The following is a 72089-nucleotide window of genomic DNA, read 5'->3' as shown; positions in this document are numbered from 1 at the left end:
CCGAGAGTTGCATCGTGTCAATGTTGGTATTACGCCATGGGACATGTAAAAGCGGTCTAAGAGTGTTGTACATGATTTTAGCGCACGGGGCGCGGGTTGGCCATTGGTAGCCAAGAACAACGAGATAACAGAGGGAGCAGCCCGAGGGCGCTAGCCCTAGTTATCATTTGTGAACTGTGTATGTTATGAACTGATATGCCTAGTATGTGGAATACTTGTTTATACTAACTGATGATATATCTGAGTTTATGTGATGCAATGTGGGATGTTGACTTGTCTGCTAATTGTTCATGCTCTGTTGTTATTGTGTTGTCTTGCTGGACCTTGGCTCACGGGTGCTACGTGGTGCAGGTAAAGGCAAGGGCAAGCTGGACCAAGCCTGAGGTGGAGAGCTCCGAGGTGGAATGTACATAGCTAGCGGTTCGACCGCCACGGTCGAGGAGTGGACCAGGACAGGGATCACCTTACTGCTTATTTTGCCTTAGCATGGCCGATTATTGTATATAAACCTTGAGTCTTTTGTAAATTCTTTAAACTTAATATTTTCGGGATCCCATGTAACAGATGATACTTTATAATGAAAATGTGGCTTTTGAGACCAAAACGCTTTTAACCCTAGTTCCTTTATAGTTTCAATGACACGACTTTATTTAAATGACTTGATTAGCAAGTCTGACACTTTATAAACACACAGTGTAATGGTCTTGGCTATCCAGGGCGTTACAACTAACTATATATCACAACTTTTCTATACTATTATATTGTCTTATAATTTATAAATATAATATTACTTTCTGACGCATATTTAATCATTCACACAAAGCTAGTGCTTCATTCTTTTTTGTATTATATGAATAAAAGAAAGTTGAAGTGGTCCATCCACTGCACACAATAGTCAAAGGGAAATTTGGTTATTAATGCATAATGTAGGTGCATATATAAAAAAAATATCATTCTTTAACATCATTCCAAAATAATATTACTATTTGTTTGGTTTCCAAAAATACCCTTATCATTTTCTTAGCCTCCATCTATCTTCTCTCTCTCGGGTCACCTTTATCCTTTGGAGTTATGGCAGCCACCATCAAACCATCATCACCACCAAATTTCTTTGAGAAAACGTCTACAACTTTGGCATCCTCCTCTATTATTTTTCTCTCTTTCTTCTTCTCTCTTTAAGTGTCCATGGAGACTAAAATAAAATGCCCCATGATAGTTTTTGATGATATAAAACTTAAACCTACTAAAAGTTCAATTAAGACACTAATTTATGCATTTCAAATAGATATGTGCATGATTTTTTTGGTGTTTTTCCAATTTTTTTTCACAATGTTTTAGATCTGAAACGTAAAAATTTACAGAAAACTTGATATACCTCGATGCCCAGCTCGATGGGCAGTTAAAAATCATGATTTTCATGAAAAAAACCACTTTCCTCGATAGACCTCGATAGGCCTCGACATGCCTCAATGCAAATCAATACAATTAATAGAAAGTGCATACTTTTTCACTTGGGTGTCCGTTTGAGGTGATTTTTTTTTTAATTTGGGTATTTTCTTGAGATATACACGTCTGGGATGTGTACACACACATTTGGGAAGTTGAAAGTTTGAAAACATACCCAACTTTGAAAATATAAGGGTATTGTTTTGAACTTTTGGTGTGTTTTCAAACTTTCAACTTCCCAAATGTGTGTGTACACATCTTTAGATGTGTAGATCTCAAGAAATACCAAAATTAAAAAAAAATCACCTCAAACGGACACCCAAGTGAAAAATTATGCACTTTCTATGAATTGCATCGAGGTGTGTCGAGGCATATGTTTTTTTTTCCATGAAAATCATGGTTTTTAAGATTTACCTCGATAGATCTCGATGCCCAGTTTGATGGTCCCTTAAAAATCATGATTTTCATGAAAAAAAACCACTTGCCTCGATAGGCCTCAACATGCCTCGATGCAAATCAATGAAATTAATAGAAAGTGCATAATTTTTCACTCGGGTGTCCGTTTGAGGTGGTTTTTTTTTAATTTAGGTATTTTCTTGAGATCTACACGTTTGGGTTGTGTACACACACATTTGGGAAGTTGAAAGTTTGAAAACACACCAAAGTTCAAAACAATACCCTTATATTTTCAAAGTTGGGTATGTTTTCAAACTTTCAACTTCCCAAATGCATGTGTACACATCCCAGACATGTAGATCTCAAGAAAATACCCAAATTAAAAAAAATCACCTCAAACGGACACCCGAGTGAAAAGTTATGCACTTTCTATTAATTGCATTGATTTGCACCGAGACATGTTGATGACTGTCGAGGCCTATCGAGGCAAGTGTTTTTTTTCATGGAAATCATGATTTTTAAGGGCCCATCGAGCTAGGCATCGAGGTACATTGAAGTCTATCGAGGTATATCTTAAAAATCATGATTTTTATGAAAAAAGACCATATGCCTCGACACACATCGATGAAATTCATAGAAAGTGCATAATTTTTCAATCGGGTGTCCGTTTGAGGTGATTTAATTTTGAATTTGGGTATTTTTTTGAGATCTACACATCTAAGATGTGTACACACATATTTGGGAAGTTGAAAGCTTGAAAACACATCAAAGTTCAAAACAATACCCTTATATTTTCAAATTTGGGTGTGTTTTCAAACTTTCAACTTCCCAAATGTGTGTGTACATATCCCAGACGTGTAGATCTGAAGAAAATACCCAAATTAAAAAAAAATCACCTCAAACGGACAACCGAGTAAAAAGTTATGCACTTTCTATTAATTGTATTGATTTGCATCGAGGCATGTCGAGGCCTATCGAGGCAAGTTGTTGTTTTTTTCATGAAAATCATGATTTTCAAGGGCCCATCGAGCTGGGCATCAAGGTACATCGAGGTCTATCGAGGTATATCGAGTTTTCTGTAAATTTTTACGTTTCAGATCTAAAAAATTGTGAAAAAAATTGCAAAAAAAACCAAAAAATCATGTACAGATCTATTCGAAATGCATAAATTAGTATCTTAATTGAACTTTTAGTAGGTTTAAGTTTTATATCATCAAAAACTATCACGGGACATTTTATTTTAGTCTCCATGGACACTTTAAGAGAGAAGAAGAAAGAGAGAAGAAAAAAATAGAGGAGGATGCCAAAGTTATAGAAATTTTTTAAAAGAAATTTGGTGGTGATGATGGTTTGGTGGTGGCTGCCATAACTCCAAAGAATAAAGGTGATCCGAGAGAGAGGGAGTAGAGAGAGAGAAGAGAGATGAAGGCTAAAAAATGATAAGGGTATTTTTGGAAACCAAACAAATAGTATCATTATTTTGGAATGATGTTAAAGAATAATATTTTTTTTATATATGCACTTACTTTGTGCATAAATACCCAAATTTCCCTAGTCAAATAAGTTTTTACAGAAAAAAGTAAAATAAATCTTATACACACACATATATAATATGATATAAGATAAGACATAGCTACCTATAATAAGACAAACTAAATATCCTACCGAAAAGAGAGACGAGAAAGAAAAAAAAATATATAAATCCTTTTTAGGCATAACATTCATCTATCTTCTTTATATGGAGTATTACTATTTACTATTGATCATATATGAGACTAAAAAAAAGATGCTTAAAATATTATAAAACTCACCTTTTGAATGAATCACTCTTCTACGTATTGTACTGTGTGGAAGCTTGTGAGAATATATACACCAAGGAGAAGGACAATAAGGTTCACTTCAGTCTTTAAATTTAAAAAAAATTATTGAGATTTGAGAGAGTGGCCGGCGTGCGGCTGTTCATGTTCTATACCAGTAGGGTTTTTATATTTAAAATTTTTAATAGTATATTTATATAATTAGACTATTAGTATCCCTTATATTATATTTATATAATTATTACTATCATTCATATATATATATAGAAAAACTTATACTGAGTAATAATTATTAAGATTATATATATTATAGGACTACAACGCATCCTTTTTTTTTGCAACACCGGTGCATTCTTTTTCTATTTTGGCATCTAGATAGATATAATCCTAATTTTTTTATATGACAGTGTACATTGTAGGTATTTAGAATATCCTCCAAATTTTCAAGAAATTCTGAATAGTTTACGAAGTCGAAAACAGAGTTCAAACTGTCAAATTTTACACGCTTACACAGAAAAATAGGCACGTGTGCAACAGGCAGTTTAGACCCTGTTTCGGTACCATAATTTATTCAGAATTTCTTGAAAAATTGTAGGATGTTCTAGATAGCTATAATGTACACCATCATATAAAAAAAATTGGAATTATAACTATTCAGATGCCGAAATAGAAAAAGGATGCACCAGTGTTGTAAAAAAAATGGATGCGTTGTAGTCGCTCCCTATATATATACATAGAAAAACTTATACTGACTAATATTTATTAAGATTATATATATTATACATAAAGTATATAGAAAAAATTTTATATTAATATATATATAATCGAGTCCAAAACGGGGCGGGGAGTACCACCCCCGCCCCGACCCCGACTCGGGGACAAGAAATCAGCCCCGCCCCCGTTCCCCGCCAAGTTGGGGAATCCCTACCCCATTAGGGGTGGGTCCCCGTCCCCGCGGTGATTTATTGCAACACTAGCTTCTACCTAGTATCTATCTCTTCTATATAATAAGTGTGTAGATAACAGAAATTCTTGGTTTTAACGGTTTTTTATTTTTTTAATGTTAACTTTAACAGAATATTCTTATATTTAACTGAATATTCTTATATTTAATGGTAGTTTGTAAACACTTAAACTTAAAACTTAAATAAAATAAAATAAATAATTAAAAAAATTAAAATAAGATATTTTTGAGATATTTTACAATGATAATTATTTAAAAATCATAAATAATTAAACAAATTAAATATGATATTTTTCAGATATTTTACAATGATAATTATTTTAAAATAATAAATAATTAAACAAATTAAAATATGGTATTTTTGAGATATTTTACAATGATAATTATTTAAAAATAATAAAATCATATGTTTTATAACTTAAATAAAATTTAACTAAACTTATAAACTCACTTATTAAAATAATATCATATTAAACATATAATATAATCTATTGTGAATTAGCAACAAATTGTTTTTTAAAAAAAAAAAAAAAACTAGCAATAAACTTAAATTTAAAATCCATGTATAATATTTAAAATTACATTAAATATATAATATATAATCTATTGTTGTCACTCCCAAATTCAAAAATTAGAGCAAACATAAACTTAAACAAAAATAAATAAATTATTTAATTAAAATATGATATTATTTCAAAATTTCTATGACATTAATATAAATTTAATAAAAATAATTAATAAATTCTATAAATAAAACTAAGCAAACGTGCATATTGCACGTTACTTGTATCTAGTATATATATATATATATATATCTTCTATATAATAAGTGTGTAGATAATGAAATTTTTTTATTTTAACAGTTTTTTATTTTTTTAATGTTTACTTTAACGAAATATTATTATATTTAATGGTAGTTTGTAAATACTTACACTTAAATAAAATAAATAATTAAAAAAAAATTGGATATTTTTTAGATATTTTACAATGATAATTATTTAAAAAAAATAAATAATTAAACAAATTAAAATATGATATTTTTTAGATACTTTACAATCATAATTATTTAAAAATAATAAATAATTAAACAAATTAAAATAAAATATTTTTGGGATATTTTACAATAATAATTATTTTAAAATAATAAAATCATACGTTTTATAACTTAAATAAAATTTAATTAAATTTAAACTCACTTATTATAATAATATCATATTAAACATATATAATATAATCTACCGTCAATTAATAACAAATTGATTTTTTTAAAAAACTATCAAGAAACTTAAATTTAAAATCCACGTATAATATTTAATATTACATTAAACATATAATATATAATATATAATCTCTTGTTGTCACTCTCAAATTCAAAATCTAGAACAAATATAAACTTAAATCAAAATAAATAAATTATTTAATTAAAATAAGATATTTATATGATATTAATATAAATTTAATAAAAAATAATTAATAAATTTTATAAATAAAACTAAGCCCCTATTGGAAGATACTTGTATCTAGTAACAAAAGATAGTCATTACACGTGTACCTTCTAGACACGTTTAAATAGATAATTAAACAAACAATATCGTGCTCCTTAAGAAAAATCCTGCAATTTTCTATCTATTTGACTTTGTTATGTGCCTTCTGTTAAGGAAGTTAATTACAATTAGCTCTGTAATTATTCTGGTGGTTTCAGCTCATTGTCCTTTTGTATGTGCTGGCATATTGGTTACATAGTGCTTGGAATATACCGTACGGTGGTTACAACAATCTTGAGGCAATCCTTGCATTGGAATTTGTAATGAATCATTTCTGTTATTTTTCTTTGCTATCCTGTACTGTATTGTCTCTTGGCTTAGCCGTTTTTGGCCTTTCTGTATTTTCTGCCTATTAATACAATGCAGCTCCTCAGTATCATTTTTGAGCTGAGTTTATTCATTTGCTATACCCAAAATTCTCTCTTGGTATCAAATGCCATTTCGGCTTACGCCCTATGTCGGATCCTCAGAGTCCTCCACCACCCATTGCCACCACTCCTGCTGGTGCTTCCACTCCAGCTCTGGCCTCCAACACTGTCTCTGCCACCACCAGTCCTGCTGTGTCTAGCTCCACCACACATTTCACCCAGCCCTTTAACACCCTCAACCAGCCTTTTGCTCTCAAGCTAGATCGAAACAACTACTCCTTGTGGAAAACCATGGTCTCTACGATCATCAGGGGTCATCACCTTGATGGATTCATCCATGGCACTTGCGCTTGCCCACCTGAATTTCTCCCTGCTGGAGTCGCTTCTGGAGATGGTCAACCTGGTTCTAGTCTCAGCCTTAACCCTGACTATGAGCATTGGATTGTCAATGACTAATTGCTAATGGGATGGCTTTATAGCTCCATGACGGAAGCTATTGCAACTGAAGTTATGGGTTGTGCGACAGCCGCTGCCCTTTGGAAAGCTCTTGAACTTCTCTTTGGAGCTCATTCCAAGTCTAAAATGGACGAGACTTGGACCCTGATTCAGACCACTCTCAAGGGTTCCAATCCCATGCCTGAATACCTGCGCCAGGAGAAAGCTTAGGCTGATGTATTGGCTCTTGCTGGTGACTTATTAGGAAAGAGAAAGAATGAGTATTATTTCTTGAATAAAAAATACACCAGTAATTGTATTTTATACAAAGAGAACCGAAAAAATAGGAAATGGTTAGCCCCTAACTAACATGGTCAACAAGCATAACTAAACTACAACAGAATTTGTAACAGAGTATTCTAATAGCCCCCCTCAAAATGGAGTGTACAGATTTTTAACACCCATTTTGGTAATAAGGGATGTAAAAAACAGAAGGAAATAAGGCTTTAGTGAATACATCTGCTAGATTATCTTTGCTTGTGACATGGTTCATTTTGATGATGCCTTGGGTAACCTTTTCCTGAACAATGTGACAATCAATGCCAACATGTTTGGTTCTTTCGTGGAAAACAGGGTTCTCTGAAATGTGTATCGTTGCATTGTTATCACAGAAGAGGATGACAGGTTTGTTGTGTTGTATACCGAAGTCCTTGAGGAGTGCGAGTTGCCAAGTAAGCTCACAAGTGGTATTGGCCATTGCACGGTGCTCAGCTTCGGCAGATGAACGAGAGACGGTACTTTGTTTCTTGGATTTCCATGAAACTAATGAATTTCCAAGAAATACACAGTAACCAGAGATGGACCTTCTAGTGTCAATGCAGCTACCCCAATCAGCATCAGCAAAGGCTTTGAGTTGAAGGGATTGACTGAGAGTTTGTTGGTGTAGAGAGTGGAAAAATAATCCTTGGCCTGGAGTTGCTTTGAGGTATTGAAGAACCTTTTGAGCAGCATGTAGGTGAGGAAGCCTTGGAGCAGAAAGGAATTGACTTAATCTGTTGACAGCAAAGCATATATCAGGTCTAGTAATAGTAAGATATAAAAGTTTGCCAATGAGACTTCTATAAGAAGTGGCATCGAGTAATAGTTCACCAATATCCTTGCTTAATTTAAGGTTTGGTTCCATGGGGGTGGAGGAAGTCTTGGAACCTAAATAACCTGTATCAGACAATATTTGTAAAGTGAAAGGACGTTGGGAAACATAAATTCCATTTTTATTTCTACCAATTTCTAAACCAAGGAAAAAGCGAAGAGGACCTAAGTCCTTGAGTTTAAACTTGCTGTCCAAAAAAGTTTTGAAAGAAACAAGAGCTGAGTCATTATTAGTTGTAATGAGAATGTCATCTACATATATTAATAAGGCAAGGAATACACCTGATTTGTTTTTGATGAAGAGAGAGTGATCGGATGGAGACTAAGTGAAACCATGTTGTAAGAGGGTGGTGCTAAGCTTGGACTACCATTGTCTTGAAGCTTGTTTAAGACCATACAAGATTTTGTTGAGTTTGCACACCGGATTTGGAGGAAGTTGCCCATTGTGAACATAACCTTGGGGAAGTTTCATGTAAATAAGTTCATCAAGGTCGCCATGTAGAAAAGCATTGTCGATATACATATGGTGTAGACTCCAATTATGGATAGCTGCTAGAGCTAGGATGATTTTGAAAGTGTTGGATTTCGCAACGGGGGCATAAGTGTCAATGTAGTCAATTCCTTGTTTTTTAGTATAGCCCTTAGCTACTAAGCGAGCTTTGTATCGGTCTATTTTACTAGTGGGAGTGTATTTGACCTTGAATATCCATTTGTTGGCAACTGTGTTGGAACCAGGAGGAAGGGATACAACTTCCCAAGTGTTGTTGCGTTGTAAGGCTTGTAGTTCCAGCTGCATAGCCGATTGCCATTCTGGGGATATGGATGCTGATTTGTAGGAAGTTGGTTCAGCAATGGTGTTTGCAGCAAGTATGGCAACTCTGAAATGAGAAGAGAACTTGTTATAAGATAAATAATTTGTAATAGAATGAGCTGTAGAAGAAGTAATATTGTTGCAAACATAATCAGCTAAGTGAGGAGGGCCAGAGGTGTGTCTGCCAGCCCGAGTTGTAGTATCTTCCTTGTTTAAATTGGGAGCAGTTGGAATGGCAACTTCATCAAATTTAGACCTGCAACATGGTAAGGTAGCTGGAGGAAACATGGAATCAATCAAGTTAGATTGGTTAGTACTATGAAAAGGAAATATGTTTTCGTGGAATTGAACATCACGAGAATGAAAATTTTGGTTTGTCTTAAGGTCAAGTAAAGTATAGGCTTTCATGCCTTCAGGATAACCAATGAATACGCATTGTTTTGAGAGTGGAGAAAATTTGTGCCGATGACCAACTAAGGTGGGGGGCATAAGCGAGACACCCAAAGGTTCGTAGATGGTCATAAGCAGGATCTTTTTTATGTAAGAGCTTAAAAGAAGTTTGATATTTCAGCAGCTTAGATGGAGTTTTGTTAATGAGATAAACAGATGTTTGCACTATATAACTCCAATAAGACAATGGTAGAGAAGATTGAAAAGAAAGAGCACGTGCAACATTAAGTATGTGTTGGTGTTTTCTCTCAACTATTGAGTTTTGTTGAGGAGTATCAACACAAGAGTGTTGTTGTAGTGTGCCTTTTGTTGCATAAAAAGAAGATAAATTTAATTCTTTAGCATTATCAGATCTGAACATTTTGATGTTGGAAGCAAAATGTGTGTTAATAAGAGTGAAAAAATTAGGGATAATAGTGCTAACATCTGACTTAGCCTTTAGTATGTAAATTCATGTGTATCGAGTACAATCATCAACAATGGTGAGAAAGTATTTATATCCTTCTATACTAATAATGTGAAAAGGACCCCATATATCTAAATGAATAAGATCAAAAGGAAGTGCTGAAAGATTATTATTAGAAACAAAAGGTAATTTCCTTTGCTTAGAAAAATGACAGATACTACAATGTTTGTCATATGGCTTTTGTACAGAAAAATCAAAAGACTTATTTAAGCTTTTGGTGATGGCCATCGAAGGGTGTCCTAACCGAGTGTGCCATTGAGTAACATCAAAAACATTATTGCATAAGATAGGTTGACTAAAATCAAAAGCAAGAGAGCTATCTTGTTGAATAGTGTATAGATTGCCAGACTTTTCAGCTGTCCCAATCCTCAAAGTCTCCTGCTGACTAATGCAATTATTAGAGTTGAAATTTAAAGTGAATGTAGCATTTTTTGTGAAAGCAGAGACAGAAAATAGATTAAAGTGAAATGGAGGGATGTAAAGAACATTATGTAAAATAATATGTGGGTTTATTCGGACAGTGCCAATGGCAGTGACAAGGATTCGGATTCCATTAGGCAGGCAAACATGATTTGGAAAGGGAATGGAATCAAATGAATAAAAGCAAGATTTATTATAGCATATATGGTGGGTATCACCACTGTCAATTATCCACTTAAATGGAGAGAAATTACCAGCAAAGTTAGAAGCAGGGGCTGGAGTAGAGTCTGAAGTGGTAGCACCTTTGTTCAGATGTTGAGTGAACAAGTTGATTAATTGTTGACATTGAGTTGTCAAAAGGGAGGGATCTGATTCTTTGGTTGTGGTGGAAGCAATGTTGGCAGCAGCTTTGAGTTTTTCCTGAGGCTTTCGAGGAGCACCATATCCAGGAGGGAAGCCATGTAAGAAGTAGCACTTATCAATTAAATGTCCAGGTCTATTGCAATGGGTGCAAAAGGGGCGGGCTTCTTAGACCGAGGAGGGTGATTGTAATGACCCACTAATCTAGACTATTTGGACCATTAACGAAACTATACATAAAACTTACATTTTTATGAAAATACCATAATTTTATTGAGTAACTTGTAAAAATAAGAGTTACTTACACATAAACAGAATAATAAGAAGGATTTGGGATCCCATTGTCTTTAAAAACAAAACATGATTTAAATGAAAAGAATTACATAAGAAAATGCGGAAAATACATATAAAACCATAAAAATTAAAATGAGACTACATCCTCGAATCAAATAACGCTCGGCCCCTTGACTCCATTCACCATCGATACACATCCTCTAAGCGTCACGAATCTTTCCGCCTCTAAAGCTTATTTCCTGCACATAAACAGAAAGGAATGAACCTAATGCCCAGCAAGGAAAAATCTAACACATAGTCATACAAATCAATTTCATAATAACGTAAAGACATATCATAACACATAATACACTTATTATAATGGCCATTATTACTTGGGGTCCCATAGACTAAACAAGCTTATGCCCATGAGATTAGTGGGGTCCTACCAGCTAAATAGGCATATGCCCACAATCTTTTTGGGGTCTTGTTAGTCAAATAGGGCATAAGCCCAAGCCTACAAACAAACACATTTATAACATATTCATAACATATCATAACATAACACATAAGATAACATAAACATAAACATATAGATTCTAGCCTATTTTCCTTACCAAAGTTACCGGGATATAATGGACTGAGTTGGGACTTTTTGGAACACTCCTAAAGCCATAATGAACAAGAGTGAGTTGAAAGAAGGAAAGAGATGAAAAGGAAATGAGAAGACTAAACCATTTGAGAGACATGCTTACCGAAACTTATGTGCTCAAGAACTTAGATTCCCTAACCAAAATAGAGATTAAGGTTAGAGATTGAGTAGAAGACTATGAGAAAGAAAATAACATAATACATAAATGAACTAGAGTTTTGGTTACCTCAAAGACTTGCAAGATCAATCTAACCACAACCGAAATACTAACGAACCTCACTTCCCAAAGTGTTTGATAAGCTTATGATGTTTAAGCTTATGATTTTCCCAAACCAGGTGTTTAAACTCTCACACTCACTTAACACTAGCAGCTTCTGAACTTAGAGTAAAAGGTAAAGAAATGGCTGGGTACTAGGTCCTATTTATAGAGTTTGGGAATGAAAGTATCTTGATTTTACTTGAATAAAAATAATGGCTTTTTAGGTGAAAATCATTTGAATAATCGTTCAGCAGAGGCTGAAGACTCGTTCAAAAGATGCTAGACTTTTGAAGAAGTTTGAATGGCTGAAAGGAAAAGAATTCAAAAGAGTTTGAATTCATGCTGGAGGAGGCGATATATCGCCCCCTGTAGGCGATATATCGCCTGGGCCAGTATGCCCGAGGCGACCGTGCATCGTTTCGTGTTTTTCGTATCTACGTGCTGCGACATATCGCCCCCTATAGCTGCGATATATCGGCACACGCTGAATATTTAAACACGAAATTACACATTTTTAGCTAAGTTTTACTGGAGTAAACAGCCTTGACTAAGCCCTCAACGTTTTCAAAGCTGCTGACTGACCCTATAACATTCAAACTTTACTCCTTATTAAATTTAATCCTCAAAAATACTTAATCCTTAATCACCATTCATAACATGTGCTTAAAATCCTATTGGTTGATGTCTAAACCTTATAATATAATAAATATAATCCTTAATATCAGTCACATTAATTAAACCTTAGGTTATACTTAATATTCTTAAACTATAGATTAAACTTAGAAAATCTATAAGTACTACTATGAGTGTCCAAATAATTCCCGGTCTGAACCAAAAATCCACAGTTACATAGATAATACTAAACATACTATAATACTACTAAATAACTAGCTAAGTAAAGTTCTTGGACTCTACAGTGATATTGAGTTGAAGGTGTTGTTGCTGCAGCAATGGTGGGAGAGGAATGAACAGTGGTGGAGCCAAGAGTCCACTGGCTTTCTTCTTGAATGACCATAGAAAAAACCTTGGAGATGTTCGGGATAGGGTCAAGCAGAAGAATCTGAGCACGAACGGGATGGTAAGACTCATTCAACGCTGTCAAGAACTGTAAAACACGATCAAGATTGTAAAAATCATTGAGTTTTTCCATTACTCCACAAGTGCATATGGCAGTAGGATGAAACTCAACAAATTCATCCCAAAGAACTTTGAGCCTAGTGAAGTATGTTTGAACATCTTGGTTGCCTTTCTTGAGAGCAATAGCCGATTCTCTGAGTTGGAAAACTCTAGGCCCATTGCATCTATTGAAACGATCAGACAAGTCTTTCCACATAGCAGCAGCAGTGGTCCGAAACACGATGCTTTCGGCTATATTGGGAGAAACAGAATGTAAAATCCAAGAGATCACCATGTTGTTACATCTGAGCCAATGGGATAGATAAGGATCAGTGGGAAGGGGTCGGGGAAGGGATCCATCAACAAAGGCAGTCTTGTTTTTGGCTGCTAGGGAAACGGAGATGCCTCTTTTCCAGGATTGATAATTGGGACCAGTGAGAAGAGAAGTTGTGAGGATGAGGTTTGGGTGATCTGCCGAGCTCAAGAATTAGGGAGTGTCTTCGACTTGGAGATGAGGCCTTGTGTTGATGTGCTCGGGAACAGGAGAAGCTCTTTAGGGAGGAGTTTCAGTGGCCATTGATTCTTGATGCACACGAGGGAGAGTACTAGTTGTGGTGTCACCATGGACATGGTCGTATTTTGGGCGAGTTGCAGCGGCTGGGAGATCGCCGGAAGGGGTGTCGCCATGGGTGATGGAGCTTCTTGTGCGTGGTCTAGCCATGGAAAAAGAGGAAGAGCGGCAGAGAAAAGAAGAAGAGGGAAGAAGATTAGGTTTGTGTAACCTGGCTCTGATACCATATTAGGAAAGAGAAAGAATGAGTATTATTTCTTGAATAAAAAATACACAAGTAATTGTATTTTATACAAAGAGAACCGAAAAAATGGGAAATGGTTAGCCCCTAACTAACATGGTCAACAAGCATAACTAAACTACAACAGAATTTGTAACAGAGTATTCTAATATGACTCGTATCCTGATGCTCAGCTTGTTGCTAATGTCCTCTCTGGCCTTGATGTTGATTATCTTCCCATCGTCGTTCAGATTGAAGCTCATTCCCGCACCACTTGGCAAGAACTTCAAGACATTCTTCTTAGTTTTGACAGCAAGATTGCACGCCTCCAAACATTGAGTCTCACGGCCAAGACCCCAGCTCCATCTCTTCCTACTGCGAATGTTGCCCACCAATCTCTCCCCTCGTCTCGGGGTCGTGGTTCCTCCTTCTTTCCTCAATCCAACTCTCGTGGTGGTGTTTCTCGCTCCCGTGGTCGTGGTCGCACGCTAAACTCTCGTCCCACCTGTCAAGTTTGTGGAAAATATGGCAACTCGGCTGTTGTGTGCTATAATCGTTATGATGATACCTTCATGGGGTCTACTCCTTCTCAAGGACCCTCTTCATCTTCTGGCTCTTCTGCTGCTGCATATGTTGCATCCCCTGAAGTTGTTGATAGTGATGTGTGGTTCGTAGACAGTGGGCAAGTAATCATGTCACGGCTGATGGTGGCCAGCTGCGTAAGAAAATCGACTATGGTGGTAAGGATCAGCTAGTTATAGGTGATGGTACTGCTTTATCTATTTCTCATATTGGTACAAGTTATTTACCTACTGCATCTACACATAAATCTTTGGCTCTAAATTATATGCTGCTTGTTCCCACGATAGCAAAGAATTTAATCAGTGTTTCCAAATTAGCAACTAATAATTCTGTCTTTCTTGAATTTCACCCCACTTACTGTTTTGTGAAGGACAAGGCAACAAAGAAGGTTCTGCTTCGCGGGATGCTTAGAGATGGCATCTATCAACTCAGTCCACCTCCTCTCCACCTGTAGAGTCCAAGAACTTTACTTAGCTAATTGTTTAGTAGTATTATAGTATGTTTAGTATTATCTTTGTTACTGTGGATTTTTGGTTCAGACCGGGAATTATTTGGACACTCATAGTAGTACTTATAGATTTTCTAAGTTTAACCTATAGTTTAAGAATATTTAGTATAACCTAAGGTTTGATTAATGTGACTGATATTAAGGATTATATTTATTATATTATAAGGTTTAGACATCAACCAATAGGATTTTAAGCACATGTTATGAATGGTGATTAAGGATTAAGTATTTTTGAGGATTAAATTTAATAAGGAGTAAAGTTTGAATGTTATAGGGTCAGTCAGCAGCTTTGAATACGTTGAAGGCTTAGTCAAGGCTGTTTACTCCATTCAAACTTAGCTAAAAATGTGTAATTTCGTGTTTAAATATTCAACGTATGCCGATATATCGCAGCTATAGGGGGCGATATATCGCAGCACGTAGATACGGAAAACACGAGACGATGCACGGTCGCCTCGGGCATACTGGCCCGGGCGATATATCGCCTATAGGGGGCGATATATCGCCTCCTCCAGCATGAATTCAAACTCATTTGAATTCTTTTCCTTTCAGCCATTCAAACTTCTTCAAAAGTCCAGCATCTTTTGAACGAGTCTTCAGCCTCTGCTGAACGATTATTCAAATGATTTTCACCTAAAAAGCCATTATTTTTATTCAAGTAAAATCAAGATACTTTCATTCCCAAACTCTATAAATAGGACCTAGTACCCAGCCATTATTCACCTTTTGCTCTAAGTTCAGAAACTGCTAGTGTTAAGTGAGTGTGAGAGTGTAAACACCTGGTTTGGGAAAATCATAAGCTTAAACATCATAAGCTTATCAAACACTTTGGGAAGTGAGGTTCTATAGTATTTCGGTTGAGGAGTAGATTGGTCTTTCAAGTCTTTGAGGTAACCAAAACTCTAGTTCATTTCTGTATTATGTTATTTTCTTTCTCATAGTCTTCTACTCAATCTCTAACCTTAATCTTCATTTTGGTTAGGGAATCTAAGTTCTTGAGCACATAAGTTTCGGTAAGCATGTTTCTCAAATGGTTTAGTATTTCCATCCCTTTCATTTCATCTTCTTTCTTCTTTAGACTCACTCTTTCTTATGGTTTTAGGAGTGTTCCAAAAAGTCCCAACTCAGTCCGCACATCTCGGTAACTTTGGTAAGGAAAATAGGCTAGAATCAATATGTTATATGCTTATGTTATCTATGTTTTATGTTGTTAAATGTGTTATGATATGTATGCATGTATGTTTGTAGGCTTGGGCATATGACCCATATGACTAACAAGACCCCAAATGGGTTATGGGCATATGACCTACTTAGCTAGTAGGACCCCACTAATCCCATGGGCATATGCTTGTTTAGTCTATGGGACCCCAAGTAATAATGGCCATTATAATAAGTGTATGTTATATGTATTATGTTAAGTCTTTACGTTTCTTATAAAGTTATGTTTATGACTATGTGTTAGATTTTCCTTGCTGGGCATTAGGCTCATTCCTTTTTGTTTTATGTGCAGGAAAATAAGCTTTAGAGGCGGTAAGATTCGTGACGCTTAGAGGATGTGTATCGATGGTGAATGGAGTCAAGGGGCCGAGCGTTATTCGATTCGAGGATGTAGTTTCTGTTTTATGTCTTTTTACATGTATTTTCCGCACCATTTATGTAATGTCTTTTATTTTAAATCATGTTTTGTTTTTAAAGACAATGGGATCCCATATCCTTCTTAGTATTCTATTTATTTGTAAGTAACTCTTATTTTACAAGTTACTCAATAAAATTATGGTATTTTCGTAAAAATGTAAGTTTTATGTATAGTTTCGTTAATGCTCCAAATAGTCTAGATTAGTGGGTCATTACACCACCACACCAAGCCGAGTCTCTTTACTGGAGTGTCTAGTCTGTCCAAGCAAAAAGTAGGTCAACCTACCTCTAGCTCTTTTTCAATTTCAAAAGGTGATGTGGGGCATCGTCGTTTAGGATATCCTTCTAGTCATGTTCTTAAGTTAGTGTGTCCCTCAAACAATGTAAAAATCTCTTCTAATGAAACAACAAGCTTTTGTGATGCCTGTCAATATGGCAAGTCCCATTCATTACCTTTTCCATTGTCAACCAATAGAGCTAAGAGAGAGCTTGATTTAATTCATATCGACCTTTGGGGTCCAGCTCCCATTAATTCAAACACAAACTACAATTTTTATATTCACTTCATTGATGACTTTAGTAGGTACACATGGATTTACCCTTTAAGAACCAAATCTGATGCACTAAGTGCCTTCCTGCAATTTAAAGTGTTTGTGGAAAATCACTTTGAAACAAAAATTAAAGCACTTAGGACCGACTGGGGAGGAGAGTACCAATCCTTTGTCAACATTGTTCAAACCAGTGGAATTCATTTTCAACATTCATGTCCTTATACTTCAACTCAAAACGGGAGAGCTCAAAGAAAGCATCGACACATAGTCGAAATGAGACTCACTCTCCTAGCTCAAGCTAGCATGCCTCTCAAATATTGGGTAGATGCTTTCCAAACCTCAATCTATCTCATTAATAGGCTACCAACACCGGTTTTGAACAACAAATCACCTTATGAAGTCCTGTATTTAAAGTCACCAGATTACAACTTAATGAAAACCTTCAGATCAGCTTGTTTTCCCTGCCTTCGTCTGTACCATACTCACAAGTTTCAGTTTCATTTCATTAAGTGTGTAAATCTTGGTTACAGCGACTCTCATAAAAGATATAAGTGCCTAAGCACTATTGGTCGTGTGTACATCTCTAGACATGTAATATTCAACGAATCTGAGTTTCCTTTTAAAATAGGTTTCCTTAACAACTATGCTCCTGAACAACAAGTTATAGTGCAAAATTCGACCTGGTCTCATCTTCCTAACGTTCATCCCTATACTCCAAACTCCACTAACAATGTCTCGGCTTCACCACTGAGTGCTTCATCACAAGCATCCCTTGAAACTCAACCTGTTGAAGCTGCCTCCACCTCACAACTCAGTAATCAAGTGTGTAATTCTGTCTCTCCTCACTTAAATACTTAACCTAGCGATCATGCTGATGTATTGTCTGAACCACAATCTCATGGAGTGATGCAACCCAACACTACTGAACATGTGAATGTTCCTACTGATGATCAAGTAGAAAAAGCTCCTAACCAGTCAACACATCCCATGATAACTCGGTCAAAAGATGGCATTTTCAAGCCCAAAGTTTATCTCAGTCAAGCAAAATGGAATCCCATCAGTGAGGAGCCAAGTAGTGTAGTTGACGCTCTTAATCATAAGGGATGGAAGCAAGCAATGGCAGAGGAAATACAGGCATTACATAGCAATAAAACGTGGTCCCTTGTTCCAAACTCAGCTGAGTACAACTTAGTAGGTAACAAGTGGGTTTTCAGAGTGAAGAGGAATGCAAATGGTTCATTCCAACGCTACAAAGCTAGGTTGGTGGCAAAGGGGTTTCACCAAAGACCTGGCCTTGATTTTGGCGAGACTTTCAGTCCAGTAATCAAACCCTCAACCATTCGAATTATCTTAACAATTGCAATATCAAAAAACTGGGACATCAAGCAGCTCGACATAAATAATGCCTTCTTGAACGGATATTTGGAAGAAGATGTTTACATGAGGCAGCCTCAAGGATTTGAAGATAGCAATAGACCAGACTATGTATGCAAGTTGAATAAATCGCTGTATGGCTTAAAACAGGCTCCGAGAACCTGGTTTGACAGGTTGAAACACACCTTGGTTGACTGGAAATTTCAGAATTCAAAAGCTGATACTTCCTTATTCTTCTACAAATCTGATAGTGTTATCATCTTGGTGCTTATATATGTTGATGATATCATAGTAACGAGGAGCAATAAAGACAAACTAAATGAGTTCATTTCTCAGCTGAACAAGCACTTCACCTTAAAGGATCTTGGATCCCTTCACTTCTTTTTTGGCATAGAAGTAGTTCGAGATAACACAGGTCTCTATCTGACACAAACCAAGTATGTAGAAGACTTACTGAAGAAACATGATTTGACCAACACAAAGCCTTGTCCCACGCCAATCACTACAGGGAAGTCCCTTTCATTGACAGATGGAGAAGCCTTGAAAAATCCCACTATCTATTGTATCGTAGCCTCATAGGAGCTCTCCAATATGTGTGTCACACACGACCAGACATATGTTTTGCAGTTAATAAGCTCAGTCAGTAACTTCAAGCTCCTACCACTCTACACTGGAGTGCGGCCAAGCGAATACTTCGCTACTTAAAAGGTACCTTGAATCATGGTCTTCACATCTGTTATAGTGAAAGATTGTCTATTACTGGTTTTTCAGATGCAGATTGGGCTTGCTGTCCAATTGATAGAAGGTAAGTCCAATTGATAGAAGGTCAGTTGGAGGCTACTGCGTGTATCTTGGGGACACTCTAGTTTCATGGTCATCTAAGAAGCAGCCAGTTGTGTCTCGGTCCAGCACAGAATCCGAGTACAGAGCTCTGGCTCAAGTTGCTGCTGAAATCACCTGGATTGAGTCCTTACTACGTGAACTGAAGTTTCCTCTAGCTACCACTTCTGTAACTTGGTGTGACAACATCAGTGCTAGTGCCTTGGCATCCAATCCCATGTACCATGCTCGAACTAAGCACATAGAAATAGACATTCACTTTGTGCGTGACAAGGTTTTAAAAATAGGAACTTGAAGTGAGATATGTTCCTTCTTTTGAGCAAATAGCAGATTGTCTCACCAAAGGCCTTCCTCCTTATCGATTTCAAGAACTAATCTCCAAACTTGGTGTAATAGAATCACCCTTCGTTTGAGGGGCGGTGTTAAGGAAGTTATTTGCAATTAGCTCTGTAATTATTCTGGTGGTTTCAGCTCATTGTCCTTTTGTATGTGCTGGCATATTGGTTACATAGTGCTTGGAATATACCGTACGGTGGTTACAACAATCTTGAGGCAATCCTTGCATTGGAATTTGTAATGAATCATTTCTGTTATTTTTCTTTGCTATCCTGTACTGTATTGCCTCTTGGCTTAGCCGTTTTTGGCCTTTCTGTATTTTATGCCTATTAATACAATGCAGCTCCTCAGTATCATTTTTTAGCTGAGTTTATTCATTTTGCTATACCCAAAATTCTCTCTCCTTCATTCTTGATCGTCATTCCCTTCTTGCACCGCCTCCAAATCAAAATTCCATATCAATATGGTCCAAAAATTACATCATAATATTATTACTCTTGTACTTCACATAAATACATCATGCCTCTTTTTCATATTGATTTGATCAGAGAAAGGAATTGCATTTTTATTTTTTTTCCATATTTTTTTTCTGTGTTACTGCTATTGTACACTCTATCATCTCTTGTATTATGAACTATATTATTAATACAAGTAGTAGTGTTGTTTTTTTTAAACAAAATGAAATAGCTTTTTATTAGGTAGAAAATTATTGCTGAGAATTTTTGGATTGATTTAAAGTTTAATAGCTTGCCTTGTTGTTTTCTTATAATTTTATCGTCTTGCATACTCAATGATGTTGCTGCGGGTAACAAAATTTTTGATACAATTTTGTTTAGGGTACTAAACAAGTCTCCTTAAAACAGATTTTGCTTTTGACATATTATGAGTGAGAGAATGCAAGTTTGGAACCTAAGCCAAAAAAAAGTTCATGTAAACACAACGAATCTGGATTTGAAAGTGGGAAAGTTGGCAAGCCACAGCTATATATGTGTCTTCTTGTCCAATACTTGATCTCAGGGAAATGTTTTGATTAAAACTTGTTCTGCTTTCAGTCGAATTCAGCTATATATGTATGTAATTCCATTTTTCTTGCTGCCAGCTTCTTCTAATCAATGTTTGTGTCTATGCCAACTTCAAAACTCAATGGCCTTTATTTAGACAAGTAGTATAAATAGTTTTTTTTTTGCTAAGATGTATGTATTATAAATAACTAAATTAGTTTGCAGATTTTAATTCTCTTTTTTTGAAAAAAGAGACAGAGGTCAAAAAGGCTGACCTCCTCCCAATAAAATTGAGAGCCCTCACTTATGGCGGAGGAATACCGTGGTTACAACTAGAAAAAGCACAACAGACCCCAAACCCAAAAATTAAAACCAGAAACTGCTCCAATCTCTAATAAGGTCCAAAAAGGCAACCCCCAAAACATTTGTTTCGATAAACCCAAGTAGCCACCCAAAATTTTATCTTATCCCAAATAGACTCAGGAGTACTGGAAATATCTTCGAAGAGTCTATTATTTCGCTCTAACCATAAGGCCCAAAACGTTGCCAGAACGGTAGTTTGCCACAGGAGAGAAACCCGCCTACCGCCCCCTAACCTTGTTAGGAACAATTGAGAACAATTAGAGGGCATGCACCAAAGAATACCAAACTCCGCTAAGACTTTTCCCCACTCAATCAAAATCCCAAACCCAATCAAAATCCCAAATCATACATCTCTTGAGTTAATAAACCTCAAAAAACAAAATATGTATTATGTGCCAAAACCCAGTTTTTGAAAAATGTGTCATATCAGTCTTGAGGTGCTGTTTGATCTGTTTGGTCTGATTCAAAACTAAAATTAATGACTATTTTGAAGTGCCAAATTCACAATTTTGCAGTACTATTTTGCAGACCAATATAGAACAAGAAGAAGGACAAGGATTCTAGATCTTAATATAAAGAGATTAAAGCATAAATAACACAATTCATTGAAGAAAATCTTTGGTAGTTTCATTTGTATCAGTCTCAGGGATATTTTCATTTCAGTCCCTAAGGAAAAATATTTACATGGCGATAGTATTGGCATTGTTTTCCCTACAAAATTGTAACAATCATTTTTGTCAGTAGTTAGCATCTATCTATACTCATCATCAGAAATTGAAGCTAGAAACAAGATTGTTGAAAGCATCTTCACAGCAGGGAATTGTTAGAGCACCCATTGGATGATCAAATCCGAATTCTTCTTCAGCTTGACCCAACAATTCTTGGAATGAAGGATGATTCAAGTATGAGACAGGGATCACAAATCTTGTCATTTTGTTCTTCCCAACATAAACTGCCAAATAGCCTTTTGGGACATCTTTTGCACTAGAAAAAGGCCTCTGAATAAGTTGCTTAGCATGAACTATGCCAGGAAAATGAAAACCCATGATTGTTGAAGTCTCTAAGCGAAGAAGAAAGATGAAAATGTAAGCAAAGAGAGAGATCTCAAAGTTCTGCAAAAGAAAGCTCTAGTATTTGAGAATGTGAGGAGTTGAGGTGCTAAAGAACTCAATCTTATGAGTATATATAATCAATACCCTTGATGAGAAATGTAGAAAAGATAACTCTGTTGTGTGGAAATGAATGGTGCAGATTAAGGAGATGGGGTCTAGTGAGTGGCATAATCTTTGAGCAATCACATAGTTGTGTCTTCCAGCTCATTATTATTGATTCAAAGTTGAAAGTCGACTTATTTGAAAGCCACAAAAGAAAAACATTGTTAGTTGGAGGATGCATTAGGAGATCACATATGTTCAAAAATGGTTTATCTTTTCAAGTGGGGCTTCCTTGTAGGTTGTTCTCTGGTTTGATGTCCATGTAAGTCACAGTCACAACAACCAAGTGTCCATGTATGAGTTAGAAGATTCAAACACTTATGTTTCTTTTCCAATTCCAACCACATTAATTTCTTGAGAACCATTCATCTATATATACATGATACCATCAAGTTCTCACATTCTCTATTATTATTTTTTTGTCCATGGCAAGAAGCCTGCTCGGAGTCACTTTCCATTGTTAAAGGAGCAACTTTGAAGACTACAAACATTCCAAAAGGCTACTTTGCAATCTATGTTGGTGAAGATCATAAGAAGCCTTAAGTATTACCTACTAAGTATGGAAGAAGAAAAAGAATTCAGATATAAAAATTAGTTGGGTGAAATTACAATTCTTTGCAGAGATGATACTTCACTGATCTCAGTTCTCAGAATTGTAAATAGTGTCCTTTATATGCAACATCGAGCCGCTGATCTTATAATAAAATAAGAAAATGGAGAAGATCTCTATAGCAGAGTGTAAGAAAAAATATTTCAACCAAGTAATCCATTCAAAGAAAAGAAATGCAACATTCATTTGTATCATTCTTGGAAACATTTTCCTTTTGGCTCCTAAGGACAAATATTTACATCGTACTGGAATTGTTGGCATTCAACTGAGAAATAAGATGGATAAGTGTCTTTTTTGCATAGGAAAGAAAGAGATTTAAGAGAAATGCTAAGGAACCCAATTACGTTTCTGTAAAATCAATGTCCTTGCTAGGATATGATTTGGTATATAGATATAATATATATATATATATATATGTATATATTCCTTTATCCAAATGAGTAGTGAAGACTAAAGAGCCAAGTAGTTGGATGGGGTATAGTAAGAAGCATAGACCTTGAGCAATCACATGGTATTGTCTTTCTACTTATCCATACTTACCCAAAGTTCAGATCTGTTTTTTTTTTCTTAAATATAAAATAAAATAAAATAAAACAAAATTAAGGAATTTAACAAATAGGTGGAAACCAGTAGCTGGATTTGTCTTCATAACTTTCTTGCTCTTATTGGTTGAACTATATAGAAGGAAAAAGAAGGATGATAAGCTAGTTCATTATATATGTTTCACAATGGTTTTTCTTTGTTGCAAATCTAATAGCAGAAGTGGGCTCTATGGTTAGACAGATCACATGTATACATGTCTCAACTTTAATATATGACTTGGAAGACAAAACCATGTGAACTTTCAAATGCTTATGTCTCTTGCAAATTCGTCAAACCTTCCCAAATGTCTTCAGAACCACTTATTCAGAAGCCTTAGATAAGTGTGCATTCCAACAGTCCATTCATCTATATAAGGGTGCATAACCACACAGCTAAATCATCAAGTCCTCACATTCTCTACTACAAAATATTTTTGTGAACTCTAATACTTCTTCTAAAGAAAAACATAAAAGAAGATCAACATGGCATTTGGATTGTCCGGCTTTGTTCAGGGCAAGAAGGCTCTCCGAAGATCGCTTTCAGGCAACAAAGAAGCAACTTTGAAGTCTGCAACCATTCCAAAGGGCTACTTTGCTGTCTATGTTGGAGAAGATCAGAAGAAGCGTTATGTAGTACCTCTTTCGTACCTAAATGAGCCTGCTTTTCAAGACTTGCTGAGTATGGCAGAAGAAGAGTTTGGATATGAGCATCCGATGGGTGGACTTACAATTCCTTGCAGAGAAGACATATTCATTGATATCACATCTCAGTTGAATTGATTGTAATATGTAGCTTTGACATAGATTCACTAGAACACAATTTTGTAGATCATATACTTTTACCCTTTTTTCTCAGAGAAAAGGGAATTTTTTTGACTCTCTGAGAAACTAGTAAATAGAAATTACTCAGTTGATTAATACATTTTCTCTTTTCGGTTGAATTCCATTTTACATCTTTTTATAATCATTGTCTCTGCCTTTGCCAACTTCAAAGCTCATTTTTTTTAGAAGAATTTAGAATCAACTACAACAATAATATATTACTGAATCACAAACATTAGCTCATAAATATAAATTTGTAACTGAGATCAATAAATTTGTAACTGAGATCAGTAATAAATGCTCAGCTTTCATTTTACTGATAATTACTTAATATACTAACTCCAAATTATACACCTCTTGAGTAAAATTTTTATTGTAGTGACTAGAATTGATATGAGAATACATAGACGTAGTAAACATGGACCTGTGTTCTTTAAGAAAAAAAATATTCCAATCAAATAAGATAAATACAGACATAGTCTCTAACAACACTCCACATCTTCACAAATTCAATTCATTTCAGCCCTTTTAATATAATTGGAATTTTTATTGAAACATTGAGCTACTGATTTTACTACATATATATATATATATATATATATATATAAAACAAAACAGAACATACTCATTACACGTGTATCTTCTAAACACGTTTAAAGAGATAATTAAACAAACAATACCGTGCTCCTTAAGAAAAATCCTGCAATTTTCTTTCTATTTGACTTTATTATGTGCCTTCATTCTTGATCGTCATTCCCTTGTTGCAGCGTCTCCAAATCGAAATTCCATATCAATATGGCTGCTGAACTTGTTGCTGGTGCTTTACTCTCTGCTTCGCTTCAGGTCCTGTTTCAGCGATTGGCTTCTGAGGGTATACCCCAGTTGTTCCATGGAAAGAAACTCATTCTGGACCAGCTTGATGAGTTGAACACTATGTTGTTGTCAGCTCATGTACTGGTCAACGATGCTGAGAACAAACAACTTCGAAACGAGGAGCTCAGGGTGTGGCTTTTCAAGCTTCAAGATGTGATTCATGAAGCTGATGACTTGGTGGATAGGATTGACTATGAAGCTCTGCGATCTAAGATTGAAGATGATCAATCTAGGAGCAGCGCCAGAAAGATACTTGTGATCTAAGCATTGAAAGGGAAGAAGTTTCTCTTTGTTCTTGACGATGTTTGGAATGAGACTTATTCTATTTGGGACACTTTGAGGAGTTCCTTCGAATCTGGATCAAATGGCTACTGGGCAGATTCATCACCTGCAAACTTTGTCAAATGAAGATTGTTGGAAATTATTCACTGAACATGCTTTTGGAAATAATGTTGACCTCAATGACTACCAAGATCTTCAAGTAAATGGTAGAAAAATAGTAGATAAGTGGAAAGGTCTTCCCTTAGCAATCAAATCTCAACAGTGACACATGGGAAGAGCTGTACAAGAAATGATATATTGCTTAGAACAGGAAGTTGTTCAATCAAGTGTACTTTCCTTAAGTGAATCTTCAATAAAGAAGGTGCCCGATTCAATTTGCAATATAAAGCATTTAAGGTACTTGGACTTGTCTTGTACAGAAATTAAAAAGTTACCTTATTCAATATGTACTTTGTACAATTTACAGACTTTACTGTTGTCATGGTGTAAGAAGCTTTCTCTATTACCAAAGAACATGGGAAGCTTAATAAACTTGCGATATCTAGACATTGAAGGTGTACCTTTGAAAGAGATGCCACAACAAATTAATCAGATGAAACACTTGCAATTCTTATCAAATGTGGTTTTGAGTGATAGGCACATTAATGGAGGAATTAAAATGAAAAGGGTAGCAGAGCTTGAACACCTACATGGCATTTTGGGACTGGAAAATATTATTGATGTAATGTTGATACTTTTGTGGCTGATTATTCGCAAAAAGAAAAGGATATACTTGATGCACTTCGACCCCATACAAACTTGAAACATCTTGAGATTGACAATTATAGAGGTACAACATTCTCACACTGGATTAGAGACTTTGCAGTTTCTAATTTAGTATCAATCAAGATAAGCAATTGTAAAAATTGTTGTATTTTACCACATGTTGGACAACTAGCCTTTCTCAAATCTCTCATTACCGATGGATGTGATAGAGTGATCTCAATAGGTGATGAGATTCATCACAAAGGTCCTCAATTCAGCTGTCTAGAAGTGTTAAGGATTGAAAATATGTTGGTGTGGAAAGATTGGTCATTTAGTAATGAAGCTATGCAAGGTGGTAAAATATTCCCTCTTCTAAAAAGACTTGTACTGATGAACTGTCCAAAGCTTAGTGTTGGTTTACCTGGTTATCTTCCATCCTTGGAACATCTCATAATATGTAATTGTGAGCAAATGGTGGTTCTGCTTCCTGAGAACACAACAGACCATTACATCCCCTCCCTCTATTGCCACCATTCGTATAGATAACTGTCCAGTATTAGAGTCGCTTTTAGCTGGAGTTCACACTCGAAAATAAGGTTTCTCTGTCTATGTAGCTCCAAAAGACTTTTTGAGAACTGTAAGCAATGGGATCTGCAAAGACTCTCCTCTTTGGAGTACATAAATATCTCTGGTTGGGATGATGATTCTTTCCTTGAGGAGGGGATCCTCCCTACAACTCTGACTAAACTTGACATTTGGAACTCTAGCCACCTTGAAACCCCGAACAGCAAGGCCTTTCAGCAACTTACTTCCCTTACATCCTTGGCTATTGGCATAAGATTGAACACATTGATGCAAAAGTCTTCCATTAAATGCATGCTGCAATGATCTCTTGAGGTATTTCTTCTCTTTTTTTATTGTACCTGCTGCTATTCATTCAATGCTGTCTGTATGTCAATTGTTCATTCTCAAAACTATTCCAAAAATCTACATCATAATATATTACTCTTGTATTTCACATAATACATCAAGCCTCTTTTTCATATTGATTTGATCAGGGAAAGGAATTGTATTTTTATTTTATTTTTCCATATTTTTTTTCTGTGTTACTGCTATTGTACACTCTATCATTTCTTGTATTATGAACTATATTATTAATACAAGTAGTGTTGTTTTGTTTAAACAAAATGAAATAGCTTTTTTATTAGGTAGAAAATTATTGCTGAGAGTTTTTGGATTGATTTAAAGTTTAATAGCTTGCCTTGTTGTTTTCTTATAATTTTATCGTCTTGCATACTCAATGATTTAAACTTTTTGATACAATTTTGTTTAGGGTACTAAACAAGTCTCCTTTTATTAGACTATTGTGTCCCACATAGAATAAGTGTAAGAATATTGAACTATTAATAAGAACATGTATAGCTCCACTAATCACCAATTGGTTTTTAGATGGAGCCTCATGATTCTTGTCACCTTTAAACAGATTTAGCTTTTGACATGTTATGAGTGAGAGAATGCAAGTTTGGAACCGAAGCCAAAAAAAAGTTCATGTAAACACAAAGAATCTGGATTTGAAAGTGGGAAAGTTGGCAAGACACAGCTATATATGTGTCTTCTTGTCCAATACTTGTTCTGCTTTCAGTCGAATTCAGCTATATATGTATGTAATTCCATTTTTCTTGCTGCCATCTTCTTCTAATCAATGTTTCTGTCTATGCCAACTTCAAAACTCAATGGCCTTTATTTAGACAAGTAGTATGAATAGTTTTTTTGCTAAGATGTATGTATTATAAATAACTGAATTAGTTCGCAGATTTTAATTCTCAGTCAAAATCCCAAATCATACATCTCTTGAGACAGCTTTGTGAAAGAGTAGAACCAAAATTTGTTCTCTGCTTAATCCAAATCAGCAGTCACACTTCAACTGTGCTGTCATACTTCTTTATATTTTGAAAAATGTGGCATAACAGTCCTGAGTTGCTCTTTGATCTGTTTGGTCTGACTATTCAAAACTAAAATTAATGACTATTTTGAAGTGCCAAATTCGTAATTTTGCAGATCAATACAGAACAAGAATAAGGACAAGGATTCTAGATCTTAATATAAAGAGATTAAAACATAAATAACACAATTTCTTGAAGAAAATCTTTAGTGGTTTCATTTGTATCATTCTCAGGGACATTTTCATTTCAGTGCCTAAGGAAAAATATTTACATGGTGATGGTATTGGCATTGTTTGCCATACAAAATTGTAACAATCAGTTTTGTCAGTAGTTAGCATCTATCTACACTCAGCATCAGAAATTGAAGCTAGAAATAAGATTGTTGAAAGCATCTTCACTGCAGGGAATTGTTAGAGCACCCATTGGATGATCAAATCCGAATTCTTCTTCAGCTTGACACAACAATTCTTGGAACGAAGGATGATTCAAGTATGACACAGGGATCACAAATCTTGTCATTTTGTTCTTCCCAACATAAACTGCCAAATAGCCTTTTGGGACATCTTTTGCACTAGAAAAAGGCCTCTGAATAAGTTGCTTAGCATGAACTACGCCAGGAAAACGAAAACCCATGATTGTTGAAGTCTCTAAACGAAGAAGTGTAAGCAAAGAGAGAGATCTCAAAGTTCTGCAAAAGAAAGCTCTAGTACTTGAGAATGTGAGGGGTTGAGGTGCCAAAGAACTCAATCTTATTAGTATATATAATCAGTACCCTTGATGAGAAATGTAGAGAAGATAACTCTGTTGTGTGGAAATGAATGGTGCTGATTAAGGAGATGGGGTCTAGTGAGTGGCATAATCTTTGGGCAATCACATGGTTGTGTCTTCCAGCTCATTATTATTGATTCAAAGTTGAAAGTCGACTTATTTGAAAGCCACAAGAGAAAAACACTGTTAGATCAGATATGTTCCAAAATGGTTTCTCTTTGCTGCATATCATATGTTTCAAGTGGGGTTTCTTGTAGGTTGTTTGATGTCTATGTATGTCACAGTCAAAACCACCAAGTGTCCATGTATGAGTCAGAAGACAAAGCCATGTGAAGATTGAAATACTTATGTTTCTTTTCTAATCCCAACCAAATTAATTGCTTGAGAACCATTCATCTATATATACAGGCACATTACCACAAAGCTCAATCATCAAGTTCTCACATTCTCTATTAAAAAATATTTTGTCCATGGCAAGAAGCCTGCCAGGAGTCACTTTCCAATGTTAAAGGAGCAACTTTGAAGACTACAAACATTCCAAAAGGGATAAGGCTACTTTGCAATCTATGTTGGTGAATATCAAAAGAAGCCTTACGTATTGTTTTTGTTTCAAGAACTACTAAGTATGGAAGAAGACTCAGTTCTCAGAATTGTAAATATTTGGCACGTACAAGTTCTCAGAATTCTGTTATACTAGTTCGAACTATATGTACTTAGCACTTGCAAGGGTGATTAGGAGAGTGTTCTTTTGAGGGGCAGTGAGGCTTTTGACTGTAAAATAAAAGTACTGCTTTTGAGATCTGTATTTTTTTAAATTAACAAATAAAAGTGGAAACCAGTAGCTGGATTTGTCTTCATAACTTTCTCGCTCTTACTGGTTGAATTATAAAGAAGGAAAAAGAAGGATGATGAACTAGTTCATCATATATGTTTCACAATGGTTTTTCTTTGTTGCAAATCTAATAGCAGAAGTGGGCTCTATGGTTAGACAGATCACATGTATAAATGTCTCAACTTTAATATATGACTTGGAAGACAAAGCCATGTGAACTTCAAATGCTTATGTCTCTTGCAAATTTGTCAAACCTTCACAAATGTCTTCAGCACCACTTATTTAGAAGCTTTAGATATGTATGCATTCCAAAAATTGATTCATCTATATATAAAGGTACATAACCACACAAACTGAATCACCACCAATTCCTCACATTCTCTACTACAACATATTTTTGTGAACTCTAACACTTCTTCTAAAGAAAAACACAAAGGAAGATCAACATGGCATTTGGATTGTCTGGTTTTGTTCAAGGTAAGAAGACTCTCCGAAGATCACTTTCAGTCAATAGGGAAGCAACTTTGAAGTCTTCAGCCATTCCAAAAGGCTGCTTTGCTGTCTATGTTGGAGAAGATCAGAAGAAGCGCCATGTAGTACCTCTTTCGTACCTAAATGAGCCTGCATTTCAAGACTTGCTAAGCATGGCAGAAGAAGAATTCGGATTTGAGCATCCGATGGGTGGACTCACAATTCCATGCAGAGAAGACATCTTCATTGATATCACCTCACAGTTGAATTGACTGTAATTTGTAGCACTGACATAGATTCACAGATACTCAATATTGTAGATCATATACTTTTACCTTTTTTCTTTGAAAAAAGATAATTTTTTTGACTAGTTAACAAACTAGTGAATAGAAATTACTCATTTGATTAACATTTGTTCCCTTTTCTGTTGAATTCCATTTTTCTTTCTGCTATATCTTTTTCTAATCAATGTCTCTGTCCTTGCCAACTTCAAAGCACACTGGCCTTCATTTGAGAAGAATTTAGAATCAACTACAACAATTAATATTAATAAATTTAAAACTGAGATCAATAATTGCTGCCTAAATAAGGCACTGATTATAATGGATGCTTCTACCTTCTATGATACTAATCAACTTAGCTTTCAATTCCCTGATAATTACTTGATAAAAAAAAATTCAAATTTTAAGAAAAAAAAAAAGAAAATGGATTTAGTTATGGAATTATAGAAAGTCGATTAGAATGAACGAGTCATGAATAGAAATGATCAAAAAATTATATATAATCTTGAAGATTAAGTCAAGTGTGTCTATAAACATATCTTTGCAAATAGACAAGGAGACTACTGCAGAATCTACATGGACAGAATCTTCAATAAAATATTTGAAGTAAAGAATTCATTTATATCATTCTTAGGGATTTTATTTTTCAGTCCCTAAGGAAAAAATATATACATGGTAATATGATGTTGGCATTGTTTGCCAAGAAAAAAGTTTGTAGCTACAATAATTTTTGTCTGTGAATATCTTCTATCAGTGTGTGTACTCATCAATAATCAATAGGCATTCAACCGAGAAATAAGATCGGCGAATTCATTTTCTCTGCAGGGAATTGTAAGAGCTCCCATTGGATGATCAAATCCAAATTCCTCTTCAGCTTGACTCAGCAACTCTTGAAATGAAGGCTGGTTCAAGTATGCCACAGGGATCACAAATCTCTTCATTCTTCTTTCTCCAACATACACTGCAAAATAGCCTTTTGGGACATTTTTACTATTAGAAAAAGACCTCTTAATGAGTTGCTTAGCATGAACTACACTGGAAAAACGAAAACCCATTATTGGAAAGTGAACAAAATGGGAAAACTAAGAGATCTCAAGGTACTGCAAAGAAAAACTTTGAGAGTTGAGAATGTGAGGACTTGTGGTACTACGGTTTCTAATGTTATGAGTATATATAGCCAACACACTTGATAGAATGTGAGAGAAATGAATGGTACTGAGGACTAAAGACTAGAAAGGCAATTAATGGTATGGGGTCTTGGTAAGAAGAATAGTCCTTGATCAATCACATGGTATGGTTTTTCTTCATATCATTAATTATTCAAAAGTAAGGTCCTGGCTGGATAGTTTGAATTCAAATAAAGTACGTACTTAATTCACATCAGTGGAACTTTCTTGCACTTCTTCATAAGAGCCCTACAACATCAACTCAGAACACAAAATTAGTAGGCATGTCCCATAGCCATGAAATCCCATTTTCATATCAAAATTTAAACAATCCTTCATTTAAAAACAAATTATGCTCTTTCATTGGTTATTTCTGTATTGTGGGGCATACTGTTATTTATTATAATTGTATTCCCTCCCTGCTTATCATTGAATGTTAAAAAAAAACTGGTTATTGATTAGGCTAATATGGGGTGTAAAGTTTCAACTTTTTTTTACCAAAAGTCTCAACTCTGTTTCACTTATATCAACAATCTTAGGCTTGTATATTGACACACAAGTGGGGATCTCCTTTTTCTTAGGAACATAAAATTAGTTTCAGTAGCACCAAATTGGTTTTAAGATGGAACTTAAGGGTTTGGGATAAATTTTGTATCCCTAAACACAGAGTTATTGTTTGGTTAGCTCTGAGATTCAGACTTCCCACTAAAGATAGGTTATCTCGGTTTGGAGTGGCAGATTCTTGTTCGTGTATGGTTTGTGATGCTTATGCTGAAACTCATGTTCATCTTTTCTTTTCTTGTTGTTATAGTAAGAAAGTCAAGGATGAAATTGGAAGATGGAGTGGCTGGAATATGCAGAGTAAGGACCTGAATTGTTTAGTGAAAAGGTTAAAGAAGAACAGGATGTCTCAAGGGAGAAGGAAGATCTTCATGAGTATCATATCTGCCTTGGTGTATTTTATATGGCAAAGTAGGAATTCGGTTCTTTGGGACCACTGTAAAAAATATTCAATATTCAGTTTGCAATAGGTTTCAATTCATGAGAGCTAATAGCTTAAACAGGATAGACAAAGATTGGGTTGAGTCTTTATACAAGGCTTTGTAATTAGTTTCTAACCTCTCGTTTGGTTGTAATTGTTTTGTGATTAATATAATTCTTCTGATTTTCCAAAAAAAAAAATGTGTAATAGATTATACAAAAGTTTAATACAAAAAATGGTTACTCACTGTCATTTTAATCCAAGAAATCAAACCATATATATATATAAGCTCAAAGAAAACGAAACAAAAAAACAAAAACAAAAAAGTGACAAATGTACCTTGGCGTGGTAGTGGGAGTCACTATACTTTTTTGTTTTGCTTCTTTTCAATTCTTTGGTAATTGTATTATGAGGTCAATATTGTATTATTAATATTGTAATCAAGGAATGGAAAAAAAAGGAGAGTGTGAAAATGGGGCCTGCGAAAATGATAGAAGATATTATATATTTATATATAGGGTTTTCAGGGTAAGGCTATTTTAGTAATTGTATTATTAAAATTGTAAAAAAAATTAATAAAAAAATAAATATTACTCAAATATAAAGAGGTTACATTATTAAAACTAGTTAATAAAGCGGTTATATAACTCAAAAGTCCTTTAATAAAGTTAGCTCGTTGAGACATTTTCACAAACATATGGTTTGCATTATTATTAAGATTGTAAAAAAAATTAATAAACAAAATAAATATTATAGCAAAGTGTAATAAATTATACAAAAGTTTAATACAAGAAATGGCTACTCACTGTCATTTTAATCCAAGAAATCAACTCATATATATATATATATACTAGATAAAAGCAACGTGCAATATGCACGTTTGTTTAGTTTTATTTATAGAATTTATTAATTATTTTTATTAAATTTATATTAATGTCAAATAAATTTTAAATAAATATCTTATATTAATTAAATAATTTATTTATTTTTGTTTAAGTTTATATGTGTTCTAGTTTTTGAATTTAGGAGTGACAACAAAAGATTATATATTATATGTTTAATGTAATATTAAATATTATACATGGATTTTAAATTTAAGTTTCTTGCTAATTTTTTTTAAAAACAAATATATGATTTGTTGCTAATTCATAGTAGATTATATTATATGTTTAATATGATATTATTCTAATAAGTGAGTTTAAGTTTAATTAAATTTTATTTAAGTTATAAAATGTATAATTTTATTATTTTTAAATAATTATCATTGTAAAATATTTTTAAAATATCATATTTTAATTTGTTTAATTATTTATTATTTTTAAATAATTATCATTGTAAAATATCTCATTTTAATTTGTTTAATTATTTATTATTTTAAAATAATTATCATTGTAAAATATCTCCAAAATATCCTATTTTAATTTTTTAATTATTTATTTTATTTTATTTAAGTTTAAGTGTTTACAAACTACCGTTAAGTATAAGAATATTCTGTTAAATATAAGAATATTCTGTTAAAGTTAACATTAAAAAAATAAAAAACCGTTAAAACCAAGAATTTTCGTTATCTACACACTTATTATATAGAAGATATATATATATATATATATATAAGCTGAAAGAAAACGAAACAAAAAACAAAAACAAAAAAGTGGGAAATGTACCTTGGCGTGGTAGTGGGGAGTTACTATACTTTTTTGTTTTGCTTCTTTTCAATTCTTTGATAATTGTATTATGAGGTCAATATTGTATTATTAATATTGTAATCAAGGAATGGAAAAAAAATGGGAGTGTGAAAATGGGGCCTGCAAAAATGATAGAAGATATTATATATATATATATATAGGGTTTTCAAGGTAAGGCTATTTTAGTAATTGTATTATTAAAATTGTAAAAAAAATTAATAAAAAAATAAATATTACTCAAATATAAAGAGGTTATATTATTAAAATTGGTTAATCATACGGTTATATAACTCAAAAGTCCTTTAATAAAGTTAGCTTATTGAGACATTTTCACAAACATATGGTTTGCATTATTATTAAGATTGTAAAAAAAATTAATAAACAAAATAAATATTATAGCAAAGTGTAATAGATTATACAAAAGTTTAATACAAGAAATGACTACTCACTGTCATTTTAATACATTATTTTAGTAATTGTATTGTTAAAATTGTAAAAAAAATTAATAAAAAAAATAAATATTACTAAAATATAAAGTGGTTATATTATTAAAACAGGTTAATTATACTGTTATATTTATAATATTTGAATTCATATTAATATAATTTGTAAAAAAATTAGAATTATATATTATTATCATAATAATATTTTATAACATTTAAATTTATATTAATATATTTATTAAATATTTAGTATTGTATTATATATTATTATAATAATGATATTTTATAACACTCGAATTTGAATTTATATTAATATAATTCTTAAATATTTATTTTTAATTAGTTTTAAAAAGTATATTCTATTAAATATTTAGAATATTCTATTAATTGAAGAAACGAACTATTAAAACAAAAAAATTCCCATATTGTATATATTGTTGTAATGGTTGAATTTTATTGGTTTTTCAGATCTTAATATATAAAGATTATACATAAATAAAACAATTCATTCAAGAAAAGCATTAGTAGTTTCATTTGTATCATTCTCAGGGACATTTCATTTTAATCCCAAGGAAAAATATTTACATGGTGATGGTATTGGCATTCTTTGCCATACAAAATTGTAACAATAAGTTTTGTCAGTAGTTAGCATCTATCTATACTCATTCATCAGACATTTAAGCTAGAGACAAGATTGATGAAAGCTTCTTCACTGCAGGGAATTGTTAGAGCGCCCATTGGATGATCAAATCCGAATTCTTCTTCAGCTCGACATAGCAACTCTTGGAATGAATGGTGGTTCAAGTACGACACAGGGATCACAAATCTTGTCATTTTGTTCTTCCCAACATAAACTGCCAAATAGCCTTTTGGAACATCTTTTGCACTAGAAAAAGGCTTCTGAATAAGTTGCTTAGCATGAACTACACCAGGAAAACGGAAGCCCATGATTGTTGAAGTCTCTAAAGGCAGAAGAAGGAAGAAAATGTAAGCAAAGAGAGAGCTCTCAAAGTACTCAAAAAGAAAGCTCTAGTACTTGAAAATGTGAGGAGTTGAGATACTGAAGAACCCAATCTTATGAGTATATATATAATCAATACCCTTGATGATAATTGTAGAATAGATATCTCGTTGTGTGGAAATGAATGGTGGAGACTGAAGCTGCAATTAATGGCATCACATGGTTGTGTCTTCCTACTCTTTATTATTGAATCAAAGTTATAAACCACGAAATGAAAACATTGTTAGTTGAAGGATACATTAGTTGACCACATATCATATGTTTCAAGTGGGGTTCCCTTGTAGGTTGTTCACCTGGTAATGTCTATACAAATGTCACAGTCACAACAAAGTGTTCATGTATGAGTCAGAAGACAAAGCCATGTGAAGATTCAAATACCCAATTGCTTGAGTATGCCAGAGAACCATTCATCTATATATACAGGCACATTACCAAAACACTCAATCATCAAGTTCTCACATTGTTTGTTGAAAAATCATTTGTTATCTAAAAAGAAAACTCAGAAAGAAAGGTCAACATGGCATTTGAATTACCTAGTTTTGTCGATGGCAAGAAGCCTGTCAAGAGGTCATTTTCCAATGTTAAAGAAGCAGCTTTGAAGACTACAAACATTCCAAAAGGCTACTTTGCAGTCTGTATGTTGGGGAAGATTAAAAGAAGAGTGTGAAAGAACTACTAAGTGTGAAAGAAGAAGAATTCAGATATGAAAATTAGATGGGTGAAATTACAATTCCTTGCAGAGATGATATCTTCTTTGATCTCAGTTCTAAGAACTGTAAACACTGAAGTCAAGAAGAATTGGAGAGAGGAAAGAGGACATTAAGATTCTTACTATGCAATATTAATCTTATGATGGAATAAGAAAATGTAGAAGATTTCTATACTGAAGTCAAGAAGAAAAAAGACTTCAACTTCAATTAAATAATCCATTCAAGAAAAAGAAATGCAATAGCATTCATTTGCATCATTCTTGGAACTTTTCTTTTCTGGCCATCCTAAGGACAAATATTTACATTTTTTGTCATCCATTTTGTTTATATCATAATATGGCATTCAACTGAGAAATAAAATGGATGTACGTACGTGCCTGTTTTGCAACTGGGAAAGAAAGATATCCAAATTATGTTTCTATACATATATATTCCTTTATCCAAATTAATAGTGAAGACTAAAGAGGCAAGTAGTTGGATGGGGTCTAGTAAGAAGCATAGTCCTTGACAAATCACATGGATCTGTTTTTTTAAAGAATTTTTTTAAGGAAATTAACAATGAAAGGTGGAAATAAGTAGCTGGATTAGTCTACATAACTTTCTTTCTCTTGTTGGTTGAATAAAAAATGAAATTAAGAAAAAGGATGATGAGCTAGTTCATCACATATGTTTCACAATGGTTTTTCTTTGTTGCAAATCTTATAGCACAAATGGGTTCTGTTGTTGTTTGTTCTCTTGGTAATGGTTAGACAGATCATATGTGTAAATGTCTTAGTTACAGCTAAACTTTCATATATGATTTGGAAGACAAAACCATGTGAACTTCAAATGCTTATGTCTCTTGCAAATTTGTCAAACCTTCCCAAATGTCTTCAGCACCACTTATTTAGAAGCCTTAGATATGTATGCATTCCAAAAATTGAATCATCTATATATAAAGGTACATAACCACACAAACTGAATCATCAAGTCCTCGCATCACTTTGTTCCAAATACTTCTGTGAACTCAAATACTTCTTCTTAAGAAAAACACAGAAAGATCAACATGGCATTCGGATTGTCTGGCTTTGTTCAGGGCAAGAAGGCTCTCCGAAGATCGCTTTCAGGCAACAAAGAAGCAACTTTGAAGTCTGCAACCATTCCAAAAGGCTGCTTTGCTGTCTATGTTGGAGAAGATCAGAAGAAGCGTTATGTAGTACCTCTTTCGTACCTAAATGAGCCTGCATTTCAAGACTTGCTGAGTATGGCAGAAGAAGAATTCGGATATGAGCATCCAATGGGTGGACTCACAATTCCATGCAGAGAAGACATCTTCATTGATATCACATCTCTGTTGAATTGATTGATTGTACTATGTAGCATTGACATAGATTGACAGAAGCACAATTTTGTATATCATATACTTTTACCCTTTTTTTCTTAGAGAAAAGGGAGTTTTTTTGACTCTCTGAGAAACTAGTAAATAGAAATTACTCATTTGATTAATACATGTTCTCTTTTCGGCTGAATTCCATTTTTTTGATGTTACATCTTTTTATAATCTTGGTCTCTGCCTTTGCCAACTTCAAAGCTCATTTTTTAGAAGAATTTAGAATCAAATAAGATGGATACATAGACAGTCTCTAACAACACTCCACATCTTCACAAAATCAATTCATTTCAGTTCTTTTAATATAATTGAAATTTTTATTGAAACATTGAGCTACTGATTTTACTACACACACATATATATATATATATATATATATAAAACAAAACATGCTCATTACACGTGTATCTTCTAAACACGTTTAAACAGATAATTAAACAAACAATACCGTGCTCCTTAAGAAAAATCCTGCAATTTTCTATCTATTTGACTTTATTATGTGGCTTCATTCTTGATCGTCATTCCCTTGTTGCACCGTCTCCAAATCGAAATTCCATATCAATATGGCTGCTGAACTTGTTGCTGGTGCTTTACTCTCTGCTTCGCTTCAGGTCCTGTTTCAGCGATTGACTTCTGAGGGTATACCCCAGTTGTTCCATGGAAAGAAACTCATTCTGGACCAGCTTGATGAGTTGAACACTATGTTGTTGTCAGCTAATGCACTGCTGATCGATGCTGAGAACAAACAACTTCGAAACGAGGAGGTCAGGATGTGGCTTTTCAAGCTTCAAGATGTGATTCATGAAGCTGATGACTTGGTGGATAGGATTGACTATGAAGCTCTTCGATCTAAGCTTGAAGATGTTCAATCTAGGAGCAGCGCCAGCAAGATACTTGTGATCTAAGCATTGAAAGGGAAGAAGTTTCTCTTTGTTCTTGACGATGTTTGGAATGAGACTTATTCTCTTTGGGACATTTTGAGGAGTTCTCTCGAATCATCAGCTGCAAACTTTGTCAAATGAAGATTGTTGGAAATTATTCACTGAACATGCTTTTGGAAATAATGTTGACCTCAATGACTACCAAGATCTTCAAGTAAATGGTAGAAAAATTGTAGATAAGTGCAAAGGTCTTCCCTTAGCAATCAAATCTCAGCAGTGACACATGGGAAGAGCTGTACAAAAATGATATATTGCTTAGAACAGGAAGTTGTTCAATCAAGTGTACTTTCCTTAAGTGAATCTTCAATGAAGAAGGTGCCCGATTCAATTTGCAATCTAAAGCAGTTAAGGTACTTGGACTTGTCTTATACAGAAATTAAAAAGTTACCTTATTCAATTTGTACTTTGTACAATTTACAGACTTTACTGTTGTCATGGCGTAAGAAGCCTTCTCTATTACCAAAGAACATGGGAAGTTTAATAAACTTGCGATATCTAGACATTGAAGGTGTACTTTTGAAAGATATTAGAATGTGGAAAGTGGTTTAGAAATAGAATAGAGTGCATGGTAATAAGTATGAGGTTCCATCTCAAAACCAATTGGTGATGAGTGGAGTAACTCATTCTCTTATAAATGGTTGAATATATTCACACACTTTCCATATGAGATATTTTCTCTAACAAAAGAGATGCCACAACAAATTAATCAGATGAAACACTTGCAATTCTTATCAAATGTGGTTTTGAGTGATAGGCACATTAATGAAGGAATTAAAATGAAAAGGGTAGCAGAGCTGGAACATCTACATTGCATTTCGGGACTGGAAAATATTATTGATGTAGCTGAGGCTTCTGAGGCTAATTTGAAGGGTAAGAAGGGACTTTCGAAACTAAATTTGAGATGGAATGTTGATACTTTTGTGGCTGATTATTCTCAAAAAGAAAAGGATATACTTGATGCACTTCGACCCCATACAAACTTGAAACATCTTGAGATTGACAATTATAGAGGTACAACATTCTCACACTGGATTAGAGACTTTGCAGTTTCTAATTTAGTATCAATCAAGATAAGCAATTGTAAAAATTGTTGTATTTTACCACATGTTGGACAACTAGCCTTTCTCAAATCTCTCATTACCGATGGATGTGATAGAGTGATCTCAAAAGGTGATGAGATTCATGACAAAGGTCCTCAATTCAGCTGTCTAGAAGTGTTAAGGATTGAAAATATGTTGGTGTGGAAATATTGGTCATTTAGTAATGAAGCTATGCAAGGTGGTAAAATATTCCCTCTTCTAAAAAGACTTGTACTGATGAACTGTCCAAAGCTTAGTGTTGGTTTACCTGGTTATCTTCCATCCTTGGAACATCCCATAAAATGTAATTGTGAGCAAATGGTGGTTCTGCTTCCTGAGAACACAACAGACCATTACATCCCCTCCCTCTATTGCCACCATTCGTATAGATAACTGTCCAGTATTAGAGTCGCTTTTAGCTGGAGTTCACACTCGAAAATAAGGTTTCTCTGTCTATGTAGCTCCAAAAAACTTTTTGAGAACTGTAAGCAATGGGATCTGCAAAGACTCTCCTCTTTGGAGTACATAAATATCTCTGGTTGGGATGATGATTCTTTCCTCGAGGAGGGGATCCTCCCTAAAACTATGACTAAACTTGACATTTGGAACTCTAGCAACCTTGAAACCCCGAACAGCAAGGCCTTTCAGCAACTTACTTCCCTTACATCCTTGGCTATTGGCATAAGATTGAACACATTGATGCAAAAGTCTTCCATTAAATGCATGCTGCAATGATCTCTTGAGGTATTTCTTCTCTTTTTTTTATTGTACCAGCTGCTATTCATTCAATGCTGTCTGTATGTCAATTGTTCATTCTCAAAACTATTCCAAAAATCTACATCATAGTATTATTACTCTTGTATTTCACATAAATCATCAAGCCTCTTTTTCATATTGATTTGATCAGGGAAAGGAATTGTATTTTTATTTTATTTCTCCATATTTTTTTTTTGTGTTACTGCTATTGTACACTCTATCATTTCTTGTATTATGAACTATATTATTAATACAAGTAGTGTTGTTTTGTTTAAACAAAATGAAATAGCTTTTTTATTAGGTAGAAAATTATTGCTGAGAATTTTTGGATTGATTTAAAGTTTAATAGCTTGCCTTGTTGTTTTCTTATAATTTTATCGTCTTGCATACTCAATGGTTTAAACTTTTTGATACAATTTTGTTTAGGGTACTAAACAAGTCTCCTTTAAACAGATTTTGCTTTAGACATATTATGAGTGAGAGAATGCAAGTTTGGAACCGAAGCCAAAAAAAAGTTCATGTAAACACAACGAATCTGGATTTGAAAGTGGGAAAGTTGGCAAGCCACAGCTATATATGTGTCTTCTTGTCCAATACTTGATCAATACTTGTTCTGCTTTCAGTCGAATTCAGCTATATATGTATGTAATTCCATTTTTCTTGCTGCAATCTTCTTCTAATCAATGTTTCTGTCTATGTCAACTTCAAAACTCAATGGCCTTTATTTGACAAGCAGTTTCTACCAATAATAAAGAGACAGCTTTGTCAAAGAGTAGAACCAAAATTTGTTCTCTGCTTAATCCAAATCAGCTGGTGAAATAATAACTTCTAACTGTGCTGTCACACTTCTTTATATTTTGAAAAATGTGTCATAACAGTCCTGAGTTGCTCTTTGATCTGTTTGGTCTGACTACTCAAAACTAAAATTAATGACTATTTTGAAGGGCCAACTTCGTAATTTTACAGTACTATTTTGCAGACCAATACATAACAAGAATAAGGACAAGGATTCTCGATCTTAATATAAAGAGATTAAAACATAAATAACACAATTCATTGAAGAAAATCTTTAGTGGTTTCATTTGTATCATTCTCAGGGACATTTTCATTTCAGTGACTAAGGAAAAATATTTACATGGTGATGGTATTGGCATTGTTTGCCATACAAAATTGTAACAATCAGTTTTGTCAGTAGTTAGCATCTATCTACACTCAGCATCAGAAATTGAAGCTAGAAATAAGATTGTTGAAAGCATCTTCACTGCAGGGAATTGTTAGAGCACCCATTGGATGATCAAATCCGAATTCTTCTTCAGCTTGACACAACAATTCTTGGAACGAAGGATGATTCTAGAAAAAGGACTCTGAATAAGTTGCTTAGCATGAACTATGCCAGGAAAACGAAAACCCATGATTGTTGAAGTCTCGAAACGAAGAAGAAAGATGAAAATGTAAGCAAAGAGAGAGATCTCAAAGTTCTGCAAAAGAAAGCTCTAGTACTTGAGAATGTGAGGAGTTGAGGTGCTAAAGAACTCAATCTTATGAGTATATATAATCAATACCCTTGATGAGAAATGTAGAGAAGATAACTCTGTTGTGTGGAAATGAATGGTGCTGATTAAGGAGATGGGGTCTAGTGAGTGGCATAATCTTTGAGCAATCACATGGTTGTGTCTTCCAGCTCATTATTATTGATTCAAAGTTGAAAGTCGACTTATTTGAAAGCCACAAGAGAAAAACATTGTTAGTTGGAGGATGCATTAGGTGATCAGATATGTTCCAAAATGGTTTCTCTTTGCTGCATATCATATGTTTCAAGTGGGGTTTCCTTGTAGGTTGTTCACCTGGTTTGATGTCTATGTATGTCACAGTCAAAACCACCAAGTGTCCATGTATGAGTCAGAAGACAAAGCCAAATTTATTGGTTTAGAACCATTCATCTATATATACAGGCACATTACCACAAAGCTCAATCATCAAGTTCTCACATTCTCTACTAAAAAATATTTTGTCCATGGCAAGAAGCCCGTCAGGAGTCACTTTCCAATGTTAAAGAAGCAACTTTGAAGACTACAAACATTCCAAAAGGCTACTTTACAATCTATTTTGGTGAAGATCAAAAGAAGCCTTACGTATTGTCTTTGTTTCAAGAACTACTAAGTATGGAAGAAGACTCAGTTCTCAGAATTGTAAATAGCAGCACTCACAAGAATTGGGGAGAGGAAAGAGGACATCGAGTCCTTTTTACGCAACATTGAGCAGCTGATCTTATTATAGAATGAGAAAATGGAGAGAATTCTATACCATAGTCTTTAAGAAAAAATACCAAATAATCCATTCCAAGAAAAGAAATGCAACATTCATTTGTATCATTCTAAGGACAAATATTTACATTGTACTGGCATTGTTGCCATCCAATTTGTCTCATAATTTGGCATTCAACTGAGAAATAAGATGGATAAGTGTGTCTTTTTTGCATAGGAAAGAAAGAGATTTAAGAAAAATGCTAAGGAACCCAATTACGTTTCTGTAAAATCAATGTCCTTGCAAGGAAATGATTTAGTAAATATATATATATATATGTATATATTCCTTTATCTAAATGAGTAGTGAACACTAAAGAGCCAAGTAGTTGGATGGGGTATAGTAAGAAGCATAGACCTTGAGCAATCACATGGTATTGTCTTTCTGCTAATCCATACTTAAAGTTGAGATCTGTATTTTTTTAAATTAACAAATAAAAGTGGAAGGAAATGAGTAGCTGGATTAACAAATGAGTAGCTGGATTTGTCTTCATAACTTTCTCGCTCTTACTGGTTGAATTATAAAGAAGGAAAAAGGAGGATGATGTGCTAGTTCATCATATATGTTTCACAATTGTTTTTCTTTGCTGCAAATCTAATAGCACAAGTGGGCTCTATGGTTAGACGGATCACATGTATAAATGTCTCATCTACAGCTAAACTTTCACATATGACTTGGAAGACAAAGCCATGCGAACTTCAAATGCTTATGTCTCTTGCACATGTCTTCAGCACCACTTATTTAGAAGCTTTAGATATGTATGCATTCCAAAAATTGATTCATCTATATATAAAGGTACATAACCACACAAACTGAATCACCACCAAGTCGTCACATTCTCTACTACAAAATATTTTTGTGAACTTTAACACTTCTTCCAAAGAAAAACACAAAGGAAGATCAACATGGCATTTGGATTGTCTGGTTTTGTTCAGGGTAAGAAGACTCTCCAAAGATCACTTTCAGGCAATAGGGAAGCAACTTTGAAGTCTTCAACCATTCCAAAAGGATACTTTGCTGTCTATGTTGGAGAAGATCAGAAGAAGCGCTATGTTGTACCTCTTTCGTACCTAAATGAGCCTGCTTTTCAAGACTTGCTAAGCATGGCAGAAGAAGAATTCGGATATGAGCATCCGATGGGTGGACTCACAATTCCATGCAGAGAAGACATCTTCATTGATATCACCTCACAGTTGAATTGACTGTAATTTGTAGCACTGACATAGGTTCACAGATACTCAATATTGTAGATCATATACTTTTACCTTTTTTCTTTGAAAAAAGATAATTTTTTTGACTAATTAACAAACTAGTGAATAGAAATTACTCATTTGATTAACATTTGTTCCCTTTTCTGTTGAATTCCAATTTTCTTTCTGCTATATCTTTTTCTAATCAATGTCTCTGTCCTTGCCAACTTCAAAGCACACTGGTCTTCATTTGAGAAGAATTTAGAATCAACTACAACAATTAATATTACTGAGTCATAAACATATAAAATTATAACTGAGATAAATAATTGCTGCCTAAATAAGGCACTGATTTTAATGGATCCTTCTACCTTCTTTGATACTAATCAACTTAGCTTTCATTTCTCTGATAATTACTTGATAAAAATATTCAAATTTTAAGAAGAAAAAAAAGAAAATAGATTTAGTTATGGAATTATAGAATGTCGATTAGAGTTAACGAGTCATGAATAGAAATGATCAAAAAATTATATATAGTCATGAAGACTAAGTCAAGTGTGTCTATAAACATATCTTTGCAAATAGACAAGGAGACTACTTCAGAATCTACATGGACAGAAACTTCAATAAAATATTTGAAGTAAAGAATTCATTTATATCATTCTTAGGGATTTTATTTTTCAGTCCCTAAGGAAAAAATATATACATGGTAATATGATGTTGGAATTGTTTGCCAACAAAAAAAATTTGTAGCTACAATAATTTTTGTCTGTGAATATCTTCTATCAGTGTGTGTATTCATCAATAATCAATAGGCATTCAACCGAGAAATAAGATCGGCGAATTCATTTTCTCTGCAGGGAATTGTAAGAGCTCCCATTGGATGATCAAATCCAAATTCCTCTTCAGCTTGACTCAGCAACTCTTGAAATGAAGGCTGATTCAAGTATGCCACAGGGATCACAAATCTCTTCATTCTTCTTTCTCCAACATACACTGCAAAATAGCCTTTTGGGACATTTTTACTATTAGAAAAGGACCTCTTAATGAGTTGCTTAGCATGAACTACACTGGAAAAACGAAAACCCATTATTGCAAAGTGAACAACAAGGAGAAGAATGGGAAAACTAGGAGATCTCAAGGTACTGCAAAGGAAAACTTTGAGAGTTGAGAATGTGAGGACTTGTGGTACTGAATCCTAATGTTATGAGTATATATAGCCAACACACTTGATAGAATGTGAGAGAAATGAATGGTGCTGAGGACTAAAGACTAGAAAGGCAATTAATGGTATGGGGTCTTTGGTAAGAAGAATAGTCCTTGATCAATCACATGGTATGGTTTTTCTTCATATCATTAATTATTCAAAAGTAAGGTCCTGGCTGGATAGTTTGAATTCAAATAAAGTACGTACTTAATTCACATCGGTGGAACTTTCTTGCACTTCTTCATAAGAGCCCTACAACATCAACTCAGAACACAAAATTAGTAGGCATGTCCCATAGCCATGAAATCCCATTTTCATATCAAAATTTAAACATCCCTTCATTTAAAAACAAATTATGCTCTTTCATTGGTTATTTCTGTATTGTGGGACATACTGTCATTCATTATAATTGTATTCCCTCCCTGCTTATCATTGAATGTTAAAAAAAAAACTGGTTATTGATTAGGCTAATATGGGGTGTAAAGTTTCAACTTTTTTTTTTGGACCAAAAGTCTCAACCCTGTTTCACTTATATCAACAATCTTAGGCTTTTATATTGACACACAAGTGGGTATCTCCTTTTCTTAGGAACATAAAATTAGTTTCAGTAGCACCAAATTGGTTTTAAGATGGAACTTAAGGACAAGATCAAGTGATGTTTCAAATAATTATGTCTCTTACCATGCTGCATCCATACATGCTGTAACAATCTTAGTCCTAGTATTGCCTATGCCGCTAAACCCAAAGTTGCCCAGATTTTTCTAAAAAAAACAATCCAAGGCTTCTTGATCTCTGTACGACTATATACCCAAGTAAATGTCCCAAGTGATAAATTTAAGATTTTGGATATGGATAGAACACATATTTGTCGATGTTGCTTCATGCTTGAATGGAATGGTAAATCTCAGAAAGTGGCCTGGGAATCTCTTGAGAGTTGCATTAAAAAATGGTTTATCTTTACATTTTTGTGATGAATTGTAAGAAGTCTAACCTTAACTTTGTTATGCAATTTGTTGTGTCAAGTCACAAATCAAAGTGGCTGCATTTTGTTTTTCCCTTGTCTCTTATAACAATTAGTTTTTGGGAGTTCTCCGGTGTACCCCATAAAGTGTTTGGCTCGGGAAGTATTTTCGGCGCAAATTTTTTTTATGGCCGTGTATATTGTAGTTATTTAGAGCATCCTGTAAATTTTCGGAAACTTCTAAATAATTTACAGTATAGAAAACAAAATTCAAATAGTTTGTTGCACACTTGACTATTTTTTTATGCGCGTAGAAGGTAATCTGTTTGAAATTTATTTTCTGAAAATTTGCAGGATGTTCTAAATAAGTAAAATGTACACAGTCATAACAAAAATTCATCGAAAATACTTTCTGAGCCAAAAACATCAATGGGGTGCACCAATGTGTCCTTTTTTGGGTGCAGCGGAGCGGAGAATCCTCCATTAGGATTTTTAGTGTACAAGTGTTAAACATAGTCCAAAAAGATTATATTCTAACTAATACAAAAATAAAGATTTTCAAACAGTAATTTTCAAAAAAAAAGTTGCAGAGCAACTAACAAAATCAAAACAACACCTGCCCTGCAAAAAAATAAAGATTTTCAAACAGTAATTTTCAAAAAAAGTTGTAAAGCAACTAAACAAAATCAAAACAACACCTGTCATGCAAAAAAAAGTACATTTCATTTTTTTTAATACAAATTTTAGGAAATTAGTGGTGAAAATACTAATTCTTTCAACTTTTTTTTACACGAAAGAAAATGATGGACCCAAAAGTCTCAACCTTGTTTTCTAGTATGGAAGATTAGCCATTTATATCAACAATCTTAGGCTTGTTCATTCCAAATCTCTTCTTAAGAAACCAAGGAGGAAAAAATTGATTTTTCAGTCGAAAGATGGGAGAAATCTCGAAATTTGAAGGAACCCGATATTTTATTGAACTTTAATCTTTTCCAACAAGTTATCACCGACATTTTTGGATTTTTGAGCTAAATAACCTTAACAAGTTTTTATGTTAGCTATGCAACCTTCATTTTTCAAAATTTAGCTACACTAACCTCCTCCTTTAATGAAACTTTTATATTCCAATAATGTCCTTTTATTTTTATATTTTTTTTAATTAAAATAATAAAAAATCAGATTTGAAAAAAAAAATTAAAAAAACAAAAACATGTTCAGCCCCCCATCATTCCTTCATCCACCATTTTTTCTTCAAAATCTCTTCAAATCCTATCAAATATCTCCAAATGTATAGAAAGATTATTTTGTGACACACTTACATACTGATTTCAGAGACATTGTTGGAAAAAAGTGATTACATTAAGGTAAGTAAATGAGAAACCCTAATTTTTAATTTTTTATTTGAATGTAAAAACAAAGAAAGTTGTATTTTGTTTGCTTAGATGTTTATTTTTTCATATATATGTGGTAAAAATAACAATAAAAGTACCTTGTTAGCCATATTATAACCATTTTGTGGTTTTTAAGTTGAAAATGGCATTTTTCGAAATGAAACTCGTGAAGAAGATGAAACGCAGATCTCGAATGTGTACAGTTGAGTTCGACTGTGTTAAGTCGAGAAGACAGTTACAATAGAGCTCGACCAAACATGGTTGAGATACTAGTAGAGCTCAACTGTTGCTCAATTATTGATGGTTTAGATAGTAGTTGAGGTTAACTGGATTTGGTCGATATTAGTATTTTAAATTCCGAATCTTTCTTGATTTGAATGTTAGAACTAAATATTTGCATTTTGTTTGCTTACAAGTTTGTTTCTTCATAAATATGTGGTAAAAATAACAATTAAATTATAATGCTACCCATATCATCACCATTTTGTGGGTTTTGAGTTAAAAATAGTGATTTTGCAAAGTGAAACCCATGAAAAAGATGATATTGCTTAGTTCTTGCCTTGGTACAATCGAGCTCAACTAGGTAGAGATGTTTGAGATAATGGTAGAGCTCGACTGTTGTTTTACTATAGCTGGTTAAGATACTAGTAGAGCTCAACTGAACTTGGTTGAGATTTATATTTGTAATCTATAAAATTGTTCCATCAACATTTTTGTCAAAAAGAGAGATTACATTCTTTGTAAAAAAAAAAGATTAAATTCAATCTATATGTTATTTCTAGCAGTAGAGCTCAACTGTTGCTCAACTATAGTTGGTTGAGATACTAGTAGAGCTCAACTATTGCTCAACTATAACTGGTTGAGATATTAGTAGAGCTCAATTGTTGCTCAACTATAGTGGGTTAAGATACTAGTAGAGCGTAACTAGACTTGGTTGAGATTTGTATTTTTAATTTTAAACTTATTAATTATAATTTTAACATTAAATATATTTTCTAATGTTAATAATCTATTCTCGTTACAGGAATGACTCGAGTGGTAATCTATGCTCAATATGATGGGGAATGGAAGGATGAGCAAGGGTTGTATAAATGGTCACCAAAGAATAAGGAAGTTATATCTACCATTGTTGATGACTCCAATATTACTTTTGAGGTGTTATTGGAGAAATTGTATAAGAAGATTGGGGTGAATCAAAATGATATCGAATTGAAAATAAGTTACTTACCTATCATTGTAGGAGAAAATATGCCACCACTCATTTTACGAGGGGGTGAATGTCTTGCAGCTTATCTTTTGGATTGTGGCGAGAACAATCGTAGAGTTGCACTACGTGTGGAGCTCATTAAGAGGGAAGATATATGTGACATGGAAGTTGAATGCAACATGAAAGAAAATGAACAAAGTTTAGTAGATGATTACTTTGACCGTGAATTCTACTTTGAAAATAATATTTGTGATGCTGCTTCTGCACCGGGCGAAAGTGGTGTTAATCTAGGTTGTGAACCTGTGGACCTTCTTAACAAAAGGACAACATCATCGTCTCCAACTCCAAATTACATTGACCCACTGAACTACTATGATTCGTTGGACCACCATGATGAACAAAATCAAGTCTCTAGTGAAGACACATTTAGTTTCCCAGATGGGTCAGATTTGGCAATTGGTCAAGAATTCAAGAACAAAGATGAGGTAAAAACTAAGTTGAACAATATTGCAATAAAGGCTTGCTTTGAGATGGAAATTAATAAATCCACCAAGTCATTATATGTGACAAAATGCATTGACAAGTCATGCAATTGGGCAGTGCGTGTAGTAGAAGTTACCAACTCAGAGCGTTTCTCAATATGAACTTATTGTAACACTCACACTTGTTCCCTTATTAGCCGGAAAAGAAAGCATCGCCAAGCAAGTGTTGCAGTAGTTGCTAATGTCGTGAGGTCAAGTTTTTATGGTCAAAAAGAGACACAGAAGCCAAAAGCAATAATGACGATTATGCAGAACAATCACTTGCCAATAACATATTGGAAAGCTTGGAAGGGGAAAAAAATTGCAATCAACCTTCTTAGAGGTTCACTTGAATTAAGTTTTCAAAATCTTCCAGCTTACTTATTGTAACGCCCTAACTCCAGGAACCGTTACGGTGTACCTTGTAAACAGTGCTAAACTCGCTAATCAAGTCATTTGGCCAAAATTGTGTAACTAAGTATGATTAGCGGTTTAGGGATTAAAATTTTTGGTTAAGATAACGTTTCATTAGAACGTTTTGTTGGATTAAACTTATACAGGATCTTTATTTATTTTCATGTATATATAATATTAAACAAATTAATACGAGATAGCCTAAAACATGTTTCTAAAATTGAATTCAAAGAGAAACAAATAATATAATACTTACAGTATACGCAGCGGAATTAAGAGTCCTTCCTTCAGTTTCTCTATCTCTTGTATCCTCTCTGTCGCAGAGTATTATCAAGAAACTGAACCGATCTTCTATTTTCTTCACGATCTTCCAATGTATTCTTAGAACCACCTAGACTAGTGTGGGCAATTCTCTCTCAACACATGAGATAGATATAGAGAGAAGAAGAGAAAATAACAAAGAGGCTTAGAAAAGGACTTGTGTTTAGAGAGAATATAAAACTATCAGAAAATCTGACTTATCAAAAACCCTTCTTTTGACTTCTCTATAAACACTCCTTTTATAGACTCAATTAGGCCATTTAATTTAATTAAAAAATCAATAAAATAACAGCCATTTTGAAGCCCTAGGTCGAAATTATCATGGGCTATAGGCCCGTGAAGTTTCCCATTTGATTATAAGCCCATTGGACTTAAAATCAAGGCCTATATTATTTTCTATTGATTTAATTAATTAAATAATTATTTAAATCCTTTATCAAATTAATTATTTATAATTTGAACCTTGATTTAAACTTATTTATTAATTTAGATACCAATTTATCTTAATTAATAAATCTGCCATAATTTCTCTTTTCTTCTCAAAATTACACAACTCTGTGAAACTATCCAAAATTGACCTGGTCAACTTTGATAATTCTAATTGATGATTAAATCAATTAATTGAGACTATCTAGATGATTTTATCCAAGGTACAATGGGGACCATGGGCCTATGAAATCAAGCTCCAATAAGTTATCATAAATCTAACAAATAAATTTACTAACTTATTAATTCCTCGTGACTCCACTATAGACTTGGAATTGCACTCTTAAATTCATAGAACGCTCCATTACAAATATAGATACGCTATTAATTATCCATTGTTACAACCATAATTGTCACTCAATCCTCTATAGACGGTCTACAATGAGATAGGACTAAAATACCGTTTTACCCCTCATTGTATTTTATCCTTAAAACACTTAGTTCCTTGTAAATGATATTTCAGTAAACTAATTTAATTACTGAAATGAGATCTCTATCATTTAACACCTTGAACCAAACTAAAAGGAAACTATCATTTCACTTCTTCATCAGAAGCTATAGATGTTCATATCTATGATTAACACTCCCACTCAATTATACTACCGAGTTCCCAAGATGTAAGTATGGGCTAGTCCGTAGGGTAAGCTGGTAACGAACAAGTCAAAGAACTCAAATAATACAATCAGTTAGAATACTAACCACTCAGAATTGAGATTGAATTGACCTATGGTCAACTATATGATATGACTAGAATAGATAATAACGGTATGTTTACTTATCTTATCAACTGTCAATATCGGTTCTGTCCGATGTAACAAATACATCTGATCTTATCTACTTTGCTAATGTTCTGGAAAGAACATAACATTGTAATGTGTAAGTAGATCATATCGTAGATTGGCAAGTCAGTGTAAATCCGGTGCACTTACTAATCTTAGGACTAACTTATTTTGAACATATAATCTTATTTATATTCCACTGTGATTACGTCACTATAAATAAGATTAGCTATATGCTCGGGATTTAATAGAAGTTTATATTAAACAAATAATCATGAAAATAAAACATGTGAGCAAAGTGATTAACCAAGTCAAAAAATGATTTCTATTCTTTTATTGATAATAAAATGAGATTACAAATAATTTGGGTTTTAATTAGGGCATAAAACCCCAACACGTTTACTATATACATTGAGATCCCAAAAATATAATTTCAGAGTCTATTACAAGAAAATATTTACAACAGGCCGATCTAAGCGGCAAAACAGGGTTTAACCCTAGTTCCTCTTCAAACCTCGGCCGTGGTGGTCGAGCAGCTGCATATGTACACATCGTCACCTAAGCTCTCCAACTCAAGGATGGTCTAGCTTTCTTTTGCCTTTACCTGCACCACATAGCACCCGTGAGCTGAAGCCCAGCAAGAAAACTCAATATGCTCATGAACAGTAATAACATGTCATCAAATCATAAGGCACACGCCTAGCAGATATAGACCTAGCCAAGCAGGCAAGAAAAACCACGTAGCAATGGGCATCCAGGATAAAGAATCCTGCCCTCCTGAATGGACGACTATCAAGTCAGTCTCAATCAGATAAGTGATTTAACACTGGTGGTTCCAGTAACCATGTCGGGCTGATAGCCCTGAATAAAAGATAGATGACTGATAAGTCTATCTCGGTCAGATGACTAATAAGTCCATCTCGGTCAGATGACTGATAAGTCCATCTCGATCAGATGACTAATAAGTCCATCTCAGTCAGATGAATGATAGTCTATCTCGATTAGATGACTGATAAGTCCATCTCGGTCAGATGACTGATAAGTCTATCTCGATTAGATGACTAATAAGTCCATCTTGGAGGTCCCATACCCTCCTAGCCATGTGACAAGCAGTCACCTAGGCCTTAGGCCCTGGCTCTAGTATATAGTCTTAGACTAGGCAAGTGCTTATAATTTTCATCGACCTTCAGGTCGGTCCAGCAATAATACCCCGTATGAGTCATTCAACGCTGATATCGATTAGATCTAATCTTCATTTGGCTCAACGTTCATGACGCTATGCCATTTTTTACTCTTAGGTCAGTAAAACACGACCAGTGTTCAACCCATTGTGAACTTGACTAGTAAATCACAGCTTCACAGATGGATCTAACACCATTGCCGATTCTGACTAATAAGTCAGTGCCATACACAAGTAAGCCATGCCACCAAACATATATCATATTTCAAATATCCAAATAAAGGGCATTCAACATGCTTACTCAATAATTACTAGCACAATTAGGATCATGCATAAACACAGAGGCTCAAGCTCTGAACAATATCATACTCAGTATACAAAGCATGTCCTAATCACGTGTTTCTCATGCATCACATGCATCATATTTAACCACTTGACATGCCTCAACAATAATCATGCATGCCACATTTAATGATCCAACATGCATCAATAATAACCATGCATGTCACATATACACAGGGTGCAGTTCTCTTACCTCAGATTCGAGCTAGAATGATTAAAAGAACAACCCTTGAAAACGATAAACTTTTAGTCCCTTAGCGGTCACCTAGTCATAACCAAAATATAGGGTTCAGCAATGAAAATGAAGACAAATGTTCCCAAACCAAAACCTAGCCTCCGAGACATCGAATCCTACTAAACTGGGTAGTAGGATCGATCCTGAGGCCTAAGGCTTGAATCCCCAAGCTTAAAAACTCATTTCTGGTCAAAATGCCTCTATGGGCCGTGGCCCTCCCTAGCCGCGCCGCGGCTCGCCCTCAGACAGAGGCGGCCCTTCTCAGCCAACCAGCATGGGCCGCGACTCACCATAGCCATGCCGCGGCTCATTACGCAAAACAGCAAGGAACCAGATTTCTTCCCCTGTGTTTCTCCTTGAAACTAGCCCTTCAAACCAATCCCAAACATCAACCTAACACCCAATTCAACCACTAAACTTCATCTACAACTCACCCTCATCAAAACCCAAGTTAAACATCAACCAAACTTCCATTAATTCCAACTATTTACCAAGAAATCACAAACTGAAAACTTAAACCAAAAACAGAGTAAAACCAGAGATTCCATGGCTGAAACTTACCTCAAACTTGAGATTAAACCCTCTTCAATGGTTGAACTAAGTTTCTAAGCTCCCACCTTTGATCTCCTAGCTTGTCCCTTCAAATTGGCTTCAAAATTCCAAAGAGAGAAAGAGGGAAAATGGTGCACGGGTGAGGGAGAAAGATGAAGATGATGAAGCTCTATTTTTGTTCTGTTCTTCTACAGCCTTGAGTTTATATAAATCTTAGGGGTGAAAAGACTATTTTGCCCCTAGGTCAAATAAAGGCTTCTAACGACTCCCAAGGGTAAAATCGTCATTTCCTCCCTATCTCATTAATTATAATTAACACCCTCAAATTCCCGTTATTCTCAATATTCTCAAATGCCAATAATTCATATCCCGTTACCCTCTAATTTCCGGCAACATTCTAATCACCAAATTATCCCGAGACTCACCCTGAGCCCCGAAATTAAACCCGTTATGACTAGACCAAAAACTTGCATTCCATGATCGTCTCATGCCGAATAGCTCGAACCAATCCACCTTATAATGTGGCTATATTAATTAATCACAACATGCACCAAATTACCAAAATGCCCTTAAAATAAAATATGAACCCATATGCATGCGTTTATCATCATATAATAATATAATTTACATAAACATGCATATAACCATTAAATAGCGTAATTAATCAATTATGGCCCTTCTGGCCTCCTAATCAAGGTCCTAAACCTTATTAGAAAAATTTGGGGCATTACAACTATCCCCTCCTTACATAAATTTCGTCCTCGAAATTTATCTGCACTGCCCGGAATATAAACTCCGCACAACTGATTCCAGTTTCCCCAGGTCGTTCTCCCGACCTCACTGTTTCTGTAACCTTACCCTAACTCAAGGTACACTTTGTTTCTCAGAACCTTATTCTTTTTGTTTTAATCTGGACTGGCTATTCCTTACAGGAGTGCTTAACCTTCAGATCCTTATAACCCAAATCATGAGTTCCTTTTAACCCATGTCCACTGCATGGAAACTACATAACACACTGCACACAACTGACAATGCCAAAAATAAAGCCGATCCAAAGTCAACCTGACCAGTCCTGTTCAGGACTCAAACTGTCAAATAAGCTAAGATTCAAATTGTTAAATTACTCTAGAGCTCAACTTGCTCTTATCTCCTCACCCCTTTCCATGGTGATACTTTAAGGAAGACACATTCTTCTTCTTGGAATTCCACATTCCTACTTTTCCAATTTCGTAACACTTTCCCATTTACTCTGAGAAGTGAGCATCCAAGCTTCACCCTCTATTAATCTCAATAGTCCCCTGAACCACCTCAGGATCCAAGTATAAGTTAACTCATTCATCTTATAAGATGTTCTTCCAATAATAATTGGATAACCCTCTCTCTCTGATTTACCATCAATCTGAGAGTAATAAACTGTACTGAATTTCATCTATACTCATCGCCTTCCTAATCCTTCCAAAACCTGGAAGTAACAATAAAGTCTTCATCTAATAAGATAGACCTTGAATTTCATGGAGGCGCTCTATACGTCACACAAGAAGATTTGAATAATGATCAGCTGTATTATTTACTTATCCTTGCAGATAAAAATGAACTCACTTGGATAAACTGGTCTACAATGACCCAATGCCAATTCACGCTGACCCACTAACCTGGGCAAACCCACCGCGAAACCCATCGCGATGCTCTCTTATTTCCATTATGAAATACTCAATGGCCATAATGGCCTTACCGATTCCTGACACTTTGGTCTGACCTGCTACAGGCTAAGAACTTTACCATGCATTTCATTACACCCCTCTCCATCTCAGGCCATCACTATAAAGCTTTCATATCCTGTTACATTCTCATGATGCCTGAATGGAAAGAATAGAAGGATAACACAAGATTCATCCAGAATCTCTCAATTAATCTCAATGTCCATCGGATTCCAAATCCGACCCTTATACCATAATAAATTCATATCTGATATTGTACAACTCTTAGCTAACCTAGCTAAGACTTTCCATTCAATCTTTCTTATCTGTGATTCACTTAGTTGTTTTTTTTCCTTTCTAATCCTTTCCGAAATGATAATCTCAAACATAACACTGGCCACCTGGCCCACCAGAAACTCTACTCTAGTTCTGGTCAGAGGCTTTAACCAACATATTGCTTAGGCAATTACTTTTCTCTATCACTGAGATGTCATAGCAACCCACTAACCGGTTCTGATCTGTAAGAAGACTCAAAACTCTTTCCCAAGGCACCTGTAACATCTTTACCACCCAAGGACACTCCTGCCCCTAAGACGTTCCTTGACCTTGGCAATTCTCTGCAGAGAAAACACCATAATACCATCGTCCACGACGATAAAAAATTTCCATTCAAATAATTCTTTGAATGCTCTATTCATCTTATTCATAAACACTTAGCATTAAACAATTTTCCCCAAATCATACTCAGCACTCTCAGTGCTCTTATCTAATATAAAACAGTCTTCTACATATCCTTCTCTCTGATCTCTAGCTGGTAATAACCAGATCCAAGATCACGATTCTATCTCTTCATATACAAGAAACCCTGGCAAGTCCCCCTAGGAACACATCGAGAAACTCATCGACTAGTCCAGTCTATCCTGATCTCACTGGCACAATCTAGATGGTATCCACCACACTAGCTAAGAGTTCCATGCACCTCCCTGCAATAAAACTCTAGCTCTCACTACAGATATCATAAACATACCAAATCAATGCACAGTGCCAACTATCACAAGACTTCCCACTCTTAAGCCCAAGAGTTATTATATCTTTCCTTGCCATTTAGCATTGCCCCATAACTACTTAGCCAATCCATATCCTGGATCAAACCAAAGCCAGTCATAACCAGCTTTATCAAAACCATTGAGGAATCCTTTATATCATAACATAAAAATGTGATTTGCGTAACAGCTCTATGCTTCTCTAGAAGCATCAAACAAAGAAACAGCATGGCACCAAAACCAATCAGCATAACTTAGAGATCAGAACTAGAAAACTGACCTGCCACCCCTGAGGAACTAGTCTCATTCTCTGACTGCCCCGGAATAAACACTCGAGTTGAAATCGATCTGTCTATCCCTTTTTGCTCATCCTTTCTCCGCATTGGGCACTCCTTCTTATGATGTCCAAACATATTACATGAGAAACACGCCCTTGCTCGGCATTCCCCTAGATGATGCCTTTTACACCGAGCGCATACTAGATATGTTTTTCGGCTTTCATCCTTGCTTGCTCCAATAAGTGGAGATATCACTATCTGAGCCCTGTGCTCCCTGGCACTCTGCTGCCCAATCTGATGTCCTGCACTCTCAACAGCAAGAGCCTTCCCTACCACCTGAACATAGGTAGAGACTTCATGCACTGGGGCAACTCTAATGCCCTGAACTATTCTGGGATTCAACCCCTGGATAAACCTTTCCTTCCAAGCTATATCTGTGGGTACCATGTCAAAAGCGAACTTGGCCAACCCATCAAATTTATTAACATACTCGGCCACTGTTCCATTACCCTGAACAAGATTTAGAAACTCATTCATCTTCACAGTCTTGGCTACATCACAATAATACTTCTCATTAAACAGCTGCCTAAATTCTTTCCAGTCCATCACAGCTGTGTCTCGTGTCTGGGATACTACCTCCTGCCACGTCCGAGCATCATCCCGCAGTACATATGTTGCAAAGATCACCATATCATGACCCACCAGCCCCATACTATAAAGAATGGAACTGGTCATGCCCATCCATTGCTCATCTCTGAATGGATCTAGGCCTCCCTTGGGATATCAATGAAGTTGAAGTATTGCCGAAGGTATTGCCTCCAAATGTCCCAATCAAGCGTGGTAGAGCAAAATTGAAAAGAATCCCATCAGTTGTCGAGGGAAAAAATGGATAAAAAGGTGTGGTTTATGCGGGCAGCCTGGTCACTCCAAAAAAACATGTCTCTTACGAGCCACAACATCTAAATTGTAATTGTTAATGCATATGCTTGTTTTGAATTACTATGGTTAATTTATATCATTGTATTTTAATTCATTTAAATTTTCTTGTGTTTACTTGAGATGAACCTCGACTTCCATGAGTAGAGCTCGACCATCTGCAAAGATTGATAAATATTCCAGTATAGAACGCGACGGACATGAGTAGAGTTCGACCGTCAATGGTTGAGCTTTGTAAAGATTGATAAATATTCTAGCAAAGAGCTCAACTGATGTGAGTAAAGCTCGACCATGGATGGTTGAGCTTTATAAAGATAGATAAATATTCCAGCATAGAGCTTGACTGACATGAGTAGAGCTCAACTATCAACAGTCGACCATGGATGGTCGAGCTTTGTAAAGATAGATAAATATTCCAACATAAAGTTTTTAAAACATTGTCATTCTTGAAACTAGCCAAACATTTTAAAATATACAAATTACTAAAGATCCCAATCTTGACAAAAAATATCTACTGCCATCTTCATTCTGTAGAATGGTATCATGCATCTGAAAGACGATCAAAAGTACAACCAGCCATGTCAAACTCAATAAACTTAATTGTGTACACTGCACAATCTCCCTTGTTATAAGAAAAGTTTAAAATCAATAATAGATGTAAGATTGCAATAAATATAGACTAAGTATGTAACGACCCAAATTTACTAATAAGGCTTAAGGGCCTTGATTAGTGTGCCGGGAGGGGATAATTGGATTATATTTGATTTAATGATTTAAAAGCATGTTATATGACTATTTGAATATTTGTGATGCATGACTATGTGTATTAGTATGCATGTAGGCCCTGATTAGGTTAGAAGGGCATAATCGTAATTTTGGCCTATTGAGGGCATAACTGTATATATGTGATAAGCTGTCGAGACCACATTATTATGTGGATATATTTCTAATCTGTGACTCGAGACGATTCCAGTGAGCGGTTTAGCGAAAAATTCACGGCAGGGATTTATACCCGGTTCGGGGCGAGCCTGTGGGTATTTCTGGGAATTTAGGGAATATATTGGAGTCTATCTTGACATTAAGGAATATAATTGGTGATTAGTTAGGTGTTGGGAAGTAAGTGGTTAATATTAGAAACACTCGAGGAATTAGCGAGAATTGGGTGAAATGACCAAAATGCCCCTAGGTGGACTAAAAGGCTTAGGAATTATGGGAGGGTATTGTGGTCATTTGGCTTATAAAGGATAAATGTTATTAGGCGTTATACTTTGTGGATTGTGTAGAAAGGGCTGGAATTATGAAGGAAATAAAGGAAAGAAAAGAAAGAAGATAAAGAAAAAGGGAAATTGAGAGTCTTTTCTCTCTCATTCGGTTGGAGGTCTCTTCTCCATTTCTTGAGGTTTCTTGGAGCAAAACTTAGAGGGAGTATAGGAAGGAGCTTGAGGCTAAGGTCTTTGGTCTGGTTTGAGGAATTGACAGGGGATACTCATCATTTGAGGTAAGGTTCAAGGTAGTTTTCAGTTTCTAGTTCTTGGTGTTGTTGTGGATTTTGAGCTGAGTTTTGGTGGGGAATTCTAGGGCAATTGAAGCTGAGCTTTGAGGAGGTGAAGGCCAAGCTAGTGAGGAGGATAACCTAGGCTAAACTCATCCAGCAAAGGTAAGGAATTCTAGTTCAAGTTCTGTGGTTTCAGCTGTTGTTTTGTTAAGTTTCTGAGCTTTAGGTTCTGCTATGGTGAATTCTTTGTTTAGGGATGCATGTGATTGAGTTATGTGTGGTTGGGATGTTTGGGATGAGTGGAGGATGTTGGTAGGCTTGTTTTTATGTTTGGTTGAAGTTTGGAAGAGTTTTGGTAAGGTTTGGCTTGGGGAAAATCGAAGGAGGAAAAGGCAGGAATTGATGTGCTGTGACTAGCGCTACAGCGCTAGCCATTGGGCGCTGTAGCGCTAGGTTGAGTGGTCTGGGGCATCTTAGGCTCTGTTTGTAGCGCTGTAGCGCTCTCTTTAGAGCGCTGTAGTGCTACCTTGTTTCTAGAAAAGGGTTTTTGGGTTATTTTCAAGGGTTTTCGCCCGAGGGTTCGGGGTTTGATTCCACCACCCCGTTTGGTGGAATTAGAGCTTCCCGAGGGCTCGGGATTGGTCTTGAGGCTAGGTTTTGGGCTTGAGGTTTGGTGATGATTTTAATCTATGGTTGTGACTAGGTGTACGCTAGGGCTCAAGAGGGATCGTTCTTGAGGATCAATTGAACAAAGCTAGCGAATCTAAAGGTAAGAAAACTGCACCCGGATATGTGTTTGTGATGGGACTAAGTGCTCCCGATATCTGTATAATGTCATAGATGGTATTACGCCATGGGACATGTGATAAACGGCCTAAGGGTGCCGTAAATTATACTTGCACACAGGGCGCGGCTCGGCCACTGGTAGCCGAGGACAGCTTAATATTCACTGAGCTCGGTTTAAGCGGGCCGGAGTCAGTGGGATAAATAGAGGGTGCGGCCTAAGGGCATTAACCCTAGTTATCATTTATGGATTGATTATTGATATGAAATGATATACTTGGTATGGTGAATACTTGATTATCATGAATCCTTAAACTGTTGAGTACATGCTTATGCGATAGGAGTTATCTGATTGTCTATTGAATGATTGTGCTCTGTTATTGTGCTTTCTTGCTGGGCCTTGGCTCACGGGTGCTTCATGGTGCAGATAAAGACAAAGGCAAGTTGGACCAATCCTGAGATGGAGGGCTGCGGGGTTGAATGTACATAGTTAGTTGTTCGGCCGCCACGGCCGAGGAGTGGAACAGGACAGGATATGCTTAACTGTCTGTTTTGACTTAGTATGGCTAATCACTGTATTTAAATCTTGAATCTTTTGTAGACAGTCTTAAACTTATAACTTTTGGGATCCCATGTAGAAAGAAAATGATTATTTATAAGAAATGCAGCTTTTGAGACCAAAATCTTTTAACCCTAGTTCAACTATATTTTCAGTAACACGTTTTGAGTTAAATGACTTGATTAGCAAGTCTTGCACCTTTATAAACACACAGTGTAACGGTCTTGGCTACCCAGGGCATTACAAAGTAAGCATTTATATATAGACTTAGATAAATATACTTACCTTGAATTTTGTGGAACACTAAGTAAGCATGTATATGTCCATGGTTTGTGAAGACATTGTGCTATGTCCTCAAATTGTGAAGATACACAAAGCATAGTCGGAATCATCATTTGGAGTGGCAACATCAAAGCATCCATTTCTTTTGATGAGGTCGCTCCAATACTGCAGTCATAAACAATCAACTCTAATGCTTGTAAGTCTACTTTAATTGCAACCCAATGATGGTCCCTCATGTTTAAAGGCATATGCAACTTTTTTGAGCCTTTCCATTTCTTGCCCCAAAAATGTGGATGATTCCCTGAAATATATTGACTTATCTCATCATCAATAATGTTAGGGTTAGAGTTGAAGTTGATGGTCACCAATTGAGTAAATTTTTCATCCAAAATGATTGCATCTTGTGGAATCACATCTTGATACTCATGTTGTCGCTTTCTAATTCCAAACAGAGCATCATCAATGTGTTGTAAAAAATAATAATAACATTATACACGTGGAAACAAAATTAATTCTTAGATATAAGGGATCATAAAATCATATGTCACACCTCACTAAATAGCCATTCATGGTCTTTAATAATCCGCTGGAAATAGTCTATAGTTCGTAAACCAAGCCCACAATCAATAATTTTTTGACTTCTTAAATGTTCATCAAACATCTTTTGTTTTTCAGGATTAATCTCCCTTGAAGGATCAAACTGGATATGATCTTCTCGTCGCAATCTAGTCCGACGAAAAGGGTCAGTGTATGGTGATTTCATGTAGTGTGAATGCTTTAGTGACCTCTTTGGAGGGTGTTCTTCAAGTTGGGGAGGTTGCTCTTTATCAAGAGGATGTTGGTCATCAACTTGAGGACGTTGCTCTTCAAGTTGGGGAGGTTGCTCTTTATCAAGAGGAGGTTGGTTATCAACCTGGGGATGCTGCTCTTCAACATGAGGAAATTGTTCATGGTATGGTCTCATGTAATCATCACCAGTACAGTTGCCACCATGACCATCATCACATTGGGGCATTGATACGATATTCTGTTGTTGAAGTAAGGAAATTATCTTTGAAGGCAAAAATGCAATTTCTGATCTTATCAATGCAAATTGTTGATCTATGTGAGCCTTGAGAGCAAACCAGTCAACTTTGTCACCTTGACTCTTTTCTGGTCCAACTTCTGTAGCTTTACTAGTGGCTTGGCCTTCATTTGTAACACCAACATTGTCACAAGTCTCATGCCTATCAGTATCATCTCTCGTGGCTTCGCTCATAGATTGGACATGATTTCTGTTACCAACTTCAGTAGCTTGGCCTTCAATTGTAACACCAACATTGTCACAAGTCGCATGCCCATCAGTATCATCGGCCCAAGTAATTGTACCTCCAAACTCTAACACAACAGTCAATATATCAATCATACGATTTGACTTTGGTTCAGGGATACTGATGAATCCTTGCATGTGTGGCATTCTCTTCTCTCGTTCAGTAGGTAAAAGGATACTTTTTATATCCTGAATACAAAAATATTAATATAAATATATATATGTTTATTAAAAGGAAGACTAAATAACAAAAAATAAATTAGACGCCAACCTTAGAATCATCTAGAGCTTCTAGTACATCACTATAAGAGGGAGGTTTCTTACGCTTCCAAGTAGTCCTCCATCGACAAATTCTCGGCATTGATTCTTCAATATCATCTCGAAGCTCTACATACTTTCTTGTCACTGCCGGCACACATTCATACACTAATGTCTACACATGCAAATAAGAAAAATTGTAAGGATTTCGAAAATAATGGATGTTCTTCAACTTTACTTAGGGAAATTTTCTTACCGCTAATGGAAGAACGAAGCCTGAATAGTTGAATGATGACATCGTCTTTGCTTTCTCATGCACTGATTTTGCTTTTCCTTTTAGTCCCTTCCAAAGTTACTTTAATGCATACTCATAAGAATGAGTCCCCCAAGGGTATTGGTTGAACATGTACAAATTATCAACCAATCCCAATAATAATGAGTCGATGTTAGAAGAACTTTTGTTCCTATGCATTAAGGCCGCAGAGACAAATAAGAGAGATGCCATCTTTAATATTTCCTTGTTGCTTACATTTACATTCCTTCGAACTCTATTATTTTGGTTTGGGTTGGACATTTGTGTAAATTTGGCCTTCACGTCGTCAATGCTAACTATTTCTTTCCCACGAAAGTGTCTATCTTTAAATGCATTTGACTTAGCTTGAGTTTCCCAACCTTCTGGATATTCTAAGAATTTTAGCCTAGATATTAATGCATACTCCATCAATGAGAATCGGATCGGTACCCCATTAACAAAAAACCACATCTCTGAATCTCTATCACAGTCTGCTTCCCGAATGAGTAATAACCACATCACTTGACTTGAATGTTCATAGTTCTTAGAAAGATCAAGAAAGTGGTCAAACGGAGATTCCTTGAACAATTGTAAGTTGGTCGAGTCATTATTTAGTACTTCATTGATAAGTTTTGTGACCTTATCTATTTGACTTTTTACACTTATCTTGCACTCAAAGTGTTCATTCTCCTCTAATATAGGCTTCAATCGAGGAATCTTTTCAATCTGCAATAAATTAAATATCATATTTCTCAATATTAAATAACATAAAATCTTAAATATTTTACAAAACAAAACATACTGGAAGTGTTTTCTGTCGTGGCATAGAGGAAGACTCTGATTGTTCATCAACATGTGATTCTAATTGTTCTTCAAAACATGTCACTGACTCTTCTTCAATATATACCTAGTAATTAAATATAAGAAAAATATAATTTTTTAATCAATAGTGTAAAAAACACGTTAGTCGAGCCCTACTCACTCTAGTTGAGCTTTACACTAAAATTTCATTTAGATTTTGGAAATCTCGACCATGTTTGGTAGAGCTCTACTAAAGCCTGGAAATCTCGACTATGTATGGTCGAGCTCTACTCACACCAGTCGAGCTCTACTCATACTAGTCGAGCTTTATACTACAACTTCAATTAGACTTTGGAAATCTCTACTATGCATGGTCGAGCTCTACTCACATCAGTCGAGCTTTACTCACTCCAATCGAGCTCTACTCACACCAGTCAAGCTCTATGGTACAATTTCAATTAGGCTTTGGAAATCTTGACTATGTATGGTGTTGCTCGACTCACACTAGTCAAGCTCCATACTACAATTTCAATCAGAATTTGGAAATCTCCACTTTGGTTGAGCTATACTCACATCAGTCGAGCTCTACTCACACCTGTCGGGCTCTATGCTACCATTTTAATTAGACTTTGGAAATCTCAACTATGTATGGTCGAGATCTACTCACCAGTCGAGCTCTATGCTATCAATTAGACTTTGGAAATCTCAACTCATGCTAATCGAGCCCTAAACTGAAAGTTCATTGCGCTTTTAGAAATCTCGACCATAACCACTTGAACTCTACTCGTTCTAGTTGAGTTCTACATTTTAAACCAATATTTTTCAAACCATGCCTTTAGTGCTCTAAATTTATAGCCAATTGATTTCAATTAAATAATTATCTATTCTAAAAAAAGTACAAGAATAGAACAAATGTATTTAACTTCATTTACCTCATTATCTAATTGAGTCGTTATGTCTGCGGGAGGTGTTGGTGGCACACTAGCATCCAACGATTTTGAGCATGACGACTCCGGACTAGATCCGTGAATAATCAACCGTCATTGAATCGGTTGTTGTGGATCTCTAATCCTTGGTACTTTTGTTCATACCATGGAATCTAGGAAATAGAGTGTATAAGAATTGAGCTTGGGTGATTGGACGATCGATCCACCTAAAAATGCTAATAGAAAGCAAATTTACATAAAAATATTATTATTCGAACATCATAATAAGATCTATTTAAATATATGGGTCTAAGAAAATTGACTTAAAGTGATTATGTACCGTGAATGAAATCTTCAATAAAAACAAGGTTGTTAATATATCAATTATCAAACTAAGCTAAAATGTACACTCTACATCACATATCAAATATGTTTTTTTTAACAAAAAAAGAAGATAATGAAGTGGTACAATTAATCAATATGCAATGTAAGTATTCATTTCAAATATCAAACCATAAGCAACAACACATATTGTGTATTAGTTGAAAATCTCAATCTAATTTAATAAAGTTAGTTCATTGAGACATTTTCACAAACATATGGTTTGCATTATTATTAAGATTGTAAAAAAAAAAAATTAATAAACAAAATAAATATTATAGCAAAGTGTAATAGATTATACAAAAGTTTAATACAAGAAATGGGTACTCACTGTCATTTTAATCAAAGAAATCAACTCATTCATATATATATATATATATAAGTTGAAAGAAAACAGAACAAAAAACAAAAACAAAAAATGGGAAATGTACCTTGGCGTGGTAGTGGGAGTGACTATATTTTTTTTGTTTTGCTTCTTTTCAATTCTTTGGTAATTGTATTATGAGGTCAATATTGTATTATTAATATTGTAATCAAGGAATGGAAAAAAAAGGGTAGTGTGAAAATGGGGCCGCGAAAATGATAAAAGATATTATATATATATGGTTTTCAGGGTAAGGCTATTTTAGTAATTGTATTGTTAAAATTGTAAAAAAAAATTAATAAAAAAATAAATATTACTCATAAATAAAGAGGTTTTATTATTAAAACTAGTTAATCATATGGTTATATAATTCAAAAGCCCTTTAATAAAGTTAGTTCATTGAGACATTTTCACAAACATATGGTTTGCATTATTATTAAGATTGTAAAAAAAAATTAATAAATAAAATAAATATTATAGCAAAGTGTAATAGATTATACAAAATTTTAATATAAGAAATGGGTACTCACTGTCATTTTAATCAAAGAAATCAACTCATTCATATATATATATATAAATATATATATATATATATAAGTTGAAAGAAAACAGAACAAAAAACAACAACAAAAAAATGGGAAATGTACCTTGGCGTGGCAGTGGGAGTGACTATACTTTTTTTGTTTTGCTTCTTTTCAATTCTTTGGTAATTGTATTATGAGGTCAATATTGTATTATTAATATTGTAATCAAGGAATGGAAAAAAAAGGGTAGTGTGAAAATGGGGCCTGCGAAAATGATAGAAGATATTATATATATATATGGTTTTCAGGGTAAGGCTATTTTAGTAATTGTATTGTTAAAATTGTAAAAAAAATTAATAAAAAAAATAAATATTACTCATATATAAAGAGGTTTTATTATTAAAGCTAGTTAATCATACGGTTATATAACTCAAAAGCCCTTTAATAAAGTTAGTTCATTGAGATATTTTCACAAATATATGGTTTGCATTATTATTAAGATTGTAAAAAAAAAATTAATAAGCATAATAAATATTATAGCAAAGTGTAATAGATTATACAAAAGTTTAATACAAGAAATGGGTACTCACTGTCATTTTAATCCAATGAATTAACTCATTCATATATATATAAGCTGAAAGAAAACAGAACAAAAAACAAAAACAAAAAAGTGGGAAATGTACCTTGGCGTGGTAGTGGGAGTGACTATACTTAATTTGTTTTGCTTCTTTTCAATTCTTTGGTAATTGTATTATGAGGTCAATATTGTATTATTAATATTGTAATCAAGGAATTGAAAAAAAAAAGGGAGTGTGAAAATGGGGCCTGCGAAAATGATAGAAGATATTATATATATATAGTTTTCAGGGTAAGGCTATTTTAGTAATTGTATTGTTAAAATTGTAAAAAAAATTAATAAAAAAAATAAATATTACTCGAGGTTTTATTATTAAAGCTAGTTAATCATACGGTTATATAACTCAAAAGCCCTTTAATAAAGTTAGTTCATTGAGATATTTTCACAAATATATGGTTTGCATTATTATTAAGATTGTAAAAAAAAAATTAATAAGCATAATAAATATTATAGCAAAGTATAATAGATTATACAAAAGTTTAATACAAGAAATGGGTACTCACTGTCATTTTAATCAAATGAATTAACTCATTCATATATATATAAGCTGAAAGAAAACAGAACAAAAAACAAAAACAAAAAAGTGGGAAATGTACCTTGGCGTGGTAGTGGGAGTGACTATACTTTTTTTGTTTTGCTTCTTTTCAATTCTTTGGTAATTGTATTATGAGGTCAATATTGTATTATTAATATTGTAATCAAGGAATTGAAAAAAAAAAAGGGAGTGTGAAAATGGGGCCTGCGAAAATGATAGAAGATATTATATATATAGTTTTCAGGGTAAGGCTATTTTAGTAATTGTATTGTTAAAATTGTAAAAAAAATTAATAAAAAAAATAAATATTACTCATATATAAAGAGGTTATATTATTAAAACTAGTTAATCATATGCTTATTTAACTCAAAAGCCCTTTAATAAAGTTAGTTCATCGAGACATTTTCACAAACATATGGTTTGCATTATTATTAAGATTGTAAAAAAAAATTAATAAACATAATAAATATTATAGCAAAGTGTAATAGATTATACAAAAGTTTAATACAAGAAATGGGTACTCATTGTCATTTTAATCCAATTAATCAACTCATTCATATATATATAAGCTGAAAGAAAACAGAACAAAAAACAAAAACAAAAAAGTGGGAAATGTACCTAGCGTGGTGGTGGGAGTGACTATACTTTTTTTGTTTTGCTTCTTTTCAATTCTTTGGTAATTGTATTATGAGGTCAATATTGTATTATTAATATTGTAATAAAGGAATGGAAAAAAAGGGGAGTATGAAAATGGGGCCTGCGAAAATAATAGAAGATATTATATATATAGGGTTTTCAGGGTAAGATTATTTTAGTAATTGTATTGTTAAAATTGTAAAAAAATAAATATAATACTCAAATATAAATAGGTTATATTATTAAAACTAGCTAATCATACGATTACATAATTCAAAAGCCCTTTAATGGTAAAGTTAGTTCATTGAGACATTTTCACAAATATATGGTTTGCATTATTATTAAGATTGTAAAAAAAAATTAATAAACAAAATAAATATTATAGCAAAGTGTAATAGATTATACAAAAGTTTAATACAAGAAATGGGTACTCACTGTCATTTTAATCCAAAAAATCAACTCATTCATATAAATATATATATATATATAAGCTGAAAGAAAATAGAACAAAAAACAAAAACAAAATAGTGGGAAATGTACCTTGGATTGGTAGCGGGAGTGACTATAACTTTTTTTGTTTTGCTTCTTTTCAATTCTTTGATAGTTGTATTATGAGGTCAATATTGTATTATTAATATTGTAATCAAGTAATGAAAAAAAAGGGGAGTGTGAAAATGGGGCCTGCGAAAATGATTGAAGATATTATATGTGTATAGGGTTTTGAGGGTAAGGTTATTTTAGTAATTATATTGTTAAAATTGTAAAAAAAATAATAAAAAAATAAATATTACTCAAATATAAAGGCGTTATATTATTAAAACTGGTTAATCATACGGTTATATAACTCAAAAGCCCTTTAATAAAGTTAGTTCATTGAGACATTTTCACAAATATAGGGTTTGTATTATTATTAAGATTGTAAAAAAAAAATTAATAAACAAAATAAATATTATAGCAAAGTGTAATAGATTATACAAAAGTTTAATACAAAAAATGGATTCTCAGTGTCATTTTAATCCAAGGAATCAACTCATATATATATATATATATATATATATAAGTTGAAAGAAAATAGAACAAAAAACAAAAACAAAAAAAGTGAGAAATGTACCTTGGCGTGGTAGTGGGAGTGGCTATACTTTTTTTGTTTTGCTTCTTTTCAATTCTCTGGTAATTGTATTATGATGTCAATATTGTATTATTAATATTGTAATCAATGAATTGAAAAAAATGAGAGTGTGAAAATGGGGCCTGCGAAAATGATAAAAGATATTATATATAGGGTTTCCAGGGTAAGACTATTTTAGTAATTTTATTGTTAAAATTGTAAAAAGAAAATTAATAAAAAAATAAATATTACTCAAATATAAAGATGTTATATTATTAAAACTGGATAATTATATGGTTATATAACTTAAAAGCCCATTTTCAGAGATACATATATTAAATATATAGTATTGTATTAAATATTATTATCATAATAATATTTTATAATATTTGAATTCATATTAGTATAATTAGTAAAAATTAGAATTATATATTATTATCATAATAATATTTTATAACATTTAAATTTATATTAATATATTTATTAAATATTTAGTATTGTATTATATATTATTATAATAATGATATTTTATAACACTTGAATTTGAATTTATATTAATATAATTCTTAAATATTTATTTTTAATTAATTTTAAAAGTATATTCGGTTAAATATTTAGAATATTCTATTAAAGTTAACGAAACAAACTATTAAAACAAAAAAAATTCTATATCGTATATATTGTTGTAATTGTTCAATTTTATTGGTTTTTCAGATCTTAATATAAAAAGATTATAACATAAATAAAACAATTCATTCAAGAAAAGCATTAGTAGTTTCATTTGTATCATTCTCAGGGACATTTTCATTTTAATCCCAAGGAAAAATATTTACATGGTGATGGTATTGGCATTCTTTGCCATACAAAATTGTAACAATAATTTTTGTCAGTAGTTAGCATCTTTCTATACTAATAACTATTCATTAGACATTAATTTAAGCTAGAGACAAGATTGATGAAAGCTTCTTCACTGCAGGGAATAGTTAGAGCGCCCATTGGATGATCAAATCCGAATTCTTCTTCAGCTCGGCATAGCAATTCTAGGAATGAATGGTGATTCAAGTATGAAATTGGGATCACAAATCTTGTCATTTTGTTCTTCCCAACATAAACTGCCAAATAGCCTTTTGGAACATCTTTTGCACTAGAAAAAGGCCTCTGAATAAGTTGCTTAGCATGAACTACACCAGGAAAACGGAAGCCCATGACTGTTGAAGTCAATAAAGGTAGAAGAAGGAAGAAAATGTGAGGAGTTGAGATGCTGAAGAACCCCAATCTTATGAGTATATATAATCAATACCCTTGATGATAATTGTAGAAAAGATAACTCTTGTGTGGAAATCAATGATGGAGATTGAAGAGGCAATTAATGGCATAGTCTTTGAGCAATCACGTGGTTGTGTCTTCCTACTCTTTATTATTGATTCAAAGTTATAAACCGACTAATTTGAAAGCCACGAAATGAAAACATTGTTAGTTGAAGGATGCATTAGTTGACCACATACCATATGTTTCAAGTGGGGTTCCCTTGTAGGTTGTTCACCTGGTAATGTCTATACATATATATGTCACAGTCACAACAAAGTGTTCATGTATGAGTCAGAAGACAAAGCCATGTGAAGATTCAAATACTTATGTTTCTTTGCAAATTCCACACCAACCTAGTTGCTTGAGTATTCCAGAGAACCATTCATCTATATATACAGGCACATTACCGTAAGGCTTAATCATCAAGTTCTCTTATTGTTTGTTGAAAAATAGTTTGTTATCTAAACAGAAAACTCAGAAAGAAAACTCAAAGAAAACAGCTTTGAGGACTACAAACATTGCAAAAGACTACTTTGCTGTCTATATATGTTGGTGAAGATCAAAAGAAGAGTTATGTATTACCTTTGTCTCAAGAGCTACTAATTAAGTATGGAAGAAGAAGAATTCAGAAATGAAAATTAGATGGGTGAAATTACAATTCCTTGCAGAGATGATATCTTCTTTGATCTCAGTTCTTAGAACTGTAAACAACAGCACTAGCAAGAATTATTGGAGAGAGGAAAGAGGAGATCAACTTCTTTATATGAAATATCGAGTCGCTAATCTTATGAAAGAATAAGAAAATGGAGAAGATTTCTATACCAAAGTCTAGAGGAAAAAACCTTCGACTGCAATCGAATATTCATTCAAGAAAAAGAAATGCAATAGCAATCATTTGCATCATTCTAAGGACAAATATTTATATTGTTTGTCATCCATTTTGTTTATACTCATAATTTAGCATTCAACTTTGCAAGGGAAAGAAAGATATCTAAGAGATGTTAAGGAACCCAATTATGTTTCTATAAAATCTATGTTCTTGGTAGGATATGATTTGGTATTAACGTATATTTATATATAGTAGATACAAACAACGTACAAATGCAAGTTTGTTTAGTTTTATTTATAGAATTTATTAATTATATTTATTAAATTTGTATTATTGTCTTATAAATTTTAAATAAATAAATAATATTATATATATAAAAGAATGACATAAACATGTAAATGAAAAATTAAACCAAAACTCTATTTATGATTTTTTAAATATATATAATATGATAATCTTTTTAAACATATAAATATTAAAATTATGTATTATGTATTATATATTGTTATAATGATATTTTATAATATTTAAATTTATATTGATATAAGTATTCAATATCTAGTCTTGTATTAAATATAATAATAATAATATTTTAATATTTGAATTCATATTTGTTGACCCTCAAATTAGTCAATGACACGGAGTCAGATAAACGATAAAAAATGAGAGAAAAACAAGAAGAAATTTAAATGGAAAGCAAATGGCACAAACGATTTATAGTGGTTCGGCCCCAATTAAGTGGTAATGACCTACGTCCACTTAGTGTTCTTATTGATGTTGAATCTCAATACTGTGATCAATGAACTAGGGTTCACAAGTATCACAAGCCTTGGGAAGATTACAACTACAGTGAATAATCACACTCTATTCTTCTCTCTGAGTACACAGTTCAAAAGTCATTTCCTTGAGCCATTTGATTCTTATTTATATGCTCAAGAAAATTACATGGGCCGATGTGCATTAATTACAATTAAGACTTGCGTATCAAGGTAATAAAAGAAAATATAATTAATGCAAATATTACAAGATTGCACATCCAAAAGGAAGTAAACGAAAGTATGCGACCAGACTGGTTGCATCTAAGTGTGAGGCTTGATAAATCAATAACTCTCTGGTAGATGGTCGAACAAGATTCATTCACTTAAAGTTGTCACATGTTTGCCACGTGTAAGTCAATCTTGTCACGTTACCAGGAATCATTTTTGGGTAAACAATATTAATTTAATTAGTAAAAAATTATGATTATATATTATTATCATATTAATATTTTATAATATTTAAATTTATATTAATATAATTATTAAATATCTAATCTTGTATTATATATTATTATAATAATGATATTTTATAACCTTTAAATTTAAATTTATATTAATATAATTATTATATATGTAGTCTTATATTAAATATTATTATAATAATGATACTTCATAATATTTGAAATTATATTAATATAATTGATAAATATCTATTTTTAAGTTAGTTTTAAATGTATATTCTCTTAAATATTTAGAATATTCGGTTAAAGTTAATAAAAC

At 33.9% G+C, this 72089-nt stretch overlaps 9 protein-coding genes across 9 annotated transcripts; 6 read left to right on the top strand and 3 right to left on the bottom strand.

Annotated features, from left to right (window-relative positions):
* The first annotated feature begins 23704 nt into the window (after positions 1-23704).
* On the top strand, positions 23705-24278 carry LOC133790088 (auxin-responsive protein SAUR21-like). The gene has a single exon (XM_062227665.1). It carries the CDS (start codon positions 23796-23798, stop codon positions 24090-24092), a length of 297 nt encoding a protein of 98 aa, XP_062083649.1. The 5' UTR covers positions 23705-23795; the 3' UTR covers positions 24093-24278.
* A 1093-nt stretch (positions 24279-25371) lies between these two features.
* Positions 25372-26579, top strand: LOC133792545 (putative disease resistance RPP13-like protein 1). The gene is made up of 3 exons (XM_062230452.1): positions 25372-25488; positions 25756-26010; positions 26055-26579. Exons 1-3 carry the CDS (start codon positions 25372-25374, stop codon positions 26577-26579), a joined length of 897 nt encoding a protein of 298 aa, XP_062086436.1.
* A 3211-nt stretch (positions 26580-29790) lies between these two features.
* LOC133789067 (auxin-responsive protein SAUR22-like) lies at positions 29791-30456 on the top strand. Its single transcript, XM_062226788.1, has one exon. The coding sequence runs from the start codon at positions 30023-30025 to the stop codon at positions 30317-30319; it is 297 nt and encodes a 98-aa protein (XP_062082772.1). The 5' UTR covers positions 29791-30022; the 3' UTR covers positions 30320-30456.
* A 460-nt stretch (positions 30457-30916) lies between these two features.
* LOC133789071 (auxin-induced protein 15A-like) lies at positions 30917-31465 on the bottom strand. Its single transcript, XM_062226793.1, has one exon. It carries the CDS (start codon positions 31381-31383, stop codon positions 31102-31104), a length of 282 nt encoding a protein of 93 aa, XP_062082777.1. The 5' UTR covers positions 31384-31465; the 3' UTR covers positions 30917-31101.
* A 3808-nt stretch (positions 31466-35273) lies between these two features.
* On the bottom strand, positions 35274-35552 carry LOC133792544 (auxin-induced protein 15A-like). Its single transcript, XM_062230451.1, has one exon. The coding sequence runs from the start codon at positions 35550-35552 to the stop codon at positions 35274-35276; it is 279 nt and encodes a 92-aa protein (XP_062086435.1).
* A 1743-nt stretch (positions 35553-37295) lies between these two features.
* On the top strand, positions 37296-37820 carry LOC133789068 (auxin-responsive protein SAUR21-like). Its single transcript, XM_062226789.1, has one exon. It carries the CDS (start codon positions 37381-37383, stop codon positions 37675-37677), a length of 297 nt encoding a protein of 98 aa, XP_062082773.1. The 5' UTR covers positions 37296-37380; the 3' UTR covers positions 37678-37820.
* A 447-nt stretch (positions 37821-38267) lies between these two features.
* LOC133792542 (putative disease resistance RPP13-like protein 1) lies at positions 38268-39194 on the top strand. The gene is made up of 3 exons (XM_062230450.1): positions 38268-38600; positions 38707-38799; positions 38910-39194. The coding sequence occupies exons 1-3, from the start codon at positions 38268-38270 to the stop codon at positions 39192-39194; spliced, it is 711 nt and encodes a 236-aa protein (XP_062086434.1).
* A 4402-nt stretch (positions 39195-43596) lies between these two features.
* Positions 43597-44138, top strand: LOC133789069 (auxin-responsive protein SAUR21-like). The gene has a single exon (XM_062226790.1). The coding sequence runs from the start codon at positions 43690-43692 to the stop codon at positions 43984-43986; it is 297 nt and encodes a 98-aa protein (XP_062082774.1). The 5' UTR covers positions 43597-43689; the 3' UTR covers positions 43987-44138.
* Positions 44139-44484: 346 nt separating this feature from the next.
* Positions 44485-45148, bottom strand: LOC133789070 (auxin-induced protein 15A-like). The gene has a single exon (XM_062226792.1). The coding sequence runs from the start codon at positions 45062-45064 to the stop codon at positions 44783-44785; it is 282 nt and encodes a 93-aa protein (XP_062082776.1). The 5' UTR covers positions 45065-45148; the 3' UTR covers positions 44485-44782.
* Between the last annotated feature and the right edge of the window lie 26941 nt (positions 45149-72089).

This window comes from Humulus lupulus, chromosome 7 (genome assembly GCF_963169125.1).
Source record: "Humulus lupulus chromosome 7, drHumLupu1.1, whole genome shotgun sequence".
In the NCBI taxonomy this organism is placed as follows: Eukaryota; Viridiplantae; Streptophyta; class Magnoliopsida; order Rosales; family Cannabaceae; genus Humulus; species Humulus lupulus.
This window is presented reverse-complemented; position numbering and strand designations above follow the sequence as displayed.

What these genes read in the sequence shown, in the direction of transcription:
- LOC133789068 (XM_062226789.1), top strand. Translation starts at nt 37,381, where the DNA reads ATGGCATTCGGATTGTCTGGCTTTGTTCAGGGCAAGAAGGCTCTCCGA.
- LOC133792545 (XM_062230452.1), top strand. Translation starts at nt 25,372, where the DNA reads ATGGCTACTGGGCAGATTCATCACCTGCAAACTTTGTCAAATGAAGAT. An exon ending in ATGACTACCAAGATCTTCAA is followed by an intron (nt 25,489 to 25,755) that starts GTAAATGGTAGA and finishes TACAATTTACAG; the next exon opens with ACTTTACTGTTGTCATGGTG. An exon ending in GACTGGAAAATATTATTGAT is followed by an intron (nt 26,011 to 26,054) that starts GTAATGTTGATA and finishes CAAAAAGAAAAG; the next exon opens with GATATACTTGATGCACTTCG.
- LOC133790088 (XM_062227665.1), top strand. Translation starts at nt 23,796, where the DNA reads ATGGCATTTGGATTGTCCGGCTTTGTTCAGGGCAAGAAGGCTCTCCGA.
- LOC133792544 (XM_062230451.1), bottom strand. Translation starts at nt 35,552, where the DNA reads ATGGGCTTCCGTTTTCCTGGTGTAGTTCATGCTAAGCAACTTATTCAG.
- LOC133789071 (XM_062226793.1), bottom strand. Translation starts at nt 31,383, where the DNA reads ATGGGTTTTCGTTTTTCCAGTGTAGTTCATGCTAAGCAACTCATTAAG.
- LOC133789067 (XM_062226788.1), top strand. Translation starts at nt 30,023, where the DNA reads ATGGCATTTGGATTGTCTGGTTTTGTTCAAGGTAAGAAGACTCTCCGA.
- LOC133792542 (XM_062230450.1), top strand. Translation starts at nt 38,268, where the DNA reads ATGGCTGCTGAACTTGTTGCTGGTGCTTTACTCTCTGCTTCGCTTCAG. An exon ending in GCAGCGCCAGCAAGATACTT is followed by an intron (nt 38,601 to 38,706) that starts GTGATCTAAGCA and finishes TCGAATCATCAG; the next exon opens with CTGCAAACTTTGTCAAATGA. An exon ending in ATGACTACCAAGATCTTCAA is followed by an intron (nt 38,800 to 38,909) that starts GTAAATGGTAGA and finishes TGCTTAGAACAG; the next exon opens with GAAGTTGTTCAATCAAGTGT.
- LOC133789070 (XM_062226792.1), bottom strand. Translation starts at nt 45,064, where the DNA reads ATGGGTTTTCGTTTTTCCAGTGTAGTTCATGCTAAGCAACTCATTAAG.
- LOC133789069 (XM_062226790.1), top strand. Translation starts at nt 43,690, where the DNA reads ATGGCATTTGGATTGTCTGGTTTTGTTCAGGGTAAGAAGACTCTCCAA.